Source organism: Microtus oregoni, unplaced genomic scaffold (assembly GCF_018167655.1).
Source record: "Microtus oregoni isolate MIOR12 unplaced genomic scaffold, Mior012 000052F_006, whole genome shotgun sequence".
Classification (NCBI taxonomy): Eukaryota; Metazoa; Chordata; class Mammalia; order Rodentia; family Cricetidae; genus Microtus; species Microtus oregoni.
In genome coordinates, this window is record NW_024543818.1 from 16,842 (window position 1) to 88,930 (window position 72,089).

The following is a 72,089-nucleotide window of genomic DNA, read 5'->3' on the forward strand; positions in this document are numbered from 1 at the left end:
GTGTACAGCAAAGTAAATATAATACATATCTATATGTCTGTATTTGTCCTTCTGTATAAATGTATGCACACACATAAATATGAGATTGTAATGCTTGTATCTCCAATAAAGCACGGAGAAATTTATTGTAGCATGTCTTCTCTGTTTATCCATAACTTCCTCTGATAGTGAGAAACATGATTTTATTTATATTTACATTTTTATATACATCACATATTTAATCTCTAAATATATGTAATGTCATTTCAGAATTGTTAGTATGAGTCTCAATGAGAAACAAATCTCATCAGTAAAAACAATGTTTATGTGCAGTCTGGTGGATTTAGCTTTTCAATACTCAAGAACACACTGTTTTCTGATAGATGTCAGCTCCTTTTTCCCCCTATCCTTTGAGATTATTTCACATGCTTGTCATTACAAATATGTTTTTTGTACCACTGTTTGTGAAGTCTACATTCTGGGGTCCTCTGATGATGTAATAGGAGCAGCGGATGTAATAGAAGCAGCAGCGGGCTACATCTGTTGTGAGGAGTGGCAGGCTGCATCCCGCCACCCGGCTAGCTTTACCTGGAATAATTACATAGAAACTGTATTCTTTTTAACACTGCCTGGCCCATTAGTTCCAGCCTCTTATTGGTTAGCTCTTACATATATATCTAACCCATTTCTAATAATCTGTGTAGCCCACGAGGTGGCTTAGCAGGGAAGATCTTAACCTGCATCTGTCTGGAATGGGAGAACCATGGCGACTCCTGACTCAACTTCTTTCTCCCAGCATTCTGTTCTGTTTACTCCACCCACCTAAGGGTTGGCCTATCAAATGGGCCTAGGCAGTTTCTTTATTAATTAACCAATGAAACAACAGATAGAAAGATGACCCTCCTCCATCACTCTGACATTTAAGAAAATTTTAAAAGAATTAATTTCTTGAGCAATTTTAAGTTCACAGCAAAATGAACAGACCATATAGTCTTTCTCCTGTGTGCCTGCCTGCTATATGATCTGTCCCCTCTAGTTCTTCATATTGCCACTAGTGTGCTAGACTCACTGCAACTGATGCGTTTACCCCAACACAGGATTTCTTATTATTTGTACTGGAATTTATTTTTTATGTTTTTTTGTTTTGTTTTGTTTTTTGAGACAGGGTTTCTCCAGCTTTGGTGCCTGTCCTGAAACTAGCTCTTTTAGACCAGGCTGGCCTCAAACTTACAGAGATCTACCTGCCTCTGCCTACTGAGTTCTGGGATTAAAGGCATGCACCACCACCGCCCGGCTCTAGAATTTAATTTTGCCTTTGTAAACTGCATGGTTTGAAGAAATGTGTAGCATATCCACCACTGTCATAAAACAGTAGTTTCAGTCCTAAAACCTTCTATTTTCTACTTATCTATTCTCTGTACTTCAGCATTAGATAACTACTGATCCTTTTATCATTTCTACAGTTTCTACTTTTCTGTAGATTATGTTCTCAAAATTTCATAGAAAGCAGTCCTGTCATATTGATCTACTTTGTTTAGTTTTATAAAAGCCTACCTCAGAAAGAAAGGAATGGAAAGGAAAGGAAAGGAAAGGAAAAGAGAGGAAAGGAAAGGAAAGGATAGGAAAGGGAAGGGAAGGGAAGGGAAGGGAAGGGAAGGGAAGGAAACAAAAGGAAAGGAAAGGAAAGGAAAGGAAAGGAAAGGAAAGGAAAGGAAAGGAAAGGAAATAGGGCACATGACATTGATAGGAAAATGAATGAAACTGCAAACCATTATGTAAACCAAATAAGCCAGACTCAGAAAGACAAATGCTACATGTTTTTCTCATATGTAGAAGCTAGATTTATTTAAAAGAGAGAGAAACAGTGTGTGTGTGTGTGTGTGTGTGTGTGTGTGTGTGTACATTATAAAACTAGAATGTGGATTAGGATAAAGGAGGAATAAATCTCAAGGGAGCGGGGACTTCTTTTTCCTTTGAGAAATTGTGCTTTTCCTTTTAAAACCTTATTAGATGATGCTCATCTTGTTTCCAAAGGTGAATAGTCTATAGTCAGTTGATCATAGGTTAATCACATCTACCAAAAAATCTTCACTGAGCCAGCCGATAATGGTACAATTATGTAATTGCATACTATAGTCAAATCAAGTTGCCATATAATTTATTTTTGTCAGTCATCTTAAAAATAGCTTTTAGCCAGTTTGCTTGTTACTTTGCTTGAAACATCACCTGTATCTCAGGCTGGCCTTGAATACACTGTGCAACCACAGATGACCTCGGCAATCTATTCTATCTCTGCCTCCCAAGAGTTAGGATTACACACCACAGTTGGTTTCTGGAGTACTAGAGATCATTCACTGAGATTTATGCATGCTGGATATCACTCTACCAACTAAGCTACATTTCCTGAAGATACTCTGTAAGAGTAGATCTCTCGTAGAATACATTAGGTAAATAACCGTAGTATGATGTAGTCACATTGTGGCATACTCTAGCAGCAATAAAAACTGACTTCAGTTCTCACAAATCTCATAGGTGATTACCATACAAAAATCCCCATATGAATAATTCTTAGTGACTGATGCCACAAGACAATACTTACTTATGCAACATCTGCATTTATGTAAAAAGCAGACAACAGTTCCCCCCAGAAGGGCATTGGTTGGAAGGAGGCAGGAGGATAGAGATTCTGCTACTGGACGTGCATTCTGCTATGGTCTCCATATTTGTAACCATCACTGTTATGCATGGGTACGACACAGCAATAAAAAGTTCAGAAATTTTGGAGGCTGAGGTTTACTGGAATTCAAGACTAGCCTGGGCTTCATAGTAAAAGCTTGTCTCAAAGAAAACGAAGTCCCTTGAGAGCCGGAAGACCTGGATTCGTATCTTAGCATCGTTTTACTTATGTGATGCCAACAAAAGCACCTCATCCTCTCCAGTGCTAGCTTTCCAGTCTCTAAAATCACAGGTTTTACAAAAGCCCTGGATTGACCCCTAGCACTTCAGAAACCAATTGGGGAGCACACCAGTAATCCCAGCACTTGGTAGAGTGGGGAGGAATAGATGGTCAAGGTCATTCTCAGTTACACAGTGAATTCAAGGACAGCTTGAAATACACGTGAAACTGTCTCAAGCAAACAAGCAAGCAACATTCTTCTCAAGGGTGTTCTGAGGATTGATTATATGTGTGAGGGAAAGAGATGTTAATTCATAAAAGCATATAATATAGGTATATTATATCTATATATATATGAGAAAAATAGGGGAGACAGGAGTTCGCACATATATATCACCTCTTCCCCCATTCTTTTCTTTGAGGTTATCTCACATGTTTCCCTCTACTGAAGCATAACACCAGGTATAAAGGTATAAAAACATTACATTCTAGCCCATAAAGGTATCTTTTATGATTTGAGGTGTAAGTCTTATAAAAAGTCAGGCATACAGTGAGAGTGGTGTGGGGCCTTGACAGAATGCAGCAATAACAAAAGATTTTTTCTTTCTTTCTTGAGTGTCTTGGCCCACGGACAAAGACAACACCCAGAAAATAACATGACACGTGATTACAGTCTCTTGGGGGTATAATTAATAAAAAAGAATACAAATTAAATGCAAGTGGCTGCGACAAAAGTGTAATTTGATACAGGCCATTCTCTAGCCGCTAGTGTGCTGGAGTGTGCTTGTCTGTCTCTTAGCCAGATGTTGCTGCTGCTGCTGCTCCCCCTTCTCCCCCTTTACTTCCCTCCTCTGCCTGCCTTTTTCCCATTTCTTTTTGAGCCAGGGTCTCAGGGTAGCCCAGCTGTTTTGTCGCTCACCAGGGAGCCAAGGCTGGCCCTGAAATCACGGCAGTTTCCCCGCTTCACTTATGAAAGTACTGACGTTTAGTCAGATGTTTTCCACCCTATACGCAGACCTATCATAAAGTTTACTGTCTTAATCAAGCATGGTAAAAATTAATGACAATAAGTAATAATATATCAGAACAATGATAATAACATATTGTGGTAAAGCTGCTAGCATGTAGTCCTTTCCAAAGCCTCCTTTCCAGCTCCCCTAATTATGTGAGACACTTAGCATTCTTGCAGTGAATTCCTTTTCATATTAGGCAAAACTGGTTGTTGCCACTTGTAACCAAAGACAGCTAGAGGTTGTAATAGATACTCTCCAAAATCATATGGAGTTGTAAACAAAGGGGAAAAAACAGGTAAATGAGAAAAACCTAAAGATCGGCGAGTTTATTGAAAATAGTCAAAAATTGTACACATTAAAATATTGGGAACTATGGGGGCTGGGGAGATGGTTCAGTGGGAAAAGGGTTTATTGTGCAAGCGTGAGAACCTGAGTTCAGATGCAGAGCAGCCAACTAAAAGGCCAGATGCAGCAGCACAGCTATAATTCCAGAGCTGGGGAAGTAGAGTCAGGAGAGGATCTTGGACTTACTGGCCCAGCAGTCTAGCCGAATTGGTAAGCTCCGGGTTTCCTGAGAGATTGGTTTCAAAGAAAAGGGTAGAGAGTGATAGAGGAGGCTATGCTTATAACAATTGCCTGCCTCCACATGCAAATGTTACCCCCCCCACACACACACATACAGAGAGAGAGAGAGAGAGAGAGAGAGAGAGAGAGAGAGAACAAAAATATTGGCAAATAAACTAAGATATCTTTCGTTTTCAGATATGAATCTACTAGATTCTCCAAAAGGCAACTTATTAGTCCCAGGACAATTCTAGAGTGTGTTCTTCCAAACACATACAAATTCAAAACATCTTCTTATGCTTTTTTCATCTTTCTTTTTCTAGGCTTAAAATGTCCAAAAATCCCGGGTATCACTGGAAGAGGCAACATCTGATTTTTCTCGTATTCTTGCAAAGAACAAGCACCAATGAAACACCATCCACATCTCTAAGGACCAGAAGCATTTGGCTCAGTCAAAACTCTTTCCATAGAAAGGGGTTCTTCAAGTCTAAGCTCATTTCCCAGGTGTTCCAAGATATACACCTGAAATGAAGCTGAAGATCACAAAAGGAAACAGCTAATACTGGGGACCATAAATAGAGCACAATTACTAATTATACTGGCTACTAGTTGAGTAACTATTGAGTGCAGAACACATTCTTGTATTTGTTGTTGTTGTTTGTTTGTGAGACAAGGTCTCAGCATGTAGCCCAGACTGGCCTTTTGATGCTTTTGTATCAGCCTCCAGGGTATCAGGATCCCAGGTGTGTGCCAACAAGTATGGCTACACCTTAAAAAAAAACTCTTCTGACAGCATTCTAAAATAGAATTTTGTTTGAAGTGAAATCTGTAGTGTGGCTTCCAGAAAAACTTCCCTCATTCCTTACAGAGAGACATATAAGAATCACCTGAGGGTTCCAATAGCAGAAAAATGAATAAAGAAAGTATGCTGTACAGATGCAATGTAATATATTCAGAGAGGGAGGGAGAGAGAGAGAGAGAGAGAGAGAGAGAGAGAGAGAGAATGCAACTCTGTCATTTGCAACAAAATGAAATGGAACTAGAAGCCATCATGTTACATAAAATAAGCCAGGCATGAAAAGACAAATAGAGCAGGCTCTCGGTTTTATATAAAAGCTGTGTAAAATCAGAAAATGCAATGGTGATTCCTGTTAGGAATGAGAGTAGGAAAGGCTGTCGATGGAGGCTTGGTAGGGAATACCCCAAACACGTTTCAATATAAAGAATACTTAGGTGACTATAGCTCATATTAACTTACTAGATAACTTAGGAAGAGAGAAGTTTTAGTTTCCAAATACAAGGATATTATAAGCATGTGAAGAGGTGGAAATATGAATTAACCTGATTTGATCATTTTACACTGTATACCTGCATCAAACTATCACAGCATATCCCATAATATGTATACGTCCTCTGCGTCAATTACAATGATGGTTTTCAGTGCTCATGATCCAACACAGAGTTTTATGCAGCGCTAGGCCACTGAGATATATCTCTAGACCCCCCCCAAAGAAGTAAAAATGGGTCTGAAATGGGCTCAGCTGATAAAGGTACTTCTGCCAAACCTGTGGACCTGATTTAAATTCCCAAGACACACCTGGTGAACAAAGGGAACCAACTTCCCCAAATTGTCCTCTGACACCCACTGGTGTGTTGTGTGTCTCTCTTCCTCCATCATAAAATAAATAAAACATATTTTAAAAATTGATATCAATATTTAATTTTTATTTAAAAGTATAGCAATAAAATAAAAGCACAATCTTTCCTATCTGTTTTTGATGTCACATTTGGTGTTTTGCAATCATCTTTCTAGTAAACTCAGGAAAACCCAGCGCCAAGGATAGAAGACTAGACACGAAAAGATTCAGAGGTTTCCATGCAACCAGTATAATGCCAAAGCAATTGAATTAAACCTTGGCCCTAACTCTGGTTTTCTTGTCGTTTAAGGTAATATAATTTCAGTGGAAACAGATAAGGATGAAACAAAAACAAAACAAAGAGAAAGATATATGGGGGACAGTGAAATGGGAAAGAATACAAAAAAATTTGGAAGTTTGCATGGATCTAGCTGCTGAGAGAGTCTTTCAAGTGAGGAAGAACTTATGAGTGAATAAGGATAGTGATTTGTGTCCACGTCAACACAGAAACAAGACAGAAGGGGCAGGAAGAGCCCACTAGTGAATAAGGATAGTGATTTGTGTCCACGTCAACACAGAAACAAGACAGAAGGGGCAAGAAGAGCCCACTAATAAATAAGGATAGTGATTTGTGTCCACATCAACACAGAAACAAGACAGAAGGGGCAGGAAGAGCCCACTAGTGAATAAGGATAGTGATTTGTGTCCACATCAACACAGAAACAAGACAGAAGGGGCAGGAAGAGCCTACTGGTCCTCTCAGTTTGGAGAGGTATTCCCATCATACTAGCGGCTAAGAAATCTTTAAATATTGCTTAGAGCTGCTTACTTCATTCATTCCAAAGACAAGAGTTCAATTTTGTTTGATTGGTGACATGAGGGGCAGAATCCAGAGTCAATTTACAGGCAGCAGAAATCTTGCAACCAGGACAGTTGGTTATGGTGATGCTCGTCCAATGCTAGAACAGTGACTGGGTACCAAGGCTCCGGATTTATTAATGTCGCCAAATGAGTTTACATTAAGATTTTCCATTCTAACCCTTTGCTCTATTTAATTCTTGATACGACTGTCATTATTTTTTCTAACTTCATTAACTTATACTAGCTTGTCTTATTATTAATATGGCTGCCAGAAATGTGTCTATTTTCCTAGTGAAAGAAACAACTTTTGTTTTTAAATCATAACCTTTGAATCATGAAATGTTTTCTTCTGTTATCACAACACATAAGACTTTTCATCTGTACTTACTCTGTATTTTTTTTTTTGGTTCTTATTCTAACTTCTTGGTCTTATTGTTCTCTTTTTTTTTCTTTATTTAGAGGCAGGATACCACTATGCAGATCAAGCTGTCATCAAACTCTCTCATAGCCAAGCTGGGTTTGAACTCATAACCCTAATGTCTCAGCCTCCTGAGTTTTGGGATTATAGGTACAAGTCACTAATTTCCCTAAACTGGATTCTCAGCTCATGAATCTTTTGATCATTTCCATTTTACTTAAACATTTATGGTTATAAATTTTTCTTCAAAGTATCATATTAACTACATCCATAACTTTTTGTATATTATTTCCATTGTGATTCATCTATTTTTTTTTACTTTATTCTTTAATGCTACCAGGATGTCATCATATCTAGTACTTTTCAAGAGAAATGAATCATATTGTCTCACCATATTCTCAATTCATACTTAAAGATACAGAGCTGTGAGTCAATCAACTTAATTACACACTTTTCTTACCTTAAAGATCTTGGGTTCTAATGACACTAGCTCATTAACATATTTTAAAGCTTTCAAGTAACAACACTATTATTACTGCCAACAAATTGATCACTCACTGAAGTTTAATGTTTATTTCTGGTTCTTTTGGTATCTTGGAAAATGTTCCTCTTTCAATGTATAAACAAGAATATATTTCAATGTCACACAGAATAATTCTTTCCCCTGTATGTTTATACTAAATAGGTAGAATTCCCTTCAATATGAATAGTCAAAATTGGCAGAATGAAATCTACATCTGTTAAGCCCCTCTTTTCTCTTTGTGAAAGAAGACTTTGAAAACATTTTAATCCAATGTGGCAGGATACAAGATCAACTCCAAAAAATCAGTGGCTTTCCTATACACTAAGGATAAGGAAACAGAGAGGGAAATTAGAGAAGCATCACCTGTCACGATAGCCACAAATAGCATAAAATATCTTGGGGTAACTCTGATCAAGGATGTGAAAGATCTATTGGACAAGAACTTTAAGTCTTTGAAGAAAGAAATTGAAGAGGACACCAGAAAATGGAAAGATCTTCCTTGCTCCTGGATTGGGAGGATCAACATAGTAAAAATGGCGATTCTACCAAAAGCAATCTATAGATTCAATGCAATCCCCATCAAAATCCCATCAAAATTCTTCACAGATCTGGAGAAGACAATAATCAACTTTATAAGGAAAAACAAAAAACCCAGGATAGCCAAAACAATCTTATACAACAAAGGAGCATCTGGAGGCATTACCATCCCTGACTTCAAACTCTATTACAGAGCTACAGTATTGAAAACAGCTTGGTATTGGCATAAAAACAGAGAACTCGACCAATGGAATCGAATAGAAGAACCTGACATTAACCCACAAACCTATGAACACCTGATTTTCGATAAAGGAGCTAAAAGTATACAATGGAAAAAAGAGAGCATCTTCAACAAATTGTGCTGGCAAAACTGGATGTCAACCTGTAGAAGAATGAAAATAGATCCATATCTATCACCATGCACAAAACTCAAGTCCAAATGGATTAAAGACCTCAATATCAGTCCGAACATACTGAACCTGATAGAAGAGAAAGTGGGAAGTACTCTACAACACATGGGCACAGGAGACCACTTCTTACGTATAACCCCAGCAGCACAGACATTAAGGACCTCATTGAATAAATGGGACCTCCTGAGACTGAGAAGCTTCTGTAAAGCAAAGGACACTGTCGCTAAGACACAAAGGCAACCCACTAACTGGGAGAAGATCTTCACCAACCCCGCAACTGGCAGAGGTCTGATCTCAAAAATATATAAAGATCTCAAGAAACTAGACCGTAAAAGGCTAACCAACCCAATTATAAAATGGGGCATTGAACTGAACAGAGAATTCTCAACAGAAGAACTTCAAATGGCCAAAAGACACTTAAGGTCATGCTCAGCTTCCTTAGCGATCAGGGAAATGCAAATCAAGACAACTTTAAGATACCATCTTACACCTGTCAGAATGGCTAAAATAAAAAACACCAATGATAGCCTTTGTTGGAGAGGTTGTGGAGAAAGGGGTACACTCATCCATTGCTGGTGGGAATGCAAATTTGTGCAACCACTTTGGAAAGCAGTATGGCGGTTTCTCCGGAAATTCGGGATCAACTTACACCTGGACCCAGCAATACCACTCTTGGGAATATACGCAAGAGAGGCCTTATCATACAACAAAAATATGTGCTCTACGATGTTCATAGCAGCATTGTTTGTGATAGCCAGAACCTGGAAACAACCTAGATGCCCTTTAATCAAAGAATGGATGAAGAAAGTATGGAATATATACATATTAGAGTACTACTCAGCAATAAAAAACAAGGACTTCTTGAATTTTGCATGCAAATGGATGGAAATAGAAAACACTATCCTGAGTGAGGTAAGCCAGACCCAAAAAGAGGAACATGGGATGTACTCACTCATATTTGGTTTCTAGCCATAAACCAAAGACATTGAGCCTATAATTAGTGATCCTAGAGAAGCTAAATAAGGAGAACCCAAAGAAAAACATATAGGCATCCTCCTGAATATTAACCTTCAGCAAGCGATGAAAGGAGACAGAGACAGAGACCCACATTGGAGCACAGGACTGAAATCTCAAGGTCCAAATCAGGAGCAGAAGGAGAGAGAGCACAAGCAAGGAACTCAGGACCGCGAGGGGTGCACCCACACACTGAGACAATGGGGATTTTCTATTGGGAACTCACCAAGACCAGCTGGCCTGGGTCTGGAAAAGCCTGGGATAAAACCGGACTCTCTGAACATAGTGGACAATGAGGACTACTGAGAACTCAAGAACAATGGCAATGGGTTTCTGATCCTACTGCACGCACTGGCTTTGTGGGAGCCTGGGCAGTTTGGTTGCTCAACTTACTAGACCTGGATGGAGGTGGGGGTTCCTTGGACTTCCCACAGGACAGGAACCCTGATTGCTTTTCGGGCTGGGGGGGGACCTAATGAGGGGAGGGGGAGTGAAATGGGAGGCGGTGGTGGGGAAGAGACAGAAATCTTTAATAAATAAATAAATTAAAAAAATAAAATTAAATTTAAAAAAAAGAAAACATTTTAATCCTTATCAGTTCCCCAAACTAGCAATTATTAACATTTTGTTAATTCAAAGGGATCACTGACTACATATGCATTACTATTTCACCTTCTCAGAAGAAGGAAAACATCCTGGCAATTAAACCATGACAATACCAGCATGTATGTCATATCCCAATTTTAGAAATGTTACAAAGATCTTAAAGTGCATTCATAATCAATTGAATAGACTATTATTTGATGTGGGAAGTCCTTCTCTATATGTGTTGCTCTTATTGGCTAATAAACAAACTGTTTTCAGCCAATGGCTTAACAGAATATAGCCAGGCTGAAAGAGATCTATAGAGAGAGAGATTATGCAGAGTCAGTGAGACAACCATGAGCTGTCAGAGGGGAAAGATACAAGCTGTTATTTGGAACCTTGCCGGTAGGCCACAAACCTCATAATAAAATATAAAATAATATAAATGGGCCAACCAAAGATATAAGAGCTAGCTACCTATGTGCTTAAGTAATAGGCCAAGCAGTGATTACATTAATACAGTTTCTGTGTGGTTATTTTAAGTCTGGACAGCCATGAATGAACAAGCGGCCTCTGCCTGCAATTATTATAGCTATTTGCTCTAGTCATTCTTTCTTTACTTTTAACATGTTTTCCATATTCTTTGTTCTCAGATAATAACCCTCATCCTTTACTCTGAGTTAAAGTTCTTTTATTTTCTTTTAATACAAATTCGTTAGTTCTTATGAGGGTCTATTAATAGTAAAAACTCATTACCTGGACTTGCACATAGTTTAGATCTTGGTTGAAATTTTATTTTAATTTAAATTTTACTGGAAAGTCTAAATATTTATTGTAGTGGCATTTTTTTTGTATTTTAATAAATAAAGCTTTCCTGAAGATCAGAAAGGTAAACAGCCACACTGGCCAGCCTTACAGGCCAGGCAGCAATGACACACACCTTAATCCCAGTAGCCACACTAGCTTGCTATAGAAACCAGGCGGTAGTGGTGCATGCCCTTAATCCCAGAACTAGAGAGGATTATAAAACAGGAGGAGACAACTCTCAGTCTCAGTCTCGTTCTGAGATTCCTGGAGGCAGGAGCACCATTTTTGGACTGAGGTAGAGGTAAGAATCAGTGGTTGGCTGTTTTGCTTTTCAGACCTTCAGGTTGCATCCCCATTTCTGTCTCTGAACTTTTGTTAATAGTGTTTCAATTTATCATGTGCATATTGTTTTAGTAGCATCTGCATATTTCTTGTGCTTTTACTTTGTTTTTTCTGTTTGTTTGCTTTGCCCTATTCTTACTTTTTTGTTTTCTTTTACTTTATTTAATATTGTTATTTAGATGCCTGTTTGTATTCTAATGAGAGAGAGGTGGAGGGAGAGAGAGAGAAAGAGAGAGAGAATGTGAACTTTGGGTAGGTGGAGAAGTGGGAAGGATCTAGGAGGAAGGCAGGGAAAGTAAACTATAATCAGAATATATTATATGAAAAAAGAGTCTAATTTCAGCTCATTGAGTGTGGTGGGAACTTTGGGGAATTCAGGTGGCCTTGTTGCCAGCACAGTTGGGCCTACATGTAAGCAGCTATGTATAAGAGACCAGCAGCTGGCATTGATTTGGGTGTCACCTATGACTGTATGGATGTCTTCCAGCATGGAAATGTGTAAAGAATTGCCAAACAGGACAACTGAACCTCACCAAGATATGTTGCTTTTACTGACTCAGAACAATTAATTGGGGATGCTGTGAATGAGGCTGCAATGGAGCCCACCAAGACAGTTTTTGATGCCAAACATCTGTCTGGTGTAGGTTTGACTATGCTGTTGTTCAGTGTGATATGAAACATGGTGATGAATGTGCCTGCAGGCCCAAGGTCTAAGTAGAAAACAAAGGAGAGACAAAAAGTTTCTCCCCAGAAGAGGTATCCACTATGGTTCCAAAAAAGATGAATGAAATTTCTGGAGAAGTCTGTCTTGGGAAGAATGCTACCAATGACTGTCAGCAGTATGTGACAAAAGATGCAGGAACTATTGGGGGTCTCAATGGACTTAATTATCAATGAACCTGCTGCTGCTTTGGCTTATAGCTTAGAAAAGAATGTTGGAGGTGAAAGGACTGTGTCAAATCTATTTATTTGGGAGGTGGTACTTTTGATGTGTCAATCCTCACCATTGAGGATGGAATTCTTTAGGTCAAATCTACAGCTGGAGATACCCACTTGGGTAGAGAAGACTGATAATCTAGTGGTCTACCATTTTATTGTTGACCTTAAATCCAATTATGAGAAGGACATCAGTGAGGACAAGAGAGCAATCCTGCATCTGTAATGTGTGTAAATGGGCTAAATGTACCCTCTCCTCCAGCACCCAGGTCAGTGCTGAGTTTGATTTTCTTTTATGAGGAAATCATCTTCTATACCTTTATTACCTGCTCTCAATTTGAAGACTTGAATGTTACCTGTTCTGTGGCACACTGAACCCTGTAGAATAGCCCTTTTGAGATGTCAAACTAGACAAGTCACAGATTCATGATGTTGTCCTGGTGGGTGGTTCTCTCAGGATCCCCAAGATTCAGGAATTTCTGAAAGACTTCTTCAATGGAAAAGAACTGAAGACTAGCATTAACCCTGATGAAACTATTGCATAAGAAGCAGCTGTCCAAGAGGTCGTTCTGTCTGGAGACAAGTCTGAGAATGTTAAGGATTTGCTGCTCTTGGACGTCACTCCTTTTCTTCTTGGTATTGAAGCTGTTGTTGGGGGAGTCATGACTGTCTTCACCCAACACAATACTGTAATTCCTACCTAACACACTTATCTTTACCACCTACTCTGACAACTAACTGGTGTGTTCCTTCAGGTGTTTGAAGGTAAAAAGGCCATGACTAAGGATAACAAACCGCTTGAAAAGTTTGAACTCATAGGCATATCTCCAGTACCCCATGGCATTCCTCAGAATGACGTCACTTTGATATGGATGCCAATGGCCCTCCCAATGTTTCTGCTGTGGATAAAAGCACAGGAAAGGAGAACTAGATCATCATCACTGATGACAAGGGTCCTTTGAGCAAGTAAGATAATAAGTGCATGGTCCAGGAAGCTGAGAAGTACAAAACCTAAGATGAGAAGCAGAGAGATAAGGTACCACCCAAGAATTCACTGGAGTCCTATGCATTCGGTGTGAGAGCAACAGCTAAAGATGAGAACCTTCAAGGCAAGATCAATGATGAGGACAAACAGAAGATTTAAACAAGTATGATGGAATCATACTGGATAAGAATCAGACTGCAGAAAAGGAAAGAGCTGAACACTGGCAGAAAGAACTGGAAAAAGTCAGCAACCCCATTATTACCCCATCATTACCAAGCTCTACCAGCATACCATACTTGGTATGCTGGGAAGAATACTTGGGGGGCTTCACTGATGATGTCCCTCTTTCTGGTGGAACTTCTTTAGGACCTACCATCAAAGAAATTGATTAAGTCAGTCCTAGAAGAGATGTAGCATTGTTCCGCAGGGAAACATTTGAAGGGACCAAATTTACCAAGTTTGTGGCAGCCATAATGTTAAGCTGCTACTACAAATTACGCGACACTCTTCAGTACTTGAACATGAAACATGTGCATAGGCAGAGGAAATAGAACATTGCACGTCATAAGTACTGTATCCTAAGAGGAAAATGAAATATATAAAATAAAACTATTTAACATTGACTTTAAAAAAACATATTTAACCCTGTCTTCAAAATCCAAAAAAAAAAGCCAACCATATTTTCAGTTAGAAAAACAAAAAGCAATCCAGCAATCCAACGAATGTGAATGTAGAAATTTTTAAATCATGTTAGTAAGGTGTATTTCACACAATAAAACTGTATGAGTGTTAAGTGCACACACTGGAGAACATTTAAGCATGGATGAGCCATTATAGCTATCATCTGGCATCTGAAAATGTTTGCAAATGGCATTAAAGATCAGTTTGAAGCTATTCTCCTCTCTGGAGGTGATGATGTTTTCCCACTGTCATGGGCTTTCAGTTGTTGCTAAGTCTACTCTCCGCATCATTTCTATTTCCTGGGAGGTAACTTGCCTTCTTGGTTTTTAAATTTTTTTTAACATTTTGTCTCTGGTATCCTGGATTTTACAAACTTATGTCCAGATGTGGATTGCTTTGATGTTCCCTGAAAATATTCTGATATTCCTAAATATTCCTGAATCTGAATTTTAATATACTACATCTTATTTGTAACATACTCAATCTCCTGAAGTCTCTAGATTTTCTTTAGTTCTTTATATTCTCTCCCTTTGAAATTCCCATTGGATTATATGCTTGGCTTATTATTACTTATTATTAATATTCCATTTCCTTCTAGAAATAAAATTATTATTATTATATAATAACATAGTTAAAGTACACCTATTCAAAGTGTATACTTTCATGAATTATACCTAATATTTATACTAGTATAATCATCATTGTGCTCAACATGAAAACAGTTTCTGTCATCCTCAGTGGTCCCCTTGTGCCTTTCTGGATAAAGTATTTAGCCCTAGGTGATCAATATGTTTATTATCATTGTTTATTTTGACTAGTCTAGAATTTCATAGACATGGAATCACATGGATTAAACTCTTTATGTCACTTCTTTCACACAGCAGATGATGTTTGAGGTTTGTTCCTGTTTGAAGAAATATCAGTTGCCTATTTCGTTTCATTGCTGAGTAGAGTGTCATACAGATAAAGCACATTTTATTTATTCATGGATATTTATGTTATTTCTGATTCTAAGCCACTATGTGGAAAGACGCTTCATATAGCTAATAAATGTTTGCTTCTAATTTTAAACTTCTGTGAAGCCGGGCGGTGGTGGCGCACGCCTTTAATCCTAGCACTTGGGAGGCAGAGGCAGGCAGATCTCTGAGTTCAAGACCAGCCTGGTCTACAAGAGCGAGTTCCAGGACAGGCTCCAAAACCACAGAGAAACCCTGTCTCGAAAAACCAAAAAAAAAAAAAAACCTTCTGTGAAGCCTTATACAGCAAGTATATCTCACCTGGGCTTTTCTTCTGGGTCATCTGACTTTCACTCATATTCAGTGATAACAAGACTGCACAGAGTACTTTGAAATCAGGTAGCTTAAGTGCTCCTGCCTTATTGTTTTAATGTTCAAGATTATTCCAACTATTCTAGCATATGTGCCTTGTCACACACCTTTTAGAACTGGAGTACCAGTTCTTCAGAATGCTATGTGGAGAGCCTGAGATGAGTTGAATGGAGCTAGACCAACTAGCAAAGAAGTCAAGTCCCAACAACACCCATGCATCTTCCAGCCTATGTATTTACATCATGAATTCCCTTTGATAGCGTTTTGCACTATCTGGTATAAAAGTCTTTTACACATTTGTTAAAATTATCCATAATTATGTCACAGTTTTGGATGTTAATGAAAAATGTTTTATTCAAATTTTATTTTTCAATGATTCATAAGTAGTATGTCAAAATTTATATGCGGATACTGTAACATCTGAATGTGCTAACTTCACTCATCAAATCTGCTATGTTTCACAAAGTGTTGTAAGGGTTTTATGTACACAACTATGTCATTGGCAATGGGAATGCTTTTTATTTCTTCCAGTCTCTATGCCATCTTTCCCTGTTGCCTGGTTTCACTGTCCAGCCCTTCCAATATAATGGTGAACAAAGAGAAGGAAAGCAGACAAATTGGCCTCGTTCTTGCTCTCTGGAAGAAAACATCTAGTTTTTGTTTATTTTTTTGTTTTTGTTTTTCACATCAGTTTTATTCATATCATTTCATATATACTCCAGCTGTCTACAACAAGCTGTCTATCACAAGCCCTTTAAGTACTTGCATGTTTTGTGAAATAAATCAAAATTTATGCATTTTAAAAGTTAAATCACCCAATATTCCAGTACTGATTGCAGTCTTACTTAAACAACTCCCGTTAAATAAAACCACAAATTATTATTGCGGCGCACCATGCCCATCTGTGTTCTATGCGCTACCCTACAGTTAGTGAACTGGGCAAGGGGCTGGAGATTGAAACACACAAAGACTCACAGACAGAGACCCAAGTCATCCTTGAATTCCCCAAGAATGCCCCCTTTATTGTGTTCAGGGGCAGCTTATATAGAGATAGCCACGCCCCAGCCAAACGCACCAGAAACCACTCTCCTGCCATCAGGAACGCCTGAAGGTGCTCAGAGCAGCTGTAGGCACTCAGATCAGGGGAAAACAAGTTGTTTACAAGAAATTCAGGATCTGGGGGGTCACAGCTCCTAACAATTATAGCTACTGTTTCACATACTTTTAAAAAAGAGGACATAGAAGTGTAATGGATAATTATAAAACTGATTATACCCACTGATACTAGGATGAAATAGTTTATTTAGAATATCTTTCAGCAGTCATCTGCAGACATTTTTATAAGGAATGGGCTGGAGATGCAGAAGCCTGACTCTTTTTTCTAGTAATTCAGTTTCTCTTTTTAAATTAAAGGCTTTTAACTCCATGTCTTTCAGGAGGCTTTTAATTATTAATATTTTTTTTGTATTTCAGACGATCCATCTCAAAATGTATATTGTCTATTACTGTTATTGGGAATTGTGACTGAAAAAGCATGGGATAAAACCGGACTCTTTGAACATGGCGGACAATGAGGGCTGATGAGAAGCCAAGGACAATGGCACTGGGTTTTGATCCTACTTCATGTTCTGGCTTTGTGGGAGCCTAGCCAGTATGGATGTTCACCTTCCTAGACCTGGATGGAGGGGGGAGGACCTTGGACTTTCCACAGGGCAGGGAACCCTGACTGCTCTTCGGACTGGAGAGGGAGGGGGAGAGGAGTGGGGGAGGAGGAGAAGAGTGGGAGGAGGGGGAGGGAAATGGGAGCCTGGGAGGAGGCGGGAATTTCTTTTTTTTTCTTTCAATAAAAAAAAAAAACAACTTTGGGTGGCCTTGCCAGAAAACATCTAGTTATTCACATGTTTATAGCAGACACCTGTTATCGGCTAGAGGAAGCTCCTTTCTATTCTTACTTTCCTAAATGCGCCCTCCAATCTCCTGGTATGGTTGCTATGTTACCCAGGCTGGTCTTGAACTCAAGTGGGCGCCAATGATGCTCCTGCCTTAGTCTTTGAATAGCTGAGGTTAGGCACAGATCACCTCATGCCTGGCTTCAAGGGCTTTTTAAAAGATTGCCTTTGATTTTACTCCTTTATGCTTTTAATATCAGAAGGGTCAATGTAAATGAATATTGAGAATAAACTCATTGATTTGATGGCAAAAGCCTCTAGAAACCTTGGAAAGAATGCTGCTTATGCCACAAAGGGATTTGAAAGCCGAGATCAAAGGGTGAGACATAGCAAGTAAAAGAAGCATTCAAGTTAAAAATATATCTGCATGTTAAGAAAATTTACCTGGAAACATGAATATAAAAATAACATTAAAAGACCATAGAGAAAAACAATGAAAATAAGGGAGGGAAAGCAAATGTCTGTGTGCCTTGAAGCCATGGGAAGGAGCCAGTAAAGACCTGATGGTTGAGAAAGAACTAGAGAGCACAGGGGGAGAGAGGAGAGGAGGAGAGGGAGAGACAAGGCTGAGTTTTGGCAAGATCACTTAAGCTAAGGGCTAACTTCTTCAGATTTGGCTCTGACATCAGGGCTTTTTAAGGCCACCTAGTTATCCCACCCCACAGTCTACAACCTCTACATGATTCCTGCCCCCAGATAAAACTGTCTTCTTTACCACCTTTCCACCTACAGAACCTTGTGTTATCTTAGCTCATCTTCTTTCTTTTTTCTTTTCTCTCTCTCTCTCTCTCTTTCTCTCTCTTCGCTTCTCTCTCTCTCTCTCTCTCTCTCTCTCTCTCTCTCATTTGTTTGTTTGTTTTTGGGGAGTTTTGGCTTTTAGAGTCAGGATTTCTATGTATAGCTTTGGTGCCTGTCCTGGAACTAGGTCTTGTAGACCAGGCTGGCCTCGAACTCACAGAGATCTGCCTTACTCTGCCTCCCGAGTGCTGGGATTAAAGGTGTGAAGGTGTGTGCAGCCACCACCTGGCCTTGGCTTAACTTCTTACATTTCCTCTGCATAGTAGCTCCAAACAATTCCTTGCTTTTACACCAAACTGACTCTTCTCTCTAGTTCTTTTCCTGAAGCCTGCCATGACTATCTCATTATATTCCATTCCTCCTCTGACCTACTTCAGTACTTGTCTGAACTCCTCTTCAGGTTTATGTGCTACCTTTTATTGTTATTTATCTTGCAGTGTATCTTCTTACTTTCCAAGTGGATTCTAAGCCCCTCAGGTGTCTTATTCATCTTCGTATTTGCCATAATGAGCACACAGAATCATTCAATAACTGGCTATTGTTGATGATGATTACATCAAATTGAATTGAGAATAATGTCATCAGGCTATGGCAGTCTGGTGACTCATCCTTATCACTGTAGAGACGGACTTATCTAGGAAATAGAAGCACTCATATTGGTCTGATAGGGCATTCTTCCCAGGGTGATATTGGAGTCATAGTACTTCCCCCCCCACTTGATGCTGGTGATCCCGTTTAGCTGTCTGAATGAATGGCATCCAACTTTTGCAATATACTCTGCCATCTGAAGTTTCAAGTCCTCACTTTGTATATTTTGTTGTGAAGTTATGCCTGTGGCTCTGGCAGTTCATTTTCTGCTTTTCTTTCTCTTCTTACCTTCCCAGAAATTCTTTAGATAGTGTAGTACACGCCCCTTATCCATATATTTTGATTTAATTTTTTTTAATGATCAGCAAAGTCAAGAATCATAAAATTCAATCCCTGCATATTTTTTTCATTTGTTGACATCTCACTGCATTTGTTTACTCTCTCTCTCTCATATGTGCATATATACATATAGAGTTTTGGAAAGTTTGTCTATCTTACATCTATAATATGCCAGTTATATAAAAGCACCTTGTGGAGATCACACGATTTTATCTCTGAATATTTCAGCACATTGTTCCTAAGAGCAGGGTCAACCTCTTTCATAATCACAACACCATTATCAGATCTGAGCAATATAATCATCCTTCTATAAATTCATCAAATCACAGGTTTCCGGCAAGATGCCTTTTATGCTTTAATTGATGCTCTCCCATTCCAGTCAGGTTTTATACAGTCCATTTAAAGTGCACCTCTTTAGTTAGTGTCTTTACCTCTATAACAATGCTGTCCCCATTTGGAGTGGCTATTTTGAGAAAGATTCCTATTCTATAGTTCAGGTTGGCTTGAAACTTAACCATGTAGCCCACAGTAGACTTTGGTTTACAGCAATCCTCCTGCTTCACCCTTCCCAGCCCTGGGATTACAGGAATGAGCCACCATACCTGTCTTTTGTTTTCAAGAGTTCTGGCTAGTAGCCTTATAGAATGGTCTACATTATGTCTTTGAATACTCACGATTAGGTTAAGGGTAAACACTCTTCGCAAACTGAATACTGTGCTTTGGCTTGTTGTGATTCAAACAGGGTGTCCTGTAGACCAGGCTGATCTTCACAGTAATTACATATCTAAGGATGACCTTGAACTCCTGATCACCAGGCCTCTACCTCCTAAGCACTGGTACACAATACCACAGCCAACTGAAATATTTTATATCTAATATTCTGTGGTTGTTGTTGTTTCATTTCATTGGGAGGATTGTAGTATAATACTGGCAATGCTAAAACTGATCACTTTATTAAAACAAAGGATATCAGAGTTCCCCCATTATAAACCTACATAATTCTCTTTGAATTTGGTAAGTAATTTTGTGGGATGATATTTTCACACCATCTGAATATTCTGTCACACTGTCTTTCACCCAATGGTTTTAGCACCCATTAGTGATCATTTGAAGCCGCAAAACAATCCCACATCAGTTAAGAATTAGGGATAATAAAAAGGGTTATTTATTTGAGGGGGAAAACTTACAAATCACGGTCCCAAACAACAGTCCTTTTGTCGCAAAGGGGAAACAGAGAGTCTAGTCGCCAAAAAGGGAGCAGGAAGCAAGAGAGATCGCCTGGTTCCTGCTGCTTTTTTAAGTATAAGAGACCACACCCCAGTGGGCTGGTATCTTAAAGGCTATTGGCTGAAGGAGCAGAAAGAGCATTGATAGATTAATATTACATTTCAGATTGAGAAACCATGAGATTCGCCAGCTCAGCCTGCTAGAGCGCTGGGACTGAACCCGAATCCGGAGGACAAAAGGGAGGGCGGTAGTTCCTTTGTCTCCTTAGCCTGCCTGCAGCAAGCAGGGTGGGCCCTTTGTGTGCGAGCTACCCAAGCAGCATGGAGTTTCGATCTGGGCACCAGGAGAGCCATCATTGCGGTGAGTGAGTGTGGCGGCAGCGAGGATCAGGGATCAGGGAACTCAGACGTTACTCATATCCCCTCCACTTCCTGGTCATCCTGCAGGGGCTATACTGCCCGATACCTCCTCTCTCTTCCTATCCCACCCAGCTTACATCCAGAAGCCCCTACCCCCTGTCTTTCTCCCTCACTCTCTCCCTCCCCTCTTTGGCGGCATAGCACCTCCCAGCTCAGCCTGCTAGGGCGCTGGGACCGAAACCGAATTGGGAGGGCAAAAGGGAGGGCGGTAGTTCCTTTGTCTCCATAGCCTGCCTGCAGCAAGCAGGGTGGGCCCTTTGTTTGCGAGCTACCCAAGCAGCACAGAGATCCGATCTGGACACCAGGAGAACCATCACTGGGGAGTGACATCACTGGGAAGGTACGTCAGTGTGCAAGAAGACCTGATCCTGTAAAAGAAGATCCATAGGGGAGTATTGGGAGGAAGAGATGGGCAGACGCCAATGCAAGTATTCACCCAACAATCTGAAAAACAACATGAAACCACCAGAAGCCAGTGACCTCACAACAGGAGGAAATGAACACCTTAATCAAGAAGAAGTAGAAAAAACTGACTTCATGAAAGTTATTGACACCCTTAAACAGCATGTAAAAAATGCCCTTAAAGAAATGGATGAGAAGTATAACAGAAAGTTTAAGGAATTGAGTAAATCAGTGAATGATACCCTAGGAAACCAAGGAAAAACAATCAAGCAGATAATGGAAACAGTTCATGACTTGAAAACTGAAATGGAGGCAAAGAAGAAAATACAAACAGAGGGCTGGCTGGACATGGAAAATCTAGGTAAACGAATAGAGACTACAGAAACAAGAATAACCAGCAGAATACAAGAGATAGAAGAAAGAATCTCAGATTCTGAAGATAACATAGAGAAAATAAACACACTGATCAAAGAAAAACAGCAAGTCCAACAAACTCTCATCACAAAACATTCAGGAAATATGGGACACAATAAAAAGACCAAACCTAAGAATAATTGGATTAGAAGAAGGAGAAGAAGTGCAGCTCAACAGTCCAGAAAATATACTTAATAAAATTATAGAAGAAAACTTTCCCAACCTGAAGAAAGATGTACCTATGAAGGTTCAAGAAGCATACAGAACACCGAATAGGCTGGATCAAAAAAAAATCTCCTCGCCATATAAAAATCAAAACACAAAGCATACAGAATAAAGAAATAATATTAAGAGCCACAAAGGAAAAAGGCCAAGTTACTTATAAAGGTAAACCTATCAGACGTACACCTGACTTCTCCATGGAAACCATGAAAGCCAGAAGGTCCTGGATAGATGTACTGCAGAAACTAAGAGACCATGGATGCAAGCTCAGACTACTATACCCAGCCAAGCTTTTGTTCACTATAAATGGAGAAAACAAAATTTTCCAGGATAAAAACAAATTTAAACAATATGTAGCCACAAATCCATCCTTACAGAAAATAATAGAAGGAAAATCAATAACCAAGGAGTCCAACAATGACCACAATAACTCAGACATCTAGAGACCCTTCACCAGCACAACTCAAAGAAGGGAAACACACAAACCCTACTACTAAAAAAGTGACCGGAGTTAACAACCACTGGTCATTAATATCACTTAATGTCAATGGGCTCAACTCACCTATAAAAAGGCACAGGCTAAGAGATTGGATACGAAAACAGGATCCAACATTCTGCTGTTTACAAGAAACACACCTCAACCACATAGAAAGGCACCTACTCAGAGTAAAGGGCTGGGAAAAGGCTTATCAAGCAAATGGACCTAAGAAACAAGCAGGTGTGGCCATACTAATTTCTAACAAAGATGACTTCAAACTTAAATCAATCAGAAGAGATGGAGAGGGACATTTTATACTCATAACAGGAACAATTCATCAGGATGAAGTCTCAATCCTGAATATCTATGCCCCTAATAAAAAAGCACCCACGTACGTAAAAGAAACATTACTAAAACTCAAAGCAGCCATCAAACCGCACACACTAATAGTAGGAGACTTCAACACTCCTCTCTCACCAATGGACAGGTCAATCAGACAGAAACCTAACAGAGAAATTAGAGAATTAATGGAGGTAATGAAGCAAATGGACTTAACAGACATCTATAGATTATTCCACCCAAAGAGGAAAGAATATACCTTCTTCTCTGCAGCTCATGGAACCTTCTCGAAAATTGACCACATACTCGGTAACAAAGCTAACTTACACAGTTACAAAAAAATATTAGTAACCACCTGTGTCTTATCAGATCACCATGGATTAAAGTTAGAATTCAACAACAATGCTACCCCCAGAAAGCCTACAAACTCATGGAAACTGAACAGTCAACTACTGAACCATACCTGGATTAAGGAAGAAATAAAGAAAGAAATTAAAGTCTTCCTTGAATTCAATGAAAATAAAGAAAAACATACTCAAACTTATGGGAAACTATGAAAGCAGTGCTAAGAGGAAAGTTCATTGCACTAAGTGCCCACTTAAAGAAAACAGAGAAAGCACATATTGGAGACTTAACAGCCCACCTGAAAGCTCTAGAAAAAAAAAAGAAGCAGACTCACCTAGGAGGAGTAGAACACTGGAAATAATCAAACTGAGGGCGGAAATCAACAAAATAGAAACACAGAAAGCAATCCAAAGAATCAATGAAACATAAAGCTGGTTCCTGGAGAAAATCAACAAGATTGATAAACCCCTATCCAAACTAATCAAACGGCAGAGAAAGAATACGCAAATTAATAAGATCAGAAATGAAAAGGGGGACATAACCACAGACACAGAGGAAATTCAGAGAGTCATTAGATCTTACTACAAATGCATGTATGCCACAAAACTGGAAAATGTAAAAGAAATGGACACTATTTTAGATAAATACCATATACCAAAATTAAACCAGGACCAGGTGAACAATCTAAACAGACCTGTCAGTCGCGAAGAATTAGAAGCTGTTATCAAAAACCTCCCTACCAAAAAAAGCCCAGGTCCAGATGGTTTCAATGCGGAATTCTACCAGAACTTCCAAGAAGAGCTAATACCTATACTCCTTAATGTATTCCACAATATAGAAACAGAAGGGTCATTACCAAATTCCTTTTATGAAGCTACAGTTACTCTGATACCAAAACCACACAAAGACTCAACCAGGAAAGAGAATTATAGGCCAATCTCACTCATGAACATTGACGCAAAAATCCTCAACAAAATACTGGCAAACCGAATCCAAGAACACATTAGAAAAATTATCCATTATGATCAAGTAGGCTTCATCCCAGAGATGCAGGGCTGGTTTAACATACGTAAATCTATCAATGTAATCCATCATATAAATAAACTGAAAGAAAAAAAACATATGATCATTTCATTAGATGCTGAAAAAGCATTTGACAAAATTCAACATCCCTTTATGATAAAAGTATTGGGGCGACTAGGGATACAAGGGTCATACCTAAATATAATAAAAGATATACAGCAAGCCGACAGCTAACATCAAATTAAATGGAGAGAAACTCAAAGCCATCCCACAAAACTCAGGAACACGATAAGGCTGTTCACTCTCGCCATACCTCTTCAATATAGTGCTTGAAGTTCTAGCAATAGCAATAAGACAACATAAGGGGATCAAGGGGATTCGAATTGGAAAGGAAGAAGTTAAACTTTCGTTATTTGCAGATGATATGATAGTGTACATAAGCGACCCCCAAAACTCCACCAAAGAACTTTTACAGATGATAAACACCTTTAGTAATGTGGCAGGATACAAGATCAACTCCAAAAAATCAGTCGCCCTCTTATACACAAAGGATATGGAAGCAGAGAGGGAAATCAGAGAAGCTTCACCTTTCACAATAGCTACAAACAGCATAAAATATCTTGGGGTAAATCTAATCAAGGAAGTGAAAGATCTATTTGACAAGAATTTTAAGGCATTGAAGAAAGAAATTGAAGAGGATACCAGAAAATGGATGGACCTCCCTTGCTCTTGGATTGGGAGGATCAACATAGTAAAAATGGCAATTCTACCTAAGGCAATTTATAGATTCAATGCAATCCCCATCAAAATCCCATCAAAATTCTTCACAGATCTGGAGAGGACAATAATCAATTTTATATGGAAAAATAAAAAACCCAGGATAGCCAAAACAATCCTATACAATAAAGGATCTTCTGGAGGCATTACCATCCCTGACTTCAAACTCTATTACAGAGCTACAGTAATGAAAACAGTGTGGTACTGGCATAAAAACAGAGAAGTCGACCAATGGAATCGTATAGAAGACCCGGATTTTAACCCACAAACCTATGAACACCTCATTTTCGATAAAGGAGCCAAAAGAATACAATGGAAGAAAGAAAGCATCTTGATGGAGGAAGGTCATTGGCTAATAAAGGCACTGCCCTGGCCCATTTTATTGGTTAGAGGATAGGTGGGAGGAGTAACCAGAACAAAATGCTGGGAGGAAGAGGTAGTGAGCTCAGAGACTCCACAGCTCTGCTCTCCGGAGCAGACGCCTCAGCAGAGACGCCATGCCCTGCTCCCTGGCAGACACACGCGATGAAGGTCCAACACAGGATGGACATAGGTTAGAATCTTCCCGGTAAGCGCACCTTGGGGTGCCATACACAGATGATTAGAAATGGGCTAAATTAATATGTGAGAATTAGCCTAGAAGAGGTTAGATAGAAATGGGCCATGCGGTGTTTAAAAGAATACAGTGTCCGTGTAATTATTTCGGGGCATAAGCTAGCCGGGCAGGCGGCTGGGGTGTTGGGGACGCAGCCCCGCCGCTGCCCTTATTACTTCAGCATCTTTAACAAATGGTGCTGGCACAACTTGATGTCAACCTGTAGAAGAATGAAAATAGAATAAAATATCACCATGCACAAAACTCAAGTCCAAATGGATTAAAGCCTCAATATCAGCCAGAACACACTGAACCTGATAGAAGAGAAAGTGGGAAGTACCGTACAACAGATGCGGACAGGCGATCGCTTCCTAGGTATAACCCCAGCAGCACAGACATTAAGGGCAACATTGAATAAATGGGACCTACTCAAACTGAGAAGCTTCTGTAAAGCAAAGGACACTGTCACTAAGACAAAAAGGCAACCTACTGACTGGGAGAAGATCTTCACCAACCCTGCAACAGACAAAGGTCTGATCTCCAAAATATATAGAGAACTCAAGAAACTCGACTTTAAAATGCTAATTAACCCAATTAAAAAATGGGGCACTGAACTGAACAGAGAATTCTCAGCAGAAGAAGTTCAAATGGCCAAAAGACACTTAAGGTCATGCTCAACCTCCTTAGCGATCAGGGAAATGCAAATCAAAACAACTTTGAGATATCATCTTACACCTGTCAGAATGGCCAAAATAAAAAACTCCAATGATAGCCTTTGCTGGAGAGGCTGTGGAGGAAGAGGTACCCTCATCCATTGCAGGTGGGAATGCAAACTTGTGCAACCACTGTGGAAATCAGTGTTTCGGTTTCTCAGGAAATTCGGGATCAACTTACCCCTGGACCCAGCAATACCACTCTTGGGAATATACCCAAGAGATGCCCGATCATATGACAAAAGCATTTGTTCAACTATGTTCATAGCAGCATTATTTGTAATAGCCAGAACCTGGAAACAACCTAGATGCCCTTCAATGGAAGAATGGATGAAGAAAGTATGGAATATATACACATTAGAATACTACGCTGCGGTAAAAAACAATGACTTCTCGAATTTTGCATGCAAATGGATGGAAATAGAAAACACTATCCTGAGTGAGGTATCCCAGACCCAAAAAGATGAACATGGGATGTACTCACTCTTAATTGGTTTCTAGCCATAAATAAGGGTCACGGAGACTACAATCGGTGAACCTAAAGAAGCTAAATATGAAGGTGAACCCAAGGAAAAACATATAGTTATCCTCTTGGCTATGGGTAGTAGACAAAATTGCCGGGGAGAAAATTGGGATCTTGGGGGTTGAGTGGGATGAGGGTAAGAGGAGATGGGGAGAGAAAAGTGAGAAGGGAAGGAGGGGGTAACTTGGAGAAACAAAGAGGACTGGGATAAAGGAAGGTTGGACAGGGGAGCACGGAAACACAATTCTTAGTTAAGGGATCCACTTTAGGGTTGGCAAGAGACTTGACCCTAGAGTGGCTCCCAGGAGCCCAGGGTGATGTCCCCAGTTAGTCCCTTGGGCAGCTGAGGATAGGGAACCCGAAATGACCCTATCCTATATCAATACTGACAAATATCTTGCATATCACCATAGAACCTTCATCTGGTGATGGATGGAGATAGAGACAGAGACCCACACTGGAGCACTGGACTGAGCTCCCAAGGTCCCAATGAGGAGCAGAAGGAGGGAGAAGATGAGCAAGGAAGTCAGGACCACGAGGGGTGCACCCACCCACTGAGACAATGGGGCTGATCTAATGGAAGCTCACCAAGACCAGCTGGACTGGGACTGAAAAAGCATGGGATAAAACCGGACTCTCTGAACATGGCGAACTCTGAGGACTGATGAAAAGCCAAGGACAATGGCACGGGGTTTGGATCCTACTTCATGTACTGGCTTTGTGGGAGCCTAGCCAGTTTGGATGTTCACCGTCCTAGACATGGACGGACAGGGGCAGACCTTGGACTTTCCACAGGCAGGGAACCCTGACTGCTCTTTGGACTGGAGAGGGAGGGGGAGAGGAGTTTGGGGGGAGGGGAAGAAGGGTGGGAGGAGGGGGAGGGAAATGGGAAGCTTGGAGGAGGCGGATACTTCTTTTTCCTTTTCTCAATAAAAAAAAAAGAAACCATGAGATTCAATTTATGTCATTCTTCCCACATTTGATTTTGTATTACTCTTTAAAAAGTTTTCATTCCTCCCTTAGGTAACTCCCCATACAACATATAAGACTTTCACCTCTTCTGTGTTCAAACTCACTGAATATTTTAATTCAGTGTAATATACGGTATCAAGATAGTTAAATTTGTAATATTAATTTGTAATAGATTTGACCACTTGAAACCCTTTAACAAACCCATGTCATCTGGATTGACATCATTAGTATTTAAGTATTCCCACTCTTTTTGACAAGACAAATATCCCAGGCTCAACTTGTACCTTCTCTCCCTTTGGAATCAGTTATTTTCCTAAGGGGCTCTATTTTTGTGAGAATGGTATCAGAAAGTAAAACTTGAGGCTAGGTGTTGCATAACATGTTCCTAATATCAGCATTCAGGAGGCAGAGCGTGTGTGTGTGTGTGTGAATGTGGGCACACAGGTGCAACAGTACGTGAGAAAACAGAGAACAACATTTGGGAATCAGTTCTTTTGTCCTACTATGTGTTTCAGGGATCAAACTCAGGCTGCTGGGTTTGTGAAGCAAGTGTTTTTACCTGATAAACCATTTTTTTACTTCTAAAGTAATGCCTTTGATCTTTTGATGCCTTCCAGGGATATAGTGCAAGAAGCTGTCTCTGAAAAGAAAAGGAAAGAGACATAATTGAAAGAAAAGAAGAAGACAGAGGTGAGGAGGAAGGAAGCTAGAAGCAAGGAAGGAAGGAAAATAATATTAAATTCTAGGTGGGGCCTAGACATTGGGAGTAAAATGGGTCATTGTTGCTAAGGCCTTTAGGTGACTAGAGATGGGGCAAAATAAAATAAATCTTCCTTAAAAATTAAATTTTAGGGCCAACAGAAAAACCTAGCAGGTAAAAGCACCTGCTGCCAAGACTGGCAACCTCAGTGCCATCCCTGGGACCTACATGGTGGAGGGAAATGACTCTTCTTCATAGCCTTCTGGCTCCAAGCATGCCCTTTGTCTCTACATTCACACATAAAATAAACAAATAAATATGGAATAAGTTAAAATTAAAATTTTGATTTTACATATCTTCTTATTGAAGTGTTTTAATATTTAAAAGATACATGTTTTAAAAGTGGATATTTTCAAAAGGACTATGAGATAATTCAGTCTTGTATCCCTGTCCTCACTTCTCCTTTCTGTATTAGTTTTTGTAGGAGCACACAGACATGCACACACACTTATTTTTTCTTATCTCTTATATACAAAGCAACATGCTATATTTGAACTGTTTTCATGAATATGAATACACTATATGCCTTGTTCTTTTATGTAACTTTTCGTACTACATGCTTAAAAATTCTTTATCTATTTCACAATACTTAGCATCAAGCTAGGTTGGTAATATGATAAATTGCAAATATTTTAGAATTAGCTAAACAAAATAATAATGGTGTGCCAGTAATGTTGCATGATAAAAATCATCATACAAAAATCAATACCATTTTATGCATCAATAATGAGTTTGAAGAGAAGAAATTTAAAAAGCAATTTCATTCACACTGGCTAGTGAATGCCTAGAAATAAATTTGACTAAAGAAGTCAATTGTGATGAAGGTTATAAATCATTAATGAAAGAAATTCAATGCGATACACAAACTAATGAAAAGGCAGTTCATGTTTTTGTGTTGGAAGAGTTAATATTACTTTAAAATAGCCATTCTCCAAATTATTGCAATTCTCATCAATATACTAATGACATTCTTCATAGAACTACAAAAAAATGTAGACTTGTAGACAGTGATGGAACAAAAAACCTTCATAACATATCTTGGTGGACAACATACAACCTCTACTTCATTAAACCAGCACAACCTCTAATTACACTCCAAATATTTGTCCTGATACCCACATGTAAGTGCAGTCCTCACTCCCCATCAAAGAAACTTTCCTTTGTAATAGACAGAGACCATTACAGAAATCCACAACCAATCAAAATACAGAGCTGTGGAGCCCAGTCCCAACTAATACATTCCCACAGCAGAGTTCAAGGAAGACTGCAAAAAAGGGAGTAGAAAGATTGCAAGAGCTAAAGGATCAGAGAACTTGCTGTAACAACAATTAGTGAAAAAAGTGGTCACATATTTGGAAGAGAGCAAGGAGAGGTATATGGGACAGTTTGGAGGGAGGAAGTGAGACGGGGAAGCTATATAATTACATTATAATCTCAAAAATAAAAGAAAAATATTAGGAAAAAAAACAACTTAGAATGACCTTGAATATTCAAAGTAACCCCATGAAAAAAGAAAAGCTAGATTAATCGTGATGAATTTTTCGTGACTAATGATGAATTAATCATAATGAATTAATCATTAATGGCTAATTTGAAAACAAAGCACAAAACTACAGTAACCAAGAGAGCATGCTATTGACATGAGAACAAATCCATAGACGAATAGAATAGTATAGAGAACCAAGAACTAAATCTACCAGAACAAAAACAACAAACCTACTTTGGAGAAAGAAGAAAAATGTTTTCAATAAATGCTGGTTGGAAAACTGAATTTTTGTGTTCACATAAATGGAACCTTGATCTTGCACTGCACAAGAAAAAAATACAAAATCAATTAGAGATGTAAAGACAAGACCAGAAATCCTGAACCAATTAAGAGTAAAACTTAAAACCGAATGTCCAGAACATTGATCTAATGATGAAATTTTTGTTGAGATATGTCCAGAAAAAGATGGGGAGTACCATCTGGGAAGAAAGAATAGTTCAGATGAAGGGGAGGACCAGCTAAGAAGAAGGAATAGTTCAGAGGAAGAGGAAACAGGAGTAAATGGAAATTAAATCACAATGCATTGTATTTACATATGAAATTGTCAAATACAATTGAGTAACCCCCGCCCTGTGCACATACAATCCCTTAGAGGGGTAGCAGACAAACTTTCCTTAAAGGTTTTAGGAGTTAAAAGGAAAAGACAGCAGTCTAGACTAAGGTTTATTGCCAGTCCAGCATCATACTCAGACAGACTTCAGCACTAAGGAAGTTTTAGAAGCTCAAAAAAATTAAAATAACTGCTATGCTGATATTAAAAGCCATTTTTTAAAATGTCATTATGTAGCTAAAATATTCACCCAGCTGAGAAACCTTTCTTCACAGCAACACTACCAAGATGTGATTTAATAGTAAATTTCCTTAACATTTCAAAATCCTGTAATGATAGGTCATTTGTTGAGCTCCAATCTCTCCACCACCCCCAATTGTGAACATCAGCTCAAATTGCCTGTAGTTATCAATGAAATTATTTTTTTATGTAAAAAAACATATGTGTGCGCCGGCAGGTGCTTCTGCTGAATGTTGAAAGAGGCTAGTTAACATGGAGAACTTAATAGATACTTTCATGTTACTATGCCCTTTAACTGCCCTCAAGAACTTTGTTCAGCTTTCTATACCTTGATCAAAGTATTTGACTCTAACAAACTAGTATTGGCGTATGGCAATTTGCTTTTCCCAGAAGGAGTGAAAAAGTCTGGTCTGTGAGTGGGACTCCAGTAGCATTGACATTCTGTGGTAATTCATTAGCAATGCAGAACCTCAGGCATCGCCTGGCCCCCTGTAGAATCAGAATCTGTGGTTCAACGTATGGCACATTACAGTTTGATATGCATCATGAGGCATTATGTAAGGGAGAATCAAGCAGGCACACAGGAGTATCTGAACAAACCAGCAGCAGATGGACACGGTTACTAACCCCATTGCTTGGTATTGAAGGAGTGTAGGAAAGCTGGTAGAATGGACTCACTGAAGAAGTGAAATAAGAAGATAAGAAGAGAAGGTTTCCATGGCACCCAACTTCAGAGAGGTGGAAATCCTCACTGCCACAGAAGGGAGAGGGAAGCATGGAGGAAGAAGGGGAGACACAGATGACATGGTATAGGGTTTAGGGAGTCACTCAGGAAATCTTAGACTCATTCCTGCTGGAGGTGCAATCAGGGGGCAAAAAGGGTTCTGATGAGGCCCCCATTAAGAGCGATAAGCAGAAACCAGTGCACAGTTCTTAGGCTTCTGCGTTCTCCCAGAGCTGAATCCTTCCTTTCCTCGCCACCTCCTGAAGCCCAGTACACACTTGCTGATAGTGATACACGAAACTGTTCTCACCGACATACGGTCTACTAATTGCCGGTGGACTATCTTAAACAACAATGCCAAATGAGTAGTTCGTGGGTGCATTAGTGTATGAGGTGAGGTACATGGGGGGCAAGCAACTGAATACCTATCCTTGCAGATCTGACAGGAAAAATGTGCCAGTGAAGAGGGTAAGAGGCTCCCCCAAATTACAACCCAGATAATTGTAATGTCAAGTATCAAAAGGCACCATTGGAATCCCCTAACACTCATGTTATATGTCTCCATTGACTTTTTCCTTAAAAAAACTGAAGATACCCAAAGCAGAGATGATGAATCTAAATTCTTTGTAAGTTTTATTCATGATCTACAAGGTGGAAGTTACCTAGAAGAAGAGAGAGAGGGAGGAGGAGAAATTTGGGGAAAGGTTGCAAGATTAGAGAACACTAGGAAATGTAGCACTTCCTGAAATAGACCCTCACAGATTCTATTCTCCTTTTTAGTCTAGCTGAGAACAGGTTTATTTTGTTCCAAATTTGCAATAATCTATATTATCGAAACTTTTGCCCTCACTCTCCTCCCCTGTGCCCCCTTTCAATATTTGTTTAGAATCACAAGAAGAGAAGAAAATGCCTTTCACCTGAATTTGCAATAACCCTACCGAGGAATAAGAAGCCCAGAAGAAAATGAAGGCCACCGTTTGTGTGCATGGAATACCATGGGGTGTAGCCACTTACTTCTTTTAATAAAGAAACAAGTAAATTAGTTTCACAGAGGAATACTAAAATTGGTTTCCTCCCTGCACAAAACCATGAAGATATTTATATATAATTTATCTTTCTAAGTTGTCATGTGGCAAAAGACCACTCACTGTGCAGCAGGCTTCTCTTGCTACTTAGAGAGAATTACATGATTAAATAGAGACCTGCAAAGTTTTGAACAAGCACTGAAGGAGAAAAGGTTTCCTCTTCAAGCCTTAATGAAGTGAGCTCATTCCTCCGCCAACATCAACTTAGCCTTGTGTAGTTTGTTTTCGCGCGGGTTAATCACTGACCGGAGCCACAGTGCGGACCACCAGTTTCCAATAAACCATAAAAGGCCGATCAGCAGCCATTGTGTTCTTCTGTAGGGCTTAGCAGACAGCAGCTGAATAAACCTGTTCAAAGTCAGAACAGTCAAGCAGGAGCGCAGAGGCCCAACCGGTGCCTCTGGTGAATCCTGAAAAGCAAATTAATTTATTAGGACGTAATTGATGGCATGTGCAAATACACTAGCCAAAGACTCCCCTGTGCTAATTTTGGCATAATTAAATAAGGGGCAGTTAATGAATGGTGTGCCAGGAAAGCAACATTCTGATAAATATCCAATTATTACTTACTGTATTCCATACGTGGTTTGTTAGATGCAAGCCAATGCCTCTACTTTTGGACTTCAGAGAAAATCCAGAGGGAAAGAACAGAGTCGGCTCGCCATGATTTCTCTGAATTGTGCCTTAAATAAAGACAGTTGCAAGTGAAGCACACCCCGATAGAGACTTACTGGCAAATGCAGGGAAGAGAAGACAGGAAATGTATTGATCTTATTTCCATAGAAACACGCATGTTCATTCTTCTTTGGAGAGTCCCATAACTTGTGAGTCTACTAAAGATACCGGTGTAATGTTGTCTGCACAGGGCGTCCCTTTAAGGGAAATCCACCTCCCAAGGGAAGGATGGTGCTGGGAGCCTCAGCCTGCTAGGATATGACAGGACAAACCTAAGCCACCTGCTAATGTGCTTGCTGATGGATGGGTGGGAACCACTAACTCCAGTTCCACTAACTCCACGTTGCTTCAGAGAAGCCTGGCCCCCAAAAGCGCAGCCCAGGATCTAAGGATTCAGTAGTCTTTCTAGATTCACAACACTGTAACAACTGATGTTGTCTTGGCTACTGACTCTACCAGAGAGGGAAACAGAACAAAGAGGTGTTCCTTGTTTAAACAAATGTGACCTCCTCAGTCAGCTTGAGAAATGGGACTTACGGAGTTGCAGCGTCAGTATGCATGGGGAATGGCAAATGTCTAAACTGCCATTTTTCTCCAAAGGGTCTACAAAGTGACATTTAGAAGTGGAAGAAATGATTCCCTTTGGGCTTGTAAACAAAGGTGGCTTCTCCCAGAAAACATCATCATCTGCTGAACCCTGACCTTGATCAGTGAAGGTCGAAGACATAAAAGCTTTCATTTCTTCTGTTCATGATGGAGATTCTCTTTCAAGAATTCTGGTTTGTGGAGCTTCCTGGTTCCTGGTTTCTTGTCATGGCTATGTGGTTATGTTTGTCTTTCCAAACAGGGGCCCCTTTTAGTATATCTTAACCGTTTTCACCCTTAAAGGGCCAGGGCATTTCGGATTACTTGCTGCTTAGTCCAAAACATGACACAGAAGGCAGAGGAAATGGGAGGCTTGCCTTATCTGCTCTGGTCAGTTTCATTTGTTCCCCCAGCTGGCGACTGCGTCATTTCCATTCTCTGCGTTCTTGGAGTCTCTGACAGTAAAAGCTGTCAGATAAATGATCGTCCTACGCATCTCTGAGAGGAACAATGTACCATAGAAAGCAACCAATATCAGAGGGAGCTTAAAAAGCATCTTAAAAACTGGGATACTGGAGTTCATGTGTGTGCATCCTCTATATGTATGTTCTGGTCCTGGTAGGTGTGCAATCAATTTGACTTTTACTACAACTTGGTGCAGCAGGTGACTTAGGAAAACAAAGTAGATATTTTCAAAGTCTGAGGAATTACCTTGTGGAAGAAACTTCACTCTGCCATTTAGCTGTCCGAAGCCAGAGTGCTATGAAAGATATCCTTCCCAGTAAAAAGGACACTATGGAAAATGCAAAGCAGAATTTGACTCTAACTGGCAGCGAATCGATTTACATTTCCAAAGTTATCAAGGTCAAAGCGCCTAAGGACACTTCAAAGGAGAAAACCTATGTACCAAATGATGCTGTCTCTTTCAAAAGAGCCCTGCTCCATGGGGACACTTTCCAGTGGACAGCATGGACCTGCTGATCTGGGAGAGAGCGAAGCATCCTCTTGGGCAGATAGAGACTGGATCGTAAAAGGAGTGTGTACAACTCACCTGCCTCCAGCAAACTTGAGAGAAGCCCCTATACTGCGCAAGCAAGCGCAAAGAGGAAAGACTGTGAGCCGTTTGTCTGTGTCATGTTATCAGATATCTTCCCAGGGGCTGCTTTATCTTGAGGAGTCCTGCAAAGCAGATGCCTTTAACTCGGGTTTTGCACATAATTCGCTCTATTTTTTTTGAGCAGTTTATGTCTCTCACCTGCACGGCCCATGGGGACTCACTGATTGCTCGAATTCTAACATTTGGAGTGGAACCCATTCATGAAACTTTCTGGCTGTGTGATTCAAACGAAGGCTTCTCTTTCCTCTTTTTGTTCTCACAAGAAAATCAATTCACTTGAAGAGCCTCTTAATCCCATTTTTGCAATCAACAATTGCCACTTGTATATCGCTCTAATAGATTAAGAAGTGGGACGATGCGGTTGTCTGGTCTAATTCAACCCTATTCAGGTAGCTGCAGCCCAAGGCACTTTGTAGTGCCAAGTGCAGAGCTCGACAGGAAGACTTTTGCTATCATAATTTCCTGTGGAGCTATGCATTGCCCCCACCGTGGAGCCTGAATTACTTTGAATTAGGCCCGACAACCCAGAGAGTCGAAATCCAGCAAGCAACAATAACCAACTCTTTGAGCATGACTTGCATGGGCTATTTTTTTCTTTGCTAATGCAAAGAAAGGAGGAATTTCAGAATGCACATCTATTTAAATGACAGCAACCTGCCATAAATCAAGTGCGAAACAAAAGAGGAAAGAGTTGCAGTGAGAGAGAAGTTGGGGTGAAGAAAAAAAATTAATCAAAACAGTTTTCAAAAACTTCATAGTTTGAGCCTGTGAAAACATTCAGGCCTACACTATCACCATGACAACCCGTAGCAAGCCCATGTCGGATAACCAGACCAGAAAGGGTCTGTTTTGTAAGGACGAAGGCCTCACATATTCACCCGAAGTTCAAGTTTCACATTTGAATGCCTACATTTTTTTTTCTTTTGCAAAAGTAAGAATGTAGACAAAATCTTTCCTTTGGTGTAGATGCAGGCAAATCTTCTTGTAGAATTTGAAAGTTATCTTACCAGGAAGTTCGTTGGCAATGCCAGGCAGGCATCACCTCAGGTAGGAAACATTTGTATGCTAAAGTCAGTGCTACAAAGGCTCAGTCCTGAGTGGGAAGCAAATAGCGCTCCATTAAATCACAAAGCAGTTCCCCGGAATCCCGGCTACTGGAAGCATATGGCTAAAATGCATTCTTGCCGGAGACACCAGGTCAGCAAAAATGTTGTAGGTAAGGAAACTGGGCTCTGTTCCCTCCAACTCCTCAACTCTTCCTGCCATGGCCCCCAAATGAATGAAATCTAAATAAATAGAGGTTTCTCTCCTTAAGAGTCCCAATCCCTCTTTCTCCTCTTTTACCTTTCGGTGTTCAGAAAATAAAGAGAACAAAGAAGGAGTCCCACTGGTTGGAAACTAGCAGAACAGCCAGACAACAGGGCACAACTGTTCTCTCATGCATGACTGGGGCGAGGATAAAAGCAGAGAAAGACTTCTGAGAAAAAGCAGGCAACAAAGGGAACAGGGGTGCTGACAAAACTTCTTTTTCTTTCTATTGAGGCAAAGGAGAGGGGGAGAAAAGAGGACTGCTTTAAAAAAGACAGAAGAAGAGAGATTAACAAACAGAAGGAAGGGCTTTCACCTCCTCTTTTACTTTTAGCCCAATCTGGTCAGAGAAACAAAACCTAGAAGTAAAGTAGATGATAACCTAAGACTCTTGGGCAATTTTTGCACTCAGAAAAGGAAGCTGGTGGCTACGAGCCCTGGTTTTATTTTATCTGTTCATTCCTTGCTCAGATATCCAGGATGTGGGACAATGTCTCCTAACTGGAATTTTTCCCCTGCACGGTTAGAACAGGATACATGTGAATTCGCACATGCTTCCCCAGAGGGAATCCCAGGGAAGGCAGGAGAGCTTTTGCGTTTGGAAACCACATTCACAAATTAAACTTAATTGTTAAAAAAAAAAAAAAAGAATGACCCTGAGGTCGACACCACCAGTGTGGCATCACTGGACGGCTGGAGGGAGGGATTCAAAGCACGGGCAACTGCAAACTTTGATTCAGGGCTCCTCACAAAGGCTTTCAGCCCAGTCATATTCTGTAGCGACTCCCCCAAGCCTGCTCTGCTAGCGTTTTTTTATTTCCCAGTACACACTAATGATTAGAGGGCTCAGTAGGGAGAGCACCGGGTTTCCCAAGTTTTCAACCTACATCTCAAAGATCCTTACCACACTTTAAAATAGGGATTTGATTCACACTGTACCACTAGGTATATATATAATCAGCCCAGGACCTTGAACTTGGGTATGTCTATTGCAGGAGTAAAATCTTAATCTCTCCAAACACATTTCAACCATAAAAGAGCCAACAAGCATAATGCCTGCTTTTTAATTTAATTTAATCCCGCCTTCAATGAACTACTTTCATACAACCTGAAAAGTGCACAGAAGAGTTGATATTTAATCAGAAGCTTCTATTGCCAGGAGAAAATGGCTTTTATGGACACGACAAGACAGTCAAGCAAATATTGTGATAACACGAAATTACTTTTAGATGCCTAATATGATATTTTCTTGCATGTTTACTGTCTGATACACCCACAAACTGTTTCTCCACATCTATGAATAGTTTAGGTGCATCATTCAATATGTACCTAGCATGAATTGAATGCTGGGCATGTATTTACAGCCTTGTACAAACCTTCGCAATAACACAATTACATCCACATCCATTACTCCACTAGATATCACTGAATTCTGCTTTACTTTAGCTGTGAGTTAGTAAGTATCCTATTCTAGGTAGTGGAAGTCACAAAGGATAAAATAACAATGAAAACAACATGTCTGTCATCTCTCTCCTTTTGGACCTTACTGTCCCGTTAGGTAAAGGAATACTGAACCAATGGTGGCACAAATAACAGTTCAGCTACAACTGAAACATTGTGAACGAAAGACAATCAGGATATGGTGAGAGCTGAGCAGAGCTGGTCTAGGGTGAAGAAGCAAGGCGAGAGAAAAGGAGTGGCTTTAGAATCTAGGAGGAGAGAAGGAAACATGGAAAGAGATGGGAGGTTGGTGCATTTGAGGAACCACGACTCTTCAGAGAGGTTGGCGGTTAGTTAGAGAGGCCGTGAGTGTCTGATGACAAAAGGCATCATGCAAGATCATGCAGGGGCCAGTCAACTTTTCTTCTTGAATTTTAAAGCAAAGATTGGTTTCAAGCAGATAGGGACACAGTGAGTTTGCTGTTATTTACTCTGACTGTTATGTGAAGAACGGAATGGAACCAAGTAAGCAAGACTGCAAGGACAGTTGTACTGGCTGCTCGTGTACAAGGAGGGTTTCCTGATGGTCAAATGGAGGCTGTAATCCAATCTGAGCAAAATTCTTGTCAAGCCATAAGCCCAAGAAATTGGGTGTGTATATTTCAAAGGCGAGAGCTATAGCTCAGTTGTTAAGACAACATGGCTGCTCTTCCAGAGGATCTTGGTGGGATTCTCAACACTCACATGGTGGCTCACAACTTTCTGTATCTCCATTTCCAGGGACTTTGATGCCATCTTTTGGTCTCCGTGGGCACCAGATACACTTATGGTATGCAGATTTATCTGTAGGCAAGCTACTCATACACATAAACTAAAATAAATAAATCCTTAAGAAGGGGTGGGATTCTTCTCATGAATCCAAGGATTGTCGTGGCTCCAAGAGGAAGAACAAAAGGAAGATGACTCCGTACTGATGAAGTGGGAAAGCTGATAATTAAACATTTTATTCTGTTCAAATTTATGAAAGTTGCACCAATATAAAGGATTAAAATATTGATTGAGACCTAGATATTGGCCCAATACCAGAGTACTGCCCTATAGTTTCCTTCTTGCAAGGTAGAAGTATGCCTGATAAGATTATGATACTCCCCCATCCCCACTGTGTGTATCTGTTAGACTTCATGATGGGGTACAGTATGAGCATACCAAATTTTACCTATGGATTATATATGTGTTTAGTAGTGCTGTTGTAACAAAATAACTACAGACTGGATAGCTTTAACAACCAAAATGTATTTTCTCACTATTCTGAGGCAGGAAGTTGAAAATCATAATTTTGATTGGGCTGGCATCTTCTTGGGCCTCGCTTCTGAGTTTATTCATCCCTCACTATGCCCTCACATGGTCTTTCCTCTGTATGTGCATGTAGTGATATTTCATTTGTATTTTATTTTTTTATTTGTTTTTTAATTTATTTATTTATTAAAGATTTCTGTCTCTTCCCCACCACCGCCTCCCATTTCCCTCCCCCTCCCCCTCTCCCAATCAAGTCCCCCTCCCTCCTCAGCCCGAAGAGCAATCAAGCTTGCCTGAAGATCACTGAGTAAAACAACCCCACAGGTCAGCCTTACAGACCAGGCAGTGGTGGCACACACCTTTAATCCCAGTAGCCACACTAGTTTGTCATAGAAAGGGGGCAGTAGTGGTGCACACCTTTAATCCCAGCACTAGAGAGGAATATAAAATGGGAGGAGACAGCTCACAGACACAGTCTCATTCTGAGACCCCTGGAGGTGGATCGGCATTTCAGACTGAGGTAGAGGTAAGAGTCAGTGGCTAGCTGTTTTGCTTTTCTGACCTTCAGGTTGAACCCCAATTTCTGTCTCTGAGTTTATATTAATTGTGCTTCAAAATTTTGTTGGGAATATGTTTATGTTAAACAGTTCTCATTGATATCTATAATTCAAACTTAACTTCACACCTTGAATTTTTAATTTTATATCTGTCTCTGCTTTTTTCTTAATTATGCTACACTTGCAAGTCTGGTGGTTTCTTGTGTCTGAGCTGAAATGAGCTGACCTGGACTAGAGCCCATCCCAATGACTACATTTCACTTTTTAAAAATTATTTTTATTTATTTTTGAGTCTATTTATTTATATTTTGTGTGTATAAGTATTTTGCCTGCACACATGTCTGCATACCATATGCATTCTGAGTGCCTGCAGAATCCGGAGGACATCAGATCCCCTGAAACTGGAGCTAGAGAAGGTTGTGAGCTACTTTGTGGGTGCTTGGAACTGGACCCAGGTTCTTTGGAAGAACGGCAATTGATCTTAACCACAGATCCATCTCTGTAGCCTAACTCCACATAACTAAACCACCTGCTTAAAGATCCTACTCCAAATACAGTCAAAATTCAAGATACCATGTGTTTGAGATTTCAATGTATGATATTTGAGAAAAAAAATTCAGTCCAAAAATAAGGTTTGCTGCCTAAAGGTTTTGACCTGAATACAATCATGGCTCATTAAATTTAACTTCCAGTTTTCAAAAGATGTTGAGGTTAAAAAAACAAGTTAAGCAGTTTCATAGTGTACCATCCATAAAAAGAGGGAAACATTTTATAGGAAAACATATATCTCCTTCATAATCCAATGTTTAAAAAAAATTGGGAGTAAGCAGAATCTGGTGGCTTGGGTCCATAATTCCTGTCTTTGGGAGGTGGAGGCGGGAACATGAGGAAGTCAAGACTGAGATGCAATCCTGACAACAGGAGTAGAGAGAAGCGGGTGAATTGAAGTGATTAACTCAATGAAAAAAAAATGGGCAGATGCTAGTGACTTAAGTGGATGTGGAGACTGAGAGAATAACATGTTCCCTAGAAAAGATAGGGCTGCCTTTTTCTGAAATGGATGAAACAGAGGAAGTAGAAACCTCAGGTTGAAGATAAGTTGTCTTGAACTTACATTCAGTTCAATTTGTTTTTGAGCTGTGTGGTAGTTTGAATGCCGTTGGTCCCCATAAGCTCAATGCAGAGTGGCACTGTCAGGAGGTGTGGCTTTGTTGAAGGAAGTATGTCACTGTGGAGGCAGGCTTTCAGGTTTCATATATGTTCAAGCCACGCCCAGTTATCTCAGTTCACTTCCTATTGCCTGTCGATTAAGATGTAGGACTCTCAGTTCCTTCTCCAGCACTACCTCTGCCTGCATGGCACCATGCTCCTCACCGTGATGATAATGTACTGAACCACTGAACTCTAAGTGAATCACCATAATTAAATGTTCTCCTTTCTAAGAGTTTCTGTGGTCATGGTGTCTTTTCCAGCAATGGAATCCCTAAGACAGGCTGCAGGTAGATCGGTTCATTCAAGTCAGAGGAGATGCTGGAACCAGATAGAAATCTAAAGACAATCACCACAGAGAAGAAAATAATCACAGATGAGTGGGCCAGGAACGCCTTAGGAAAAGGATATAGAATGAATACAAAAACAAGCATTGCTAATACAAAAATGGAAATTTCTAGTATGACTTAAGTAGAGGAACTTATGGTCAGATTGACACATATTTATTTGTAACATATAATATTATAGGTTTATAAAAATGAGTAAAATACTCCCTATGTGCCTAAGAGACTTAATATGACCAACAATATAAGAACACAGTGAATATGCTAAGGACTCACAGGACATAATTAATATTGAAGAATGAGTCAGTAATGGTACTCAAAATAGAGTTAGGCTGAAGGAATACATTCCGGTGTTCAGCAGCACAGGGGATAACTAGAGTTCAGACTATCCTAGGACATGTTTTATGAAAATGCAGACAAGAAGAATTTGAAAGCTCCCAAAGATCTGATGAGGAAAGGGAAATGCTGATTACTTTGATTTGATCAGTGCATGCTGTGTGCATGTGTTCAAATATCACAGTTTACCCCATTAACATGTACAATTAATTCATGCTAATCAAAATTTAAGTAAAATAACAAACAAACTAGACAGTCCCAATCAAAAGTATATTCTACCTAGTTATTTCAAATCACTGTGTTTAGGGTGGTTTTTAATAAATGGACTCTGCATGCTACTAAAATACTTTTGCTAAACTAGGCATAAGTGGAGTTTTCATTCTTACTACTATAACTGTCATTATAAAGCATAGACTAACAAGAGAATGAATCAATTACAAGACAGGTAAAAGAACACAAGGTAGGTAAGCTTGATTGTCGTATAGGAAACATTTCAAGTCAGTATAAAGTAGCACTACTGGAGTAAAAGTTACATGCCATCACTCTGATGGCTCCCTGACCACACATTGTCACACTGAATTCTCTAAACAATACACTCATTTACAATCCTGACCTTTTACAGTTCTGTCAAAGAGATGTGCTGAGAAGCTTGACCAGAGTACAGTTAGTAGCCCCAGCCAGAAGAAGGTTCTTCCTACCGGCTTGGAACTATGATGGAAAGGTTACCATGTAAAGAAGCCTCAGTGGTCCAAGCTTGTAATTCCAGATCTTCAGGCACCCAAAGCCTAATGAGGAGAATTTCAAGACATGTCTTGACAACTGTGTGAAGATTATATCTCTAAACATAAAAATCAAAAAGAAAGTACTAGAGAGATGGTCCCATGGTTAAGAGCACTGGCTGCTCTTCCAGAGGATCTAGGTTCAGTTCCTAGCACCCACATGGCACCTCACAACCACCTGTGACTCCACTTTCAGATAATTCAATGTCCTCTTCTGGTGTCTGAGAATTCAATGTCTTCTTCTGGCCTTGGTGAGATTCTGCATGCATGTGGCCCATATCAATACATTCAAGTGAAAACTCATGAAAATAAAATAAAAATGAATTTATAAAAAGAAAGAAGAAAAGGAAGGAAGGAGGAGGGAGGGAGGGAGGGAGGAAGGAAGGAAGAAAGGAAGGGAGGGAGGGAGGGAGGAGGGAGGAGGGAGGGAGGGAGGGAGGGAAGGAAGGAAGGAAGGAAGGTGGCTTTATAGTTCAATTGTATGACAAAATGTGCTTGGTCCTGAGTTTGATCCCCAGGACCAAAAAGGAAAAGGTAAAAGGTACCCCAGGATAAGTCTTTTTAAAGGGAAAATAACTTATTTTGACGTTTATCACACCCCAAGCTCCCCATTTTGTAAAGTTTGGGTTTTGTGCAGCAGGTTTCTTTTAAGAAACAGTCACGTCTATTTTCGAAGCCTTTCAGGGAGGAAATGGTCCCTGGTGATTGCCCCTGACTACTAGAGCAAGGTGATTAAATAACCCTAACACAACTCCTGTTCTTGGACAATGGCAGTGCCAGCAGTGCACAGATTACACATTCAGTAAATGTACTTTAAATTTCCCCCTCATTTTCTAAAATAATTAGATACTGTGTTATGATTTGAAAAATATTGACCTTTAAAAAGTATATATAGCTACCTCTTAGGTTAGGTCTACACTTTAAAAGGGCACCATTTTAATGCCCTCATAAATTCATAACACCACTAACTCCTCTGACCTTTTAAGAATGACCATTAGTAACAAGTTTCAAGGACCGAGCTATTTTCCTTTCTTTAAGCCATCAAATAGCAGTCAAAAGTAGAGGCACAGTTGGTAAAGTACTTGCTGTGCAAGCATGAGAACCCTCATTCAGTCTCGAGAACTCGTGTATAAAGCTAGGCACGCTGGCACACACCTGTAACCCCAGTACTGGGGAAGCAGGTGCAAGGAAACCCCTGGCGTTTGTTGGCTAGCCAAACCAGCAGAGTCAGTAAGCCCAAGGCTCACCGAGAGATCACTTACCTCAAAGTACAAGACAGAGAATGATTGAAGAAGATACTGGATGTGGACCTCTCGCCTCCGTGGGCAGGCATACTTGTGTACATACAAGCATCCATACACACAAAATGTGAGGCCATAGCAACAGCAGTACTAAAGGATGATACCGTGTGGATTATAGCCGGTCTCAGCGATGCCTGATTTCTTCAGTGTCTGTCTTTCTCCATAACTCATCATAAAGAAACAGAAAGGCCTGGAAAACAAAAACGTGTAGCAGAACTGATCAGAACTGCCCAAGAACAGAGTCCAACTTGCTTTTAACAGTGTCCAAAATTTAGTACTTCATTGTTTCTTCAGACAAGGTAGGGTTCGTTTATAAAGCACTAAAGCAGGGGTTCTCAAACTTCCTGATGCTGTGACCCTTGAACACAGTTCTTCAGGTGGTGGTGATTAACCCAGGCAATTATTTTTGTTGCTACTTCATAGCTATAATTTTGCTACTGCTATAAATTGTCAATGGATTTTGGAGATAGGTTTGGCAAAGGGGTAGCGACCCACAGATTGAGAACCTCTGCACTAAACCCCTCCATCTCCATCCTCTGGCAATGTGCAAGCATTGTTTGGACTTGTAGGAAGAGGCAGTTAACTAAGGGGCTAATAACATACTTGAGTTTTAAGACTAGCCACTATCCTCATGTTCACATGGTTACATATTCCTAAAACCTATGGCATTGTCCTTACACTTAGCTTCATTTTCCTCAACGAGAGGCATCTTTCCTATGACCCCCGCCACGTCACTCTGGCAAGTCTGTGAGACTGGAATGGAGAGGTGAGGAGGGGAAATACCATAACTGCTCAGCTGCTGGGCTTCTCAGTTTCTGGCCCTCTTTTCAGAAAGGAATTCGAGTAATTCATGCGGTGAAGTCTGACTCTGATATGAGATCGAAGGGCAACAAGCGCTCTCTCTGCCTGCCTTTCTTACCACCAGCCGTTAGGAGGAGGCACGGGAAGCTCTGAGACTTAGTCTTGGATATTCTGACACAAACTGTTCCAGGAGTTTCCTGTTTCACCACAACTTGTCACTTTGCACCCCGCATACCTAGACACGTACAGGCAGACAAAAACTCAAAATTAAAATATTAATTTTGGGCCAACGATAGGAAAGCATTTATTGCTATAGAGATACCTAATCCGTCAGTACCTGAAAGACATGAGGACCTGGTTGGTTATTCAGGTACTGACTGATTAGGTATCTCTATAGCAATAAATGTTTTCTCTGCATACACACAAGCACACATGCACAGAATAACCCTCCCCAGCTGTCTATAGTTACAACTTTCCCAAAGGGAGAACTTGTTCTACCCTGGGGATTCATAGAATGCCCCTGTTCAACTCAGCACCATGGACCAGCATATTCAGACTACCTGGCCCTTCTGAGATTGTCAAGATCCTTCCACTACTTGGCTAAACTCAGTGTTTCCTATATTTGTTCTTATGTAGTGTAAAATAGAAAATAAACTTACAACAGAAAAACAATATTAAATACGCTTTAACAACCATACTCTAGGTCTGAAACATGAGCCGAATGTCCAATTTCACAGCTTTGCCTATAAAACCTTTTCTATCAGAGGTGGCACAAAAACCTTTTTTTTTTAATAAACAGCAAAGAAACAGACAAATGGTCAGTCAACTATACAGACCATCTGATCCTACAACTGACGGCTTTTCAAACTTTCCAATAGCACGCGAGAGATGCACATTCAGTAGAAACTTCCCTTGACTCTATACTGTCGTGATGCTGGGCCCCTGCTAGTCAGCCTCACATATGAGGGGAACTGACACTGTACAGCCTATTAAACCAGAGCATCAAGACCGAAGGGGAGGGTCCCGAAACAGTTGGCTGGCGCAAAAGTCTCTAATTCAAAATCAGCTGTATAAGGACTGGTAGTGCTGGCCCATATGCATTGTGGGACTTCACTGCCGCCCTGGTGTGGACCATACAACGTGCCTTCTTTACACCGAGCATGCTTTCATGCCCTGTAATGCCAGTGAACGCTGTCTGAAGGGCCTCAGTCATATTCAAGATGATCATAGCTTATGAATTGCAGTGTTCTTAATATATATATATGTATGTATATATATATATATATAAAGTTTTCTGCTCTGATAGTAAGATAATGGTTTATTTATGGAAAACAAAAAACCTTTAATATTTTCCCGCTATCACTCCTCAGCGTGTATCAAATTAGTCTGTCTTTGGATTGTACTGTATTAGAATGTTTAAATTTAAACATTACTATTTGCTATGCTCACTTGATTTTTATGGGGAGAAGTCCTTACATTTTTGGTTAAGATTAGAACATAATTTCCAATAATTTCTGAAATGGCCCTAAACATACTTCTGCAATTTTTCTAACACATATTTATGCAAAGCCACATTCTCAGTACTGACCATTATAAAAATGACTCTATTTTCTCCTCCAGGACTCCAACCATGATATTTCTTGAAGTATCTTAAAATGCCACTACTGTATAAATAATAGCACAGGGAATTGCTTTAAATGTACTCTGAAAAAGCAACACATTCTTTCTGGCACTAGATCCACAGCCAGTGCTCCCTGCGTCCTGTGCAAGGTACTAAATTTCTGTCATTAAGTTTCTAGTATTGGAGCCGGAAAGATGACCCAGTTGTTAGGACACTGGCTTTTCTTCCAGAGGACCTGGTTCAGTTCCCAGAAGCTTACAATTATCTGTAAGCTTGCAATTATCAAGGGATCAGACATCCTTAAACAGACATACAGGCAAAACACCAATGCACATAAAATACAAATAAATCAATTACTAAAAAAGTTTCTGGTATTTACAGACAAAAATATTATGGGATCAATAGTAACTCCAGGGGAAGATAGAGAATCATATGCATGCTGTCTTCTTATGTAGTTCAGAAAGTTCTAGTTGAACAATTCTGTGACTTACATTTGACCAAGAATTTATGGCATCGACAATATTTCTAGGTAGAACCGGAATGTTGACCTTTAGATAATATCTTTATTTATTTAGAGAAGACTTACTGACCCCAAACTTTACAAAGGAGGCATACTCCCAATAACTCATGCTACCTACTTGCTAAGGCTGGACAGACATAGTTGTGAATGACTCCAGAGGACAGTGGGAGCAGAGAAGAAAGGGACCTAATGTAGTCTCAAGGAAGGATATCTGAACTTGAGGTTGAAAAATTCAGGAAGAGTCACCAGGAAAAGGAAGGGAAAAGATTAGAGGAAGATGGGTTGCTTAAAGCTTAGAAAGACTCTGATAAAGGAGAGGGACAGTGGACTAGACAGAGAAATGGAAAAGTAACTTAAGGAGACACGTTTTCTCCTGAGGGCACTGGGGAGTACTTAGACTCTCTCATCAGGGAACAGGCACATTTAATTTGCTCTTCAGAAATACCTTCTAGCCGTTACTAAGACAGACTGAGAACAGAATGGAGACAGAGCCATCAGCCGGGGGATATGCAGACCAACCTAGAAGAGTGATAGTGGAGGATTTAAAGAGGTATACCAACTGAAGAGACTGTCATGCCCCATTGAGTTCAAGAGCAATGAGCCAGCAGGTTCAGAGACTGATGGGAACTTGTTTCCTTGGGTACAAGTGGCACCCTCTCATTCTGATCACTCATGGTCAAAGAAAGGCAGCTCTCCAAGGCCTCTGTGCCAGCTTTCTCCTCACAACCTCATTGCCTGTCAAAGCCACGCCGCTCAGCATTTCCTTGGAAAGTGGGTTTTAACACAGAAATTCTTGGAAACCCAGGCATTCAGACCATAGCATAGAGATGAAGCAGTGATTCTCAACCTGTGGGTGACGGCCCTTGAAGGTGGCACGATTTTTTCACAGGGGTCTCCTAAGACCATTCCAAAACACAGACATTTATATCATGATTCACAAAATTATCAAAATTACAGTTATGAAGAAGCAATGAAATAATTTTACGGTGTGTGTGTGTGTGGGGGGGGGGGTTACCACTATATGAGGAACTGTATTAAAGGATCACGGCATTAGGAAGGTTGAGAACTACTGGTCTAAAGGATGACATTGATAATAGTAACATGTTTTTAATTTCACACATTGTGGGAGTACTCTACTCAGGGTACCTCAGTCCACAGGATAAAAGTACGAGGTGGTCACTGAAAGGGAAGTAAATTACTCAAGCTCCATCAACTAGTCACAAGCAGCATCTCTTCCTCACTGTGTTGGTCTACTTCACAGAAAACGATAAGCATTTTTTGCAGGCATGATGGCACACCTCCATGATCCCAAGACTTGGGAGGCAGAGACAGGAGGATAGACAGTGAATATAGGCTATCTAGGTTACACACCAATACCCTGTCTCAAAATACAACAAAAAATATAAATGGCCATCAACAACAACAAAAAAAAACCAAAATATCTTTTCTTCACTTACGTTCAGTTTTTAAAATGAAATACAAATTAGGAAGGGAAAATAAAATTGAGTTCTTTATGAAGAGCGGTGGAGTTTTACATGGAAATGAAGGCCCAAAGAAAGGCTCAAGCTACATATTTCTCTGCTAGATTGGATGACTATATGAATAGCCACAGAGACAGAAGACTGGGCAAAGGAATTACAATCCTACTGCTTCATGGAAAGGCTGGAAAATTCTTTCTCTGGGTTACAATGACCTGTTTAGGGGAAGAGAGGTGAGAGAAGGCCAACGATCTCTTGCTGGTCAAGCATTCTTGTCCTGTGTTTTGTCCCTTGCTCTGAGAACAAGTTGTTTGTTTTGTTTTATTTTTGGCTGGGAAGCCAAGAACATGCAGTTTTCTTAAATTAATTCATTTTCTTTGAGGTAGGAAATAGGGTCATAGGCCCGGTAAGAGGGGCAGGAATATTCGTAGAATGTTTAAGAATAATGAAAAGCATTTCAAACAGAATCGGTAAGAAAATGTAAGAAATTAAAAGAAAACTGAGCTGGGTGTAATGGTGCATGCCTTTAATTCCCAGCATTTGGGAGACAGAGGCAGAAGGATATGTGTGAGTTCAAGGCTGAGCTGGTCTACAGAGTGAGTTCTAGGACAGTTGGAGATATATAGTGAGATCCTGTCTTAAAAACAAACAAACAAACAAAAATTTTAAGAATTTGAACCAATAACTAGGATTTAAGACTGTTTGGAAACCTTAAAACTGGTGTGCCTATTTTGAACTTCTGTGATTTTCTCTACCAGCTCACAGAATCCAGCTCAAAAAAGTCAAGGACTCTGAGTAGTTGTTCTAGAGTTTCAACTTTCGCTGGTTGCTAGGAGTTAGATGAGGCCGGATGAATTGCTGAAGTGATCAACCATGAGATTACGTTGGAAGATAAAGGAATAGGTTTACTCCAGAGACTGAGGAAGGGACAAGAGAACCAAACACTGGAGAGAAAGAAGATCATGTAGGAAATCTGGACACTTAGCAATTTGATCTTATTGCTTAAACTGAGTAGCTCTGGGCAGCAAGATCGGTGACAAGAACATGGGAAACGTGGCTGAAGTGAGCTAGTGGTAAAGGTCACTGAAATTTTAGAAGTAAAAGAACTAAGAAACCAGAGCAGTGATTAGATCATCTTTGCTAATTCTGGCAAACCTTCAGGAGGATAGCGGATCAAAGGATGGAAAAGACATCTTTAAAATCTCAGGTGAATGAAAGGAACAAGAATTTGTGAGCGTCAGCCACAGAGTATATTAACATCTTTCTCTTTCTTCTCTTTTTATTTCCAGAAAGGGTTTAATATAGCTAAAAAAAAATTATAGCCCTGTAACTGGTATAGTTACAATGACTAATCCTCAAATCTCAGTCACTTAACACAAAGTTTAGTGTTAACCAAATTCTCTGTGTCTGATGATCTTTCATAAATCCTGTACACATATAGCACTTCTCCTTTATCTATACTTCCATTGTTATTTGCAATGAACCGACATTTCAGCTCAACAACTTTCCTTTATTATTTAGGAAGAGGACAGCAGTCTGGCACTGTGACACTCAGCTCAGATCATCACTGCTTGTGTCATGGCACATCATCAAGGAAAAAGGAACCTATATTATAATATAGTGAAAGACCATACTCACTTAACACTAATTACCATGGGTTCCACTTAGATATGAGTTATTGATAGTCTTATCTCCACTACAGTTAGTGTGCAAATTAAACTTTATTATAAGGGTGTATGTTGAAGAAGATCATGGGGGCTTGATAATATAAGCAACTTCCAGCATACATTGCTAGTCTTAGACTGTGATCCTTGCAGATGGACATCTGAATTACTTTATTTGTTCCTCACAATAACCTTAGGAGAGAGTCACTAGGATCACTGCCCTCATCTTATAGATGAGAGAAATGAGTGACAGTGAGGATAAACAGTTTTTTTTAATTACTCAGCTTGTATATGGCAAAACTAGTACTTAAACCCAAGCTCTCTGACTCTAGCCTGTACTGGTGATCATCAAAACAATATGGGAGTTATAGTTTATAAGATACTGTCTTATATACCAGACACTTTACCGTGTGTGTTATAGTCACCATCTATCTAATTCACCCATGACAGGAGTACCGGACAGGTACTACCAGTCTGTCTATTTACAAATAAGAAAGATAAGCCCAGCGTTAGCAAATTATTCTGCTCCAGCACCTTCAACAAACATGCTTTCTAGAGAAAAACTACCTTTGATTCTCGCATTTCTGTGTATATCCCATGGTTCAGGAACACCACACTCATCCAAATCAAGTGTTTGGATATTTACATCTGAAATGTAGATCCTTCTAATTTGCCTTTCAAGCCTTGATCCTTAAGTGGCTGATCCATAAAAAAAATTATGATACCCGAGTAAAAGAGTAGAAAAGGAGGAAATGGCCTTTACTGGCAGAACAATAGCTAATGGTGTTAAAGCCATATAGAACTTTAATGTCTCACCAGCAGCCTCAGCAAAGACGATTCCATTTGATCCTCCCCAAAGAAGAGTTTCCTGAAAATGAAAGTTCTAAGAACCCTTAACACAATGCCTAAGGGAAACCACCCCTCAGAGGCATGCGGATGTTGTTATTTCATATAAAGAACAAAGGGATATCATGTCTAAGAGAGTAAAAACCAGGTCCCTCTGTGGGGAGAGGGTGGGCCCAGTCTAGGGTAAGTTATTTGATGTCTGAAATCTTGTGAGAATGTTGAATGTATGGCCCTATTCTAAGTCATGGGTTCATAAAGTTTTGAGCAACTGGGCCCTCACTTTTCACCTCTAACCACCTTAGTCCTAAAGGTTGTGTGGGATATATTTTTCTTTTAAAAAAATAATCTATTTAGAATATTTTAAAAATCTTAAGTTCATAACCAATTAGCAGAGGTGTCTAATCTGTCATAAAATAGTACTCATACTAAAACCTAAGTCCTACATCTAACAATATTCCTAAGTGTTAATTGTGAAGAAAGACAAATTAGAGAAGCAGGGACAAAAGCAAATGTATTCAAAGATACATTTGTCAAGTACCCATTGTTCACAAGTCATTGTGCTAAGTATTGAAATTCTCATAGCTTGCTACATTAATCAGGATAGCTTTATTGTTATGGTTACGATGAATACTCCTCAAATCTCAGTGATTTAACACAAAGTTTGGAGTTCCCTTGTGCAAAGTCTGGCTCCTGGTAGCTCTCTTAAGCAGGTTTCCTTCAAATGGGACTTGGGGATTCAGGCTCCTCCGACCTATTGGTTTTATCATCCTTGAGAACTTTAGAGTCCTACTGGATAAGATGCACCTGGTTGGTAGCAAAGGAAGGGAGGGTGAACAAAGGAACTCGAAGTACATTTTTGAAGCCAAGCCAGGAGGTAGCAATGAATATCTGTACACACAATCCACAAACAAGAAATCTGCCTCATAGTGTGGGAGCCTGGAAACCACAGTCCTCATGAGTGTCTATGGAAGGGAAATGGACTTCGAGAATATCCAGGAAGTCTTGACCTCAGTGGCTGTCATACTTCAGATACAGAATGGTCCTTACATACTCATGTGCTGATGGCTGGGCTCCAGCTGGTTGTGCTACTGATAGACAGGTCAGTGGACCTCGAGGCTTCTAACTTCATCAATGGAGTTATCCTTCAGTGAGTTCATAGCTGCATAGACCAATAGGACATAGGGCCTGCTTGGAAGAGGTAAGTCAGAAAGCATGTACCTGTGAAGGCTATAACTTATCCTTAACCTGTTTATCATGGCTTGAAAGCAAGAATTGCTTCTCAGGAAAACCACACACTCCCAGATGCAGAGACAAAGGCGTGCAGTTGTAAGGGAGAAAGATGCCAGCACAAGGAATTGAATGCGAGTTTTTATCTGCTGTATTTTCTCCGTTTCTGAGCTTTGGTTTCTGGCCTTACTCATCTTTACTCCAAAGGAAGGCAAATCCAGGCAGGTCCTTGCTGATAGCCCCAGCTGCTCAAAGGACAATGAAAAAGTAGTGATTCTGTGCTTCCAGCCTCCACAGGAAGAGAAAAGAGAGAAATGCAAGCCTGCCAACTGGGCAGAGGTAAATGAGTGAATACTAACTAGGTCTCTCCTGCCCAGCCTGTGGCAAGTCACCAGCTGTGCCTTTAATTTGGCCCTTTGTCTTCCCTAGAAAGGCCAAGGCCATTGTGCTTGTGAAACAGGCTCCTCCAGCAAGCTGTTCAAAAGAGATTGAAATCTCAGAGGACAGGAAAGATATTTATTAAAGGAAAATAATATTCTTAAAATGAAATGAAAGGACACCTATTTGAGAAGAAAAAATAAATCGGGTCAGTTTGCTGCATTTTCTGTAAAGAATAAGAACTCAGCTCAGAGGACCATCGGTTGTTTTTAAGGTTAGAATCTTGCTTTTCTTTTTGACAACAATACCAACCATGGAGATGGCTTGGTGGGAGATAAAATCACTAGATCTGAAGGGAAGACCCCAAGAGTTAAACCCTAAAAGGAGCCATCATTGAGTGTTTTGTTGACATTTCCCTAGTTCCTCTTGTTAGGAGAGAGAGAGAGAGAGAGAGAGAGAGAGAGAGAGAGAGAGAAAGCAGGAGGGGGATGTTGATTCCTTACAGTTTCTTCCATGAAGAAGACAAGACACAGTTGTAGTTGGAGAGTTTTATTTGAGGTGCTGAAGGGAACCCAGAACTTGTACATATACTCTCTGAGTGAATGCTTAGTACACAAATGAAGACATGCACTTGAACTAAATCAAGTTTCGGTGGTGTGCTTGTGGAGATGAGGGAGAATGTGTAAGTGGGAAAGATACGAGGATGTGGCCCTGAAAGCTGATGCCTTCCCAGTTTTCCAGCACCTTGATCTTAGATTTCCCAGTTAATATCTGTAATATTGTCAGGGTCTCTCTCTCTCTCTCTCTCTCTCTCTCTCTCTCTCTCTGTTTCTCCCTCTTTGTGTGTGTGTGTGTGTGTGTGTGTGTGTGTGAGAGAGAGAGAGAGAGAGAGAGAGAGAGAGAGAGAGAGAGAGATCGAGAGAGAGATCTACATTTCTTGCATTCTTGAGATTCTACTCTGGCCTTACTTACCTTTGATTCAAGAGTAAGCAAGCAAACAAATACTCCATCACTACTGTAGCCCAAGAAGCAGATGTAAACATGGGACATGAACACGTGTTCCTTAACTTGGGGTTTGAAGCAACACATGATCAATAAAAGTTGACTACTCTATTAAAACATTATTCCTAATAGTATAAAAAAGAGCAGAAGACTCTGGTTTTAGGTACAATCAAAGAAACAACTACTGGGCTGTAAAGAAGTGATATATCACAACTATAGGATGGTTCTTCTACTGCCTATGTGACCTTAAGCAAGTCACTTCTGGGGACTCGGTTTTGTGAAAGCTAGTGGGGGAGAGAGAGAATAGTAACATTTGGGGATCATTCAAACTCATGGATTTCATTTAAAAAAATCAACGAATTAAGCATATTGGTTTGTAGTCTTCCTCACTTTGGGCATTCCAAATGCTGCTGTCTGCAAGTCAGTCCTGGAAGGAGAGCAGACACAAAACCATCTGCACTCCAAACAGCAGCAATGGAAACAACACTAATGGAGCCTGAAGCACGTGGCTAATAGACCTGAGATTTCCTTTCTCCGTAGAAAATGGGCTTGTGTGGATAGAGGGTTTACATGCTTAGAAAATTCAAACATTCTGGCATCTAATGTTTTGCTCTTCTTGTTGTTTGCCAGTTGATACTACACAGGCAGTTCTTGGGTATCCCAGACAAAAACAGGGCATGCCGTGGTCCTGCCCTGGCTCTGACCCTAATTCGTAAGCCCCATCTTGGCCATGTTACTAGGTCTCTGTAACAGTGTCCTGCTTGACATATGGAGCTCACAGCCCTTCTGCCAGGCTCAGAAAAAGGTTGAGACTGAAAGGAAGCAGCATATGAGACTGCTTGACAGAACAGCTGTTCCCAGATGTATCCCCTTTCTAGGTGCCTAGAGTGCTAATCCCATTAGGAAAGTCAGGGAGCTTCCCAAAACGGAGTTACTCATTATTCCTGATACAGCATTTGCTGGACACCATTGCTTTCACTTCACCACTGAAAATCAAGAAATCACATAAGCATTCAGTCATTTCTTTTTTTTTTAAAAAAAAATGTTGTATAGCTCAAGGGTTAAAGCAAGATCATTTTCATTATAAGAAAACTCATTTATATCCCTGTTTAAAAGCTGCTTTTAGAACATCATAAAAAGGAAAAATAATATTGATTTCAAAAGAAAGCAGATGTTTGGTACAAACTAAAGTCCCACAAGTAGTTCAAACATAATGGTAAGCAACTTAGGACATTTTGTATTTTATAATAAACTTGGGATGAAATTAAAGTTATTGAAAGTCTGCTAAGTACCAGACTCATGGGGATCCAACCATAAGAAGCAATCCCTAGCATATCTACCAACGAGGATGGTCCCAAATCTGTGTGGGAAACTTGGGAGGTAACACTGAAACTCAGACCCTCAGGACGCCAGGGAAGCAGATTTGGGATTGGAGAGAGAGAGACTAGCAGAGTTTTGGTGCCTTCTAATCAGGACCCCGAGGCCTTTTGACAGGCTGGGTGGCAGGTGGTAGCCTTTTCCTTTGCCTCAGAAATTCCTTATGTCCATAATAACAACATTCCAGAAGGAACGAAACATGGAAATGAGTTACTGTATGAGATTATGGGCTTTTTTATTCCAAAGTGGAAAACTACAGATTGTATCCACTAAAGGTTGGACAAAGAGATTTCAAAAACATAAGCAGGTAAGAACTTGATTCATTCAATTTGTTTCCAATCATTGATTCTTAACTGGCAAATGGCAATTGTCCATGGGGACGGCTGAAAAGACAACCTGGTATAAGAGTACTTGGTGACCAATCACAAGGACCAGAGTTTGGAACCCAGCACCCACCTAGCAAGCTGAGCATCCCACAAACACGTACCTCCCTCCAGCTCTGAGGGATCAACATCCTTTTCTGGATTCCATATGTGCTCACAAGCACACACCTTATCTGACACTCACATACACTCACACAATCAATCAATCAACCAATCAATGAATTTTAAAATTGTCTGAGTGGTGCAATGTGATGTTTTAACCTTGTGTGTACATTATAGAGAGATACAGTCAAGCTAATTAATATGTATATCACCTTGCTACCTTTTGTGGTGAGAACATTAACAAACATTACTATTAACCCTTTTAGTAATTTTAAAATTACATTATATTACTATTGAGTGTGGTTGCTATGTGGTATATTAGATGATCACAATTTATCTCTTCTGTCTGAGACTTTGTGCCCTGTGGGTTATATGTCTCTTTGCTCATCTCTCAACCCCCATTCTTCACGCAATCATTGTTCTGCTCTCTGCTCTGTGGGACAATTCGACCGAGAAGAAAAATATTACAGGATTTACTCTTTGTGCCTACTTTATTTAATCTAGCATACCATTGTTAATGTCCTCAAAAATTAAACAACTAGTAACCACATGATCCAACAATCCCAGTGCCACGAATGGACCCAAAGAAGAAGAAATGAGAAATTTGAAGAGCTGTCTTCCCTGGCACCACATTCATTGTCGTATTATTGAAAACAGCTGAGATATGGAGACAACTTGAGGCCAATCAATTGATGAATGGATAAGAAAATGCAATTATATACTCAGTGAAACATAATGCACCCTTTTAAAGGAAATAATTTCTCTCATTCACAGTAAAATAAAATCAGAGGACTAGAACATTATAAAGTAAAAGCTGCACACAGTTTAACTAATATGGACAAAAGTCCATGGCTGGTTAAATGGACATGGTGTCAAACTGTCTTTTAATTATGTATAGATCAATGCTGCTCTCGAGAAGTTTCTTTTTGAAGTGGAAAACAGTTAATGCAGACACTCTTAACAGGGCAAAGTGCTGAGAATAAGTCCCTAAATTGGACACTTATATTAAACCCAGAAAGATTCAGGGAACCTGGTGTGGAAGAGGAAGCTGAAAAAATGTAAGAAAGAGAAGGTGGGGAAGAGAGCTGGGAACATTCATGAACTCACAGCAGTCACGGTTACCTACACAAGACTAGGACCTAGCCTCATGAATGAGAGAGGGGCCCATGAGGTTCCACATCTCCTTAAAGACTTATTTGCTGTGAGTGGTTTCTAGGTGGAGAAAAAAAAATCATATTTCTTAATGGTGTAACCACAGGTAGACAGCCCTTCCTTGCTCAAATAAATAATCCTCTATGCAAATATGAACAATCCCAATTAAAGGCAGTAGAGCATAAAATAAACACTTGAAGGTTGGAATGGAACTTGTAGGAAAAGAGAAAGATGATAAAATTGATCTCATTCCAGTGCATGGTCCCATACCCAGGAGTATATGGATAGAACAAATTGAAATTGATGGGTTATTATTTTTTAAAAAAAGAGGACACCAAGTTGTATGGGTAAGGAAAAAAGGAATGCATCTTGGAGGAATTGTGGGGAGGGAGAGCGAATGTGATCAGAGCATGTTATATGAGACTCTTAAAGGATCAAGACAAGGAAATTTATTTTAAAAGAATTCCTCAAAAAACTCATTGGTTTACACAGAATGTTCTTATTTAGTAAAGACAAAAGAAATTTGCACATGAGCAAAAAGAGGCCACAAAGTTTTGTAGGGATGGGTAAGGGAGTAGATCTGGCATAAGATATGGGGAAGAGTTGGGGTGAACGGTGCATGACCATAATACATTGTATGAAATTCTCAAAGAGATTTTATTTTAAATCAAGCCAGCCTTGATTTGAAAAATCCTAGCATAGAGAATGGAGATGTCTCCAGGCCCCACCACACTAAGGAGCTATTGGCAGTGGATGGTTGCTGGGAGTGGAAAGATCATTCTTTAAATAGGATGTGGACACTAGTATGTTTCCTTGATCCATTAGATGGCCCCTCTCCAGGCATATACGGGCTTTATTAACAGGTTTTAGATGTTTATTAAAAAATAAAAAGACTAATTTGGGAGGAGGCATATTGGGAAAATTACAGGGATAGTTGGAGCAGGAGAAAGGAGCAAAGATATGATCATATTTAGTTGTACTCATGTATGAAATTCTTAAAAATAAGAAAATTATTAGTAAGATAAAATTTAAATACTAAACAAAAATTATTAGTTATATTTATTATAAAAAGTGGTAGGTTTCATAATGACATTTTCATTTAAGTATATCACATACTGTGGCCACATTCACTTTTATTCTTCATCTGCCCTCTCCTTTCCTCTATTCTTTTCCCCCAACCCCCCCCATTCCTACTCTTCAGGTTATATGCAGTATGTATGTTTTGTACATACAGGCTCAACATAGGAGGGTAAACATGAAATATTTAAGTTTGTTTTATTTCCCTTGATATGATGGTGTTCAGTTCCAGGAATTTGCCTGAAAAATGATCGAACCTTGTTAAGCTATTTCTTTTCACAGGTGAAAATTGCTTCTTGTTCACTTTTATATATTTCACTACTCTTCCCTCCATTGAATATCCAAATTATGGCCGGGATACAATGTGGCACTTTGTCATATTTTTATATTAAAACATTGAGTTTTATTGAGTAGTGATAACTTGGTTCTGGGATCACACATATGCACTTGGCTTTCTGATGAGCAGACAAAGTGTCACTGTTGTCTGAGGTTTCTGTCCTGCCAGGTTTCCGCAGCTGTTAAGTCCCAAAGAAATCACACAGAGGTCTACATTAGTTATAAACTGACTAGCTCATTAGCTCAGGCTTCTATTTAACGCTTAAAACTGATATTAGTCCATTATTCTTGTCTAAGTTCGCCACATGGCTCTGTACCTTATTTGGCAAGGTAGTCACATCTTGCTTCTTCTGTGGCTGGGCCACAATGCAGACTAGGACTTTCTTCTTCCCAGAATTCTCCTGTTCTCATTGACCTGCCTCTACTTCCTGTCTGGTTGTCCCGCCTATACTTCCTGCCTGGCTACTGGCCAATCAGCATTTATTAAAATACAATTGACAGGGCACAGACCACTGTCCCACAGCATGTCACACTTAAAGAAATGAATAATTTCTGCCCTATGTATCTAAATAAACTAAGGTTCCATTGGGATCCATACACTGTATGGAAATGCATGCTCTGGTGGCCAAATGTCATTTACCCTGACAAGACTGGAGGCAACTACAAGGATCATGTGAGACCTAGAATAACCACCTTGAGTCTTGCCTGCCTTCTGATCATGGTGAGCTCCCCTGAACTGTCTTACATCTAGTACTGGACAAATACTGTATGTCTTCCTTTTATCTAGAGCGAGTTTCTAGTAATTAAAAAGACCCATTTCCTCACTTTTCTGTGTGTTTGTCTCATTTTCTTTCTTTTCCATGCACCTCTTAGACAGGTAGTTCTCAATCATGGCTACATAACAGAACCACCTGAAAAAGCTTACTGAAAATGCCAGTGTCTTAGAATATAAAAGTAGCAACCCAGAATCACCACAGTTTCAGGGACATCAGTGTTCCTAACAAGTCTTCCAGACTCTTCTGAGTCTTCTAGGATAAACGCAGTCTTACCAAAGGCTCCTGTCTTGCAATCAGAGATCACCTTTCTCTGCAGCAGGAATTTAAGAGATTGTGCAAGATGCCTGGCTTCTGGAGCCGCCTGGCAACAACTCATATGCTCCCTGGCTTTCTGTTCTGATTTGGTAACAATTTGGTTTGTGATCCTAAGGAAAAAAAATGGGAGTTTTACATATGATGGAACATGCCTCTCATCTCAGTAACTGGAAGGTAGAGATGGGGGACCAGGAGTTCAAGGGCATCCTCAATTACACAGAGAATTTGATGTCAATCTGGGTAACATAAGACACTGTCTTGAAAAACAGAAAGAAAGGAAAGGAGGGAAAGAGGTACAGAATGGGAAGGAAGAAAAAGAGAGGGGGGAAGGGAAGGAAAGGAGGGAAGGAGGGAAAGAGAGAGAGAAGAGGGAAAGAGGAAGGAAGGAAGGAAGGAAGGAAGGAAGGAAGGAAGGAAGGAACCTTCAGAAGCAGCCCCAAATATTTCTCAGATCCTCAGGCACTTACCTGGCGCGGACCAGAAGAAGGGCGAGAGAAGTGAACAAAACAAGTGAGGACCCGACCTCAGAATGCATAGAGGAAAAGAAACACATGCATGAGAGTTTCAAATAATTCAACGTGCTTTGAAGGGAATACAATTGAGTCACAGGGAAAAGCCCAAAGCAGGGATGGTTGCTAAGAGATAGAAGGCTAGGGGTAGCCTTCCTCGCAGGAAGGGTTAGGGGTGGGTGGCCTCCCTTACAGGAAGGATGGTATGTGAGGGACACTTGAAGATTTTTAAATGGGGCAGCCATATAACATGGATCACATTTCTAAAATAATCATTTTGAGATAATTTTACACTTACAGAAAAGTTTCAAGGATAATGCAGAATATTTCTGGACACCTTTGCCCAGTTGGTCCCAATTTGTGGGGTTTTTGTCTGTTTTGTTGTTGTTGTTGTGGCTGTGTGTTTTGCAACAAGATCTTGCTTGTAGCCCAGGCTGATCTTGAACTCTTGATTCTCCTGCCTCAACCTACTGAGTGATAAGATGATTGGCATATGCCACTACACTGGCTTAGTGTCTCCTATTTTTAACATCTTAAAAATATGCATAGTACATGAATATATTTCATTCATTTTTTTATCCCCACCCCTTTTTTTGTTTCAGAGTTAAACTTAGGAGTTCACATTGTATTTAGTTACAGTATCTCCATAGTGTTTCTGGTATATGATATTTATCTTGTTTCCAGAACTAAGGATTTTGAAGAGTTCTAATAACATATCCTGTTGTTGGCAACTGTCCTCTGAGGCAACTGTCCTCCATTTTGTGGAGTTTAGCTACACCCCCCTTGCAAAAGAATCCTTGCAGCTGGGTTTGTTAACAGTTTCCACCTTCCCCATGGAGGGGTGGGGAGACCCTCACTTGGGCATCTAGCCTTCCTATCACTAGTATGCAGCTCTGTCTTAACTGTCCATCATCTCCTCGGGAGAGACAACAGTATACAGGTGGAGGGAGACTGGAGGAGGGTGCTCCATCATTATGGCTTTGGCAGGACCCTTTTCCCTATTGAGTAAAGGATTTCCAGGTATGGTCTGGAATATGGTATGGAATATCCAAACCCCTGTATGTAACCCCTCCCTTATGTTCAGTAAAGAAGCCCAATAAACTAATTGGTTCCCTAACATAATCTCTGGTGGAATTGTGTCCCAGTTAATTATTGGGACCTTAGGAGAAAGAGTAAATCCTGCTTATGTCTCTCCTGAGAAGGAATTTTAGCAACAACCTTGTAAAACATCCCCGTCTTGGTTTGTTCACTAATGCCCCCCACTATTAGACTCATGATGTGGGGTTTTGCTATATGCTCATCTATATGTTTCCTTTCCCAGTCCTGGAATCAGCTGTTTCTCCGAGGAGCTTGAGTTCCTTTTCCTAGATGTTGGTTTTAGAAGCCGAGATCTATGTACTATCTGTTCTCTTTGCTTACATCATTGCCCTGCCATAGTCAGAAAATACATGATATGTACTAATCCACGTGTGCATATGTAAGTGCTTAATGCATTTATTCATCTGTATCAGTATTCAACTAAACCTGACATATTGATGTCTTCAACTCTAACACAGTTTCATAAGATTAACTGAGTCAGAGTTTCAAAAGGTCACTTCTGAAATATTGGCGATACACCAACTAGGGTGACAATCTGCTGCAAGAATAGGAGCTTTGCTGTCACCTAGACAAGAGATGGTGCAGAACCGAACTACGGAAAGTGACTCCAGATTTTGTAGATGAAGTTGGCAGGGATCGATGATGGTTTGAGTAAGGACTGGGGAATAAAGGAATGAGGAAATAGAAAGATACATGGTGCCTCCCCAACCTTGTTTCTGAGAAACAGGGGTGCTGTGTGCTGAGATGGAGAGGACCAGGGAAGGAACAGCATTAGGAGGGGGGTTGGATTTTGCTAAGTTTGAGGGGGTTCTCTTACTAGCCCACACTGAGCTGTCAGGAGAGTGTGGAACTCATACAAGGGTCCTGAGCCTGAGATGGACGTGTGGGTGTTATCAGTTTGTGGATGGAACCTGAAGTCAACGTCTGGATGAGAAGAATCAGAGAAGAGACCAGGTGGTGACAGAGGAAGGGCCAGCTCAATGTCCCAAGCAATTAGAGATGGCAGGAGGAAGAGTCAGACCCAGCAACTGGCCTTCAGGAGAGCTCAAGGTTTGTCGTGCTGTTGCTATCTGAGGTCCGTATTATCCGTTTCCTCCATGCTTTTCCACTGACAAAGGCAGGAATTTCCATGTTTATTTTTATTTTTCTTTGTAACTGCTTTGCGGAGGCAGGTGGAGGTGATTCACCTTCTATTCAATCAACTCTTCGGGAGTGCTGGGGGTTGGCCGCTTGTTAGGCAGACTTCTCTTGTAAAGATTACTGTTCTGCTTTGTTTTCTAGAAGGTCCAGTTGACTAGTCCTCTGTACTCATCTCCCTCACTATGCCACGGAATAGTTTCATCAAGAGGCAAGCGGGGAGTGAGGGCTAGTCTTTGGGTTGAGTGTTAGAGTACCTTGTACTACTAGCTGATAACAAGGACGGCTTCCCCTTTCTCCGTGTAATAATGGTGAACCATGTCTCAAGCAAACATTCCAAATCTCCAAGGCTCATGCATGTCTTGGACCAGTGTGCAATTCTATCTGTACCCGTAGTCAAGCTCCTCCTCTCCCAGCAAGGTTAAAGAGAGCATCATGTCTGGCCTCTGACCATGGGGCTTGTCACTAAACATTCCCTGCACCTCTTAGTAGCTGTACCAATTTAGACAAGTTGTTTAACTTTCTTATGCCATACTTTCTTTTCTTATAGAGTGAGCCTAATAATCATGTCACATTCTGAGTGGCATCTCGAGTATTGAATTCATACTAAATGCTGCGTAAGTATTAACTATTTTTACTGCAACTGACCAGCATGCCCATTAACAAGCCTCCAGTCTTCCTGGGCATTGTGCTATGTGACAGCTTCTTCTTTCATTATTTGCCCTGTTCTTTGATTCTTTGTGAAGTCAGCTACCATCATGAGTCAGGCACTGTTCCAAATGCTGAGGATATGACCCAAAACAAGATGTGCAAGGTCGGTCTCTAATTCCCTGGAACAACTTCTGATCAGGACGAGACAGCAGACAATAAGCCACCTAATTTAGGGGTAACCATGCACCTGCCTCTGCAGTGCAGTGAGGAAGATAAAGGAATCAGTGTGACCGGATGGGACTCTCCCTATACACGATTTTTTTTAAAGCCTTTCAAAGGCAATGATTTCTCATCAGCTAGGTAAGATTTTTTTTCTACAAGAGGCACAGATGAAGTCATTGCAAAGACCCGGAAAACAAGAACTGTGACATGTTGAGAAAGCTGTCAGGCCAGTGAGATGGACTATATTTATTGGCCAGAGGAACAGGCAGCAGAGGCACTGAGTGTTCACCATCCCCCCCTTCCTCTCTTCTTACACATCATACAATCAGTCTCCACAATAAGCATTGTCATTATGTGGGGTCATAAGACTGAGCTATGGCCAATGAAATGTAAGCAGAGATGACATACATGCATACATATGGATACTTTCCAGCATATATTCTGAATCCTCTTTTACATACTTGCTGTATATAAAGCAATCAACGGGTTATCCCTAAGGGCCTTGAAGATCTCAGAGCCATAAGGAGTGCACCTGGCAGTTAAGAGTTTGGGAGCCGGGGATCACACAGTATATGAGATTACCCGTCTCACTGCTGTGAAGTGGTACAAGATGAGGTCAGAAAGAAAGTATCAAATGTTCCCATCTCAGTTAGGGTTACTATTGCTGTGATGAAACGCCGTAACCAAGGCAACATTGGGAGGAAAGGGGTCAGTTCGCTCACAGTTCCATATAGCGGTCCATCATCAAAAGCAGCGAGGGCAGGAACTCAAACAGGGCAAGAACCTGGAGGCAAGAGCTGATGCAGAGACCATGAAGAGGAGTGGCTTACTGGCTTGTTCCTTGCATCTTGCTCAGCCTGCCTTCTTTTAGAATCCAGCACCACCAGTCCAGGGATGGCACCACCCATAATGAAATGAACCCCCCAACAAACACTAGTTAAGAAAATGCCCTTCAGGCTTGCCCACAGCCCTATATGGAGGCATTCTCTTTCTTTTTTTTTTCTTAAGAATTTTTTTAATACAACCTTTTCTCATTTTACATAGCTATCCCCGTTCCCATTCCCTCCCCATCTCCCACCCCTCCCTTCCCCCACCATTCCAGACAGCTGTGAGGCTTGGGCAGTCTGTGTGGCCATTGGCAATGGGACCAGGATTTATCCCTAGTGCTTGAGCTGGCATCTTGGAGCCCATTCCCTTTAGAAGGATACCTGGCTCAGTCTAGATATGGAGGGGGCGAGGGACTTGGTCTTGCCTTGAAGTGAAATGTCAGACTTTGTTGACTCTCATGGGAAGCCTTCCCCTTTCCGGGGACATTTTCTTAATTGAGGTTTTCTTCTCTCAGATGACTTTAACTTGTGTCAAGTTGACATAAAATGATCCAGCACAGTTTCTAAAACAGAATTTTCATCACCCATCTGGTTCCCTGTAGGCCAGACTCATTAAGCCCTATCTATGAGGCTTGTCTTGTTATCCTCACACTGTGATTGCTCCTTGATCCAGCTCTTGGGTTATAGTATTATCACTGTTCATCCCTTCCTTTTTATTTAGCCAACCCTATTGGTTTCCACTATTTCCAGCCACTACATTCTCTGAATGCCATTGACTCCTGAGCTTTTTGCTTCACCGTTCATAGGTGGGTTTGCCTGTGGTAGTTTAGCTGCTTTTCGGGCTTGGTCCCAGCTTCTTCTGGATCCTTCGCGGTACTCCATCAAATGTTCAGCTCCTAGACAGCATTCCAGCCTCCCTGGAAACGTGGAGTTCATTGAAAAGAACTTCTCAGCAGCCCCACTTTTACATATACCTGTCTGTTTTAAGAGGTCCACTTAGGCGACTGTGCAGCCTGCATAGGAGAGTCATGCCAAATATCCCTTCCATGGCATTGTCATCCTCCCACAAGAAGTATTTACTTAGTAAGTTCTCCCTAGAAGCTTCAAGTTGGAGCCTCCAGCATTACCATGACAACTGGTCTCCAGCTCATTTTTCCAACAAACCTCAGACAATAGGTACTACAGACCCTCACATCTGAGACATCAGAAATCAAGCTGCCGTGACTTCCAGTTCTGCATCTGATACAGGACCAACTCTCCCTAAGGTCTGTCTTGTTTGAGATCCCACTTACCCAAACCAAATCAGACGACTTGGGTACTGAGTCTTTAAGCTAAGTTGGATATTTTTCTCCAACTCAGTTTGCTGCTAACCCCGTCCCTTTCCTGATATACTCAGAGGCTAATTAGGCCTAAACAGCTGAAACAGGGCTCACAAAGATGAGCAAGGCTGGTTCGGAGGCTGCCGCACCCTCATAATTTTTATATGACTGATTAAGAAGGCATCTGAAAAGATATCAATTTAGACTGATTTCCCTTCCAAGGCAAGTGGCCCTCAGTTCCAGGAAGAGAGAGCGTTTGGAGCTAGCATTCATTAAGGCTAGGGGAGGAATGGGCTAGAGAGACACGTTTCACCTGCCTTTTTCTTTAACCCTGCCATTAACCTTGTTCTCGGAGGGACGGCTGCAGCAGCCGCTGGGGCTGCTGCTCTCAATCAGCACAGTTCTCCCAGATGGTGCCGGCAGTGTGAAGACTGTGGGCTGCGGTAATCACAGCTGAGGGGTGACTCTCTCCCAGGAAGACATGTCGCACTCTGCTTTTTGAGGCCAGGATGAAATTATTTGCATCTCTTTTCTGCCGCGGCCCATTCCCCTCTGTTCCTCCCATATGTTGGCTTTTTCTGCCTACTTGCTGTGTGCTTAGATCTTCCCCAGCATGTTCACCCCTCACAGCCAGGGCTAAGCTTTTTCACGAGAAAGAATCAGCACCCACTAAGTCTCAGCTTGACTTTGCTGAGCCCTTTGAAGTGTACTTGATAGATGTGTGCATAGTGCATGTATACACACATTTATATGAATATATGTGTATAATGTATGCATGTGTGTGTGTGTTTGTGTGTGTGTATTCTCCTTTATTGTTCCACACCAACTCTATGAGGAAGTTATGCTTGCTTCCACCATCAGGAAACTCGGGGTCAGACAAAAGAAAATCCTGGTTTGGAATCAAAAGGTAGCTATGGGTTACACATCCAGATCTGCTTGGTTTCAAAGGTTTTTTTTTTTGAGGTATGTGTGCAATTATCCCAACATGTTCCTGAACACATTGCATGTAAACAGTTGTGTTGTTGAAAGCATGCCATTTCCAGAGCTTCTATCAACACAGAGAGCAAGAATAATCTACACCGTGTACCTGTATAATCCCCTTCTAGGGAATAAGACAGCAAATGCTATGTTCAGCTAAGACCCAGGCTCAGCAAAATGATCCCAGAATATTAGTCTGCAGAGTCAACTGAGATTTCTATTGCCAGAGAAACAGATGGAGGCCAGGAACAAGGCATTCAGAAGGAATGAGTGGTGGCTTGCGCTGGCCAAGCACAGGAGCCTGTCTTCTCAACACCCGGACCACTCAGCAGCTAGGCAAGCTTGGGCAAGGTCAGAGCTAGAAGTCCAAGCACTCTCAACTATGGAAACGATCTCCTGATTTGGAGATTTAGAGAGCCTGCTGTGTGATTGCTGCGCATGCATGAGCTTCACAGAGGAGACGCTCGCTGCTATTCCCATTTTATACAGCAGACAACTAAGGCCTGGAAAACGCATTACATAGGCTGCTTCACGTGTGGTTGATTCTGCCTGTGCTTCTCACTGTCTTTGCAGGAATACTAGTGATACCTCAGTCATATGCTTACTATGAATGTGAGTCCAACTGCTGTGTTTCAAGATGACCGGTTCTTTCTCTTCTCAAAGAAAGTGAGAGTGTTGGATTTGAGAGGAGTAAGTCACTTTGAACACATTCGTTTGGATAGTACTCTGGGTTTGGACAAAAGGCACAGTGAGCCTTGTGAAAAATCCGATCACAGGAATCGCCCCTGTCACTCTGTTCGTATTTCCATGCCCCCACCAGAACCTGACCTTTTATTTTCCTGCTCTCCCTCTTAAGATGGCTACGCGCATCGTATTTCTATTTTCTGGAGTGTAGAATGCACCAGTGCTTGCTTTTGTTCCGAAGGAAAAGCAAGTAGAAGGACCAAGAGCACTCAGAACTATCTGTCCTCCCCCCTCCTAAACCAGACTCTGAAAACCTTGAGGGCAAGAGCCACACTCCCTTTCTCATAACTGTAACTGCAGCTCCTGGAGCAGAACCCGGTAAGCAATGTGCGTTCAGTGAGCGTTCCTGAAATGGTTAAAACGTGATACTTGTGCTCAGGGGTTACAGGTCACGTGACCTCGCACTTCTCAAGGTCTGCAGTTCCCAGGTGCTGCCAAAAGGTGGCAGAGAGACCCTGTAAACACTCCCGCCCAGGAAGTTGATGGGGGAAAATGACTCAGCCTGGAAACTGGGGAGCTTGTCAGAAACGGGAAATTTCTGGAATGATTTCTAAAGGCCCCATGTTGTGCGGCTAAGCCACTGAAAATCGTTATGTTCTGCCAGAGTATTTGTTGAGAAAGAGAACTGTTCTTTCAACAAGCAGTTTGATTCAATTTTCACTTTTCAAGAAGAGACTTTAAGCAAATGTTTATTGAGTGCCTACTATGTAGGCACGGGAAAGGACAAAGATGAACGAGGCAGAACCCGTTTCTGCCCTTTGGGCTCATGTATGGCAAGTGAGACAAATACAAAATGCTGTGAGGAGGGCACCCTGTTCTGCTTCGGGAAAATCAGGAGCACCTTTTGGAGATGTTATTAAAGCTAAGGAGTAATTATATATTTATACATCTACGTGAGTCACTGCCACTTTAAATAAGAAATTAATTTCTTGGTTACATAAACCATTTCAAAGCAGAGTGAATATCAAACAGAGAAGTTTAGGGAATGCCACCATTGGCCTTCTTTTTTTCTTTACATTCACAAGCTAGACAAAACATCTTCCCAGAAGATACGTGTTGCTGAAGAACAAAGACAAATGCAGGTGGATTCCCAATATGCACTCGGACTTCCCTGTTTTCTCCACTTAGTGGGGGTTTCTTTGCATCGCTTTCATTTGGTTTTGTTGTTTTTCATGAACTTCTATGTGGATCAAGGGCTTTTCATTTCCTCCAACCAGGGAGAAAGAGAGGGAGGCACCCAGAACCCAGGGAGAAAGAGAGGGAGGTGCCCTGGTCTAGCTGAGCAGGTAGACAGACATAAAGCAGGAGAAGTAAGACATACAGAATGAAAGGTAACAAGCCCTAAAGCAAACCATAGATAAAGAGAAACAGTTTAAAGTAAGTTATGAGAGCTAGCAAGAAATGAACACTAGGTCAAACATTCATAACTAATAATGAGTCTCCGTGTCATGATTTGGGAGATGTTTGGGGGCCAAAAAGAAAGTCTGTTACTAGTCTGTAACAACCAGTCATCATAGATATTCCTCAGCACATGCTCATAGAGAAACCAAAGACTTTTCTTGCACCGCCACAATGAACTGATCAAAAATGTCTCTTTATTCTTTGAGAATGCCATACTTGTTTACAGTGAAGTATGATCCTCTATGCCTCATTTCCTCCTTCTAACCCCTCTCAGGCCTTTCACCTCCCAACTTCATTTTCTCTTCTTTTCTTCCCCGAGTAGCTATGGGTGGTGGGATAGCTACTGGGGGAGAGAGAGTTGCTGTACTTTGGGAGTTCGGCCCCAGCCCAGAAGATGATCCCATACCTATATGCACACATAGACAGCACTAAATGGACTTAATGGGTTATTAAAAAACATTACTAGCAATAAAATACTGTAACCTGACATAGTTTCCAAAATAAATGTGAAATTTTACCAATCATTTCAATCAAGTCCATTATAGCATTTTCTTCGCTGTCTAGGATCCCACATTGTGTTTCATGATTCCAGCTTTTTAACCTCCTTCAACCACTCATCAGCACTTATCTTTCTCATCCTTGTTCTCAGGGAATTAGGGATTGAACCACGGTTCTCACATGTTCTAGGCTCTTACCTTTCATGGTCCTTTTTTATTTTTTATTATTTTTTTTTTGTTTTAGACAATCTCCTTTTGGTGCCTATGTTGGCACTGAGCTATGCCTGTAGCCCAGACAGGCACTAAACTTGTGGTCCCTCTTGCCTCAGCATTTCTACTGACTGAGAACACGGGCAGTGCTACCAAGCCTGACTCATGACATTCCTTTTAAAGAGGCCAAATCAATTCCATTATCAAATGGCTGTCAGCTTGGCTTATTTGATTTATTAAGCTCCCTGCTCCCCCCAACTCTAGGTTTTTAGTATCAATTTAGACTTATGAGTCTAATTTGTTAGAGTTTCTTTATTTAGTCTGTTGGTTTCCTGATTTTAATGGCAAAGTGGCTCAGAACTGGAATGTAGGAGCCTTTCCAGCTGTCTCTTATGACCATGCTCGATCACTGCCATTCACTTGGCACAACACGATGTTACCTGTTTACTTCAAACTTCCTTTGCTCCAATTCCAGAATCATCTCTTCCTTCTTTTGCTGAAGAAATCATCCTAGAGAACAAAATCTTGGCAAGATCTATGCTCACTGCTAGGGCACGTTTCTCGTTGTAGACGCCTCCGTAGAGCAGACTTGGTAACGATGAGTTCATACCAATGTCTCTAATTTCAGTCCAACACCACAGGCTTCTTCCTTTTCTTCTCCCATTCCAAGGATGTGTCCTTCCTCTCTCACTGTGAGAACCCTGGCTCCCACATTCATCTAATCACTAATCACTCATTTGCTCAATCTCACAAGTACACACAAAATAGTTTCAAAATTGCTAAACCGTCACTGTTACAAGCAGCAAGACTACCAGGAAAGAGTTAAGGTTTATGAATAAATCCTTTTCTCTTTGGGGTTCCTGGTGGGGGGTGGGGGGAGATGGTCAAAGATTACTCCCATTAGGTGTTGTTTTCTTCTGAGTTGGTTATGTGATCAATTTGGCAAATATGTCTTTCCACCTCAATTTGTGGTCAGTTTTAAGGATGTTGTCATTCTTACTGATTTCGTTTCACTTTCAGGCAGTGTAAAATGTCAACATGATATCAAAGGGCAAAGCTATGATGAAAACACATACTACGGCCTCTGATAATGTTTCTCTTCTCAACTTTCGAGTTTTCTGCTAGACTCTCTTCCTTGATCCAAAGGTTGCATGGTCCTCTTTTTTCTTATACTTAATTAGACTTCTGTTTTTGAAAAATTGAATTATATTATCATTTACTCCTCAGTATTTTTTACTGCTATTCTCCTTGCTCATTTAATTGGATACTTACTCAAACAATGTCAGGATTCCCTCCTTCACAAACATGCAAGCTTCTATTTTTCTAGACTGTTTTAGCCACTCCCAAGGATTTGGTTATGTGATTTCCTTCCCTTTCATTCAATTCCAAACAGTATTTGCCTTGGGTTTTTCCAAATATTAATTATATGTAACTTTTAAACTGCTCATGCTCCATTTTAAAACACAATCTAAAAGTAACAGTGAAATTTAATTTATCGACAATTATTGAAATTCTCATGTATTTGTTATTGTGCATTTTATGTATTTTTCTCCCCTTTTTGCTGTTGTTCAGATATGATACATAACTTTCGGTTGAGAAACAGAATATTTTTCACTAGTCTAGAACAACAACTGAGCTTAGTGATTTCTTCTAGAACACTGATTCTCTGACAAAATCAAACCCAATGGCTACATAATCCACAACATTCAATTCCCACTGCAGGATTTCTCTCAAGGAGATTCTTCTGCTGCAGCCGCTGAGTCCTGGCAGCTCAGCTTCTATCACTGCTACCTCTGGCAAAGAGGACGCATACACCTAGCCTTGGTAGGTGTCTGTGTGGTGCACCCTTTCCTTGCCAGTGTGATGCAGGTGTATCTGACAAAATCCAGACCTCATGCCCTCATCCACGTGTGAGAGAGACTTGGGAGACAATTCTCTGGCTTCTACATGGAAAAGGCCCAGACATTCAGAGGAGCTTCTCTTCCATATAGGCCAAGAAAGATCAGAGACACTGGCCATGATGTCCTATGTACTGGGGGACTGCTCTGACAATGAATTCTCTGAGAGGTGAATTTAGTCTTTTAGGTTTCGGGGGTCTTTGTCTTACAGAGATTTTACCCATGGGGTTTGTCAGGGAGGAGATAACTGTTGGTTCTCTCAAGACCTCTCGAACAGTCCATATGGCATAGTATGTAAATACTATATTTGCGGCGACCACTGCGCATAAAGATTTGTGTATAAACACATTTTTGTTTGAGGGCAGGTTGAGGAAGAAATGAAAATAGAATACATAATTCTAGTAGCTTTGTGCATATAATTCTAGTAGCATTATGCATAATACTCTAAAATGCTAAATGTTTTGAAAAGTACTTGCTGCACTTATTGCTTTTGTATATTCACTGTTTATCCTTTGGTGGCTTGGATGCCAGGCATCTAATTTCTATTTTACGACTAGTCACCTTAAAATCTTAACCACTTGTGTGTAGCATGAATAGTAAAAACTCAGAAACAGATATTGGGGTTCAACTGGAAGATCAAAGAAGTAAGGCAGCCAAATCACTAGAGAGCTCTTACCTCTATGAAATCTCCAGACTGAAAGAGAGTGAGTTCCTGTCTCGTCCCGTCTTATAATCTTCTCTGGTGCTGGGATTAAAGGTGTGCACCACCATCGCCTCTTATGGCTAACTAGTGTGGCTGCTGGGATTTAAAGGTGTGTGCCACCACTGTCTGGCCTGTATGGCTGACTAATGTGGCTGCTTTGCATTCTTGTCTCCAGGCAAGCTTTATTAAATTACAAATAAAATGTCATTGTACTTGAGCGTACATTATTCCACAAATAGCTAGAATGAATAAACTTCCATAGTTATTCCAAACCAAATAAGCAAGCAATCACTCTTATGGTTTGACTAAGATCCCAGGCTCATGTGTTTGAGTACCTGGTCTTGAGCTATTTGTGCTGTTTTGACGGCCTGCAGAAACCCTGGGCACTGTGGCCTAGCTTGGGGAAGGGACAGATTACAGCCTGGCCCCCACTTCCTGTCCTATGGCTTGTATTCCACTGGGCAGAATTCAAGAATAAGACCAAACACAAAGCAATAGATTTTATTATTCATGAGCCCTTTGAAATATTAAGGGTATACTAAAATTTAAAGAAATATAATAAAGAAAAATGACATGACATATGAGAATCCAGTGGTGCGCTGGTAAACATTTCGCAGGTGAGAAGATGAGGATAACTGGGGTCCATGGAGCTAGCTGTCACCATGCTGTCCCTGCTATGGGACGGCAGCCCCTCAAATTCTGAGCTAATCAATCCTTCTTTGCTGAAATTGCTTCTTGTCAAGCATTTGAAGCCAGGTATGAAGAAAGTAATTAATCCCAACCCTAACTCTCTGGCCTCTCCAACTCTTCTTGTCCTCTATTGGGCGAATATCTCAATTTTTTTCTTTTCCTTTTATCATTTTTGAGTAACATTTTCATTTATTCTTTGGAAATTTTATTCATGTATGCAATGAATTTTCACCACAGCCACACCCATTAACTCCCTCCAACTCCCTTCAATATTTCCCCAATTCAGCTTCATGCCCTCTTTTATTTCTATTACTATCATTCTTATCAACATTATTATCATTAATAGGCCTCCTGAGTCCAGTTAGTGCTGACCTTAGACACATAGATATGCAGCCATTCACTGGGGCTTGGGCAACTCATCAGAGATGTTTACCTCCAGATTCGCAGTCCCTGTATTTGCTGTGGACGTTAGCAGTTATTTAGACCTAGTGGAAGGTTGTGCCTTCCGTTCTGAATGTCCATCATTGTTTCCTGCAGGGCTGTACCACAGTCAGGTCATACCAGCTCACAGAGCCAAATGTTAGTATTTCTTTCTAGCACCGTTCAGTGCTATACTCTCAGTAACTTAAGGCCTGCCAGCGGGGAGCAAGCTCTGTGAT

At 40.6% G+C, this 72,089-nt stretch overlaps 1 pseudogene; it reads left to right on the forward strand.

Moving 5' to 3' along the window:
- Positions 1–12,007: 12,007 nt before the first annotated feature.
- LOC121437415 lies at positions 12,008–13,899 on the forward strand (annotated as a pseudogene).
- The last annotated feature ends 58,190 nt before the right edge of the window (positions 13,900–72,089 follow it).